Genomic DNA, 66203 nt, shown 5'->3' on the forward strand with positions numbered 1-66203 from the left:
GATCATGGCAGTCGTCACCAGGACGCTCCCCACACTCACCCCCAATACCCCCAGATTCAAATGAGGACTTTGAAAGCAGCCGCACAGAAGGGGCTTCAGGTTCCCAGGCAGTAGACTATGCAGAGGCTTGGCTGCCTTAGTAGAGGTAGAAGAGGGAGCACCCCTAAAAGATCCCATCTGGATGAGCGAGGGAGGGTCAGTGGAGCACAGAGGAGGCTGAAGTGAGCTGGAGCCTGGACGACCTCATGAACTGGGTGCTCTTGGCCCAAGTCCCAGGACTGGAGCCTGTGGAGCACTCCAAGATGGAAGCAGGGACCTTCCTTTGCCAAGAGGACCTTCCCATGTTCCTTATTGTGGGGAACTGATGGATCCAGGTCTAAGGGGTATAGCGGTGTAGCAGCTAGGACATGCCCCAGGCCTTCAACCCATTTCCTTGGAGTCATTCCTAGAATGCAGCTCTTTAGCCATAGCCTCCTATGCGGGCACATGCCACCCAGGTCCTGAGCTGTCCTAACCAGGGCAAGGCAAATCACACAGGAGCTCCCCAGCCCCAGGACTCTCAGTCATTGTGTTTCTGCTCTGAGGAGCCGATGTTATCCTCCAGATGTAGCTAAACTTGTTCTGCATGCTAGTCTTCTTTGCAAGGAGTTGAGTTCCTCCTGACTCTTGCCAGACCTTCCCTCTGGCAGACACCACTGCAGATGTCTTAAAGCCCTTCTTGGGCAAATAGTGTTTGCAGGCCTACATCTGGCATCATTGGGAGCCTCCTGCTCTAATCCAGGGAAGACATGTGTGAGGCCAAGTTCAGGCAGTGATGCAGGGCTTGAGAAAAGGAGTGGATTCTGGAGATGTTTATGAGATAGAAGAATCCAGACTTGTGTATGATATGGGCTTGGGAGTTAAAGCAGAGGAAAGAAGTAAAGAATATTCAGGAAGTTTTAATTTTTTTTCACACTTCTATGTGCTTGTGTTTACTTTTCTTTTTTTCTTTTTTTTAACCTACCCATTATGTTGTGTTCAGTTTCTTTTTGTCCTTTTTAAGTTTTTCAATAAACTATTTATTTTAAACTATTTTCAGTTTTGTGAACAATTTGCAATGATAGTACAGCGTTTGTATATGTGAAGTTACTAAAACCTGGGCTAAGGAAGGAAGGTGACAATGAGAATCAAACAGGATTTGGGTACTGTCTGTGGGCTTCAATAACCTAGAGTTCTTCTGCCTGAGCCCCAGAGTTCTTTGAGAACTGACTGCCCAGGCACTGGCATTTTTTCCAGACTTAGCACTTCCCCAAACTACAGCAGCCTTTCCCTGGTATTCCCCTATGTGCTCTTTTGCCTAACTCTTGAACCTGGCCTGCTAGTGTGCTCATCACCGGTCCCATGGAACAGCTAGGGAGCACCTTCTCTCCCCCAACATAGAACCTTACTCTCTGTTGTAGTCTCCTGGCCACTAAATGCAATCCCTGCTGAGATTACAAAATCATTTGAAAATTAGATGCCATGTTGTATTTGAAAGTATTGGTCACGCAGGAGGTGCTTGAAAAGCCCAAAGAATTCCAAGGCAAATCCGACTTCAGAAACTCCTTCCCGCAATGAAGTCAGTCGTCATAACAAATTATAATAGTTGTATTTGGTTAAGCACCTACTGTGTGACAATACGTGGGAGAAACTTAAATATTTATCCATAGTGTGTCTTTCTTTCCCTCCAGAACACAGGGGCACACCTTGCCAGTCTGCTTGTAGTTAGGGAGGGTTGCGTGATGACCCTTTGCCATGGAGATGTGAGCAGAAGCACTGTTTCTCACATCCAGGCATTTGAGAGACAGTCTATCAGTTCCATGCTGTCTCCCTCGATTCACCAGCAAATTGGTGATGCCGCGTTAGATGGGGAGCCACAGGATGAAAACAACCTGGACCCAGGGTCTAGGAAAAGAAACTGTATCAGAATTTATGTGCACAAAAATTCACTTCTGTTGTGTTAGCCCTTCAAATGTCAGGGTTTGTTGCATCAGTTAGCAGTCACTTTCACGTGGATGCTTTTTTGTTGTTAGGCTTATCTAGAAATCTTACTTACGAAGGTAGTAGTGCATATCTTCTTACTGCAAAAAACTTCCAAAAATACAGATAAATCACAATATCCCCTTTTCAAAGTTCCTCCACAATTCAGCTTCCTCCTCAGAAGTCACCGTAACGAACAATCTAGTGTGTTATTTTAATTTTTTTGAAAGAGAGTGAGTATGTATGAGTTGAAGGAGGGGCAAAGGGAGAGAGAGAGAGATACTCTCAAGCAGGCTCCATGTTCAGCACAGAGCCCAACTTGAAGCTTGGTCTCAGGACCCTGAGATCATGACCTGAACAGAAATCAAGAGTTGGACGCTTAAGCGGCTGAGCCACTCATGCACCCCTAGTATATGTTATTTTAAAGATGATTATGTGTTTTTTTCTTAGATATGCTCTAAGAATGTATTGTTTTTATTCAACATATGCCACTAGCTTTTGTCTCTTAATAAAATGGATGCAGGATCTTCCCGTGAGAGCGCTTATAGATCTACCTCACTTTTGAAACTACTCCCTGGAATGTTAAAGTTAGTATATACCATAATTAATCACATAAACATGTTTTTTTTTTCCTGGCAGAAACACAAGTTGTTTTACCTTTGCTGTATGATTAATAAAATGAAATATCATCTTTGAATATGAATCCTTGGGTAGACATGAATGTTTTCTTTTTTTAAAACTGTATATATTTGACAGAGAGAGTGTGAGAGAGCACAAGCAAAGGGAATGGCAGGAAGAGAGAGAAGCAGGCTCCCCACTGAGCAGGGAACCTGACGTGGGACTCGAACACAAGACCTTGGGATCATGACCTGAGCGAAAGGCAGACACTTAACTGACTGAGCCAACCACACATGCCTATATGTTCTAAAAATATATACATCCAAACATAGACATTGAGTTGGAGTGGAGAGGGTGTGAATAGCTTAACATTTCATAAATACATCTGAAATTTTACTTCAAAATTGTTATGCCAGTTTGAATTCTCATAAAACTTGGAAATGATTTAAGATTCTTCGATATCAATAAGACATTTCCCCCTTTACTTTGAGAAGGAAGGATTTGGCCAGAATGCCCAGCAGCCAGGGGAGGAGACCAGCCAGGACTCCCTCAGCTAGTGAGGGCATTGAGAGCATCCTGGGAAAGTGATGGCCAGAGTCTGTGAGAAAAAACAAGTACAAAACCAAGTGCAGAGAGCCCCAGGCAGGCTGGCAGTCAGGGCTCCAAATCTAGAGTTCAGCTTAGTGGGGAAAGGGCCAGAAAGAGAGAAGGTGGGGAGGTGGAGGGATTCAGAAGAAAGAACGTGGATGGGCTGGGGAAGTCTCTGAATCATTATCACCAGCTGGAAGTGGCGGGACGGTCTGACAGGGGAGGTCTGTTGGATGAATGGATCAGCAGCAGGCCAGACACCCCACTACCGTAGGGTTCCCCTACCTCTGTCAGGAGGAGTACGCCTGGCTCCCTGCCCCTGAATTCAAGCCAATGACATCTCTTGACTACTCTAGCGGTCCAGGGCATCCTTGCCAAGGTTCCAGGCCTGGGAGCTGTCACGATGCCTGCTGGAGGTGGGGACTCTCCCCCTGGGTGCACTGAGACCCCACATAGAAGGTAGAGCTATGTGAGGGAGGGGTTAGTGACCGAGGAAGGACAGCTGAGATAGGCCAGGAATACCCAGGAGCAGTGGAAGGGAGCATGCTGCTAGCTGCAAGGAGGGTAAAATCGGAAGGAGAAAGCACTGGCACTAATCACCTCAGACTCTGCAGGTAAAACGCTGGGCCTAGACATGCTCAAAAGCTGCCCAAATGGTGTCCCTGGCTCAGACTGCCTTCCAGGGCTCCTGAGGTTGTGGCATAGTGGGGGTGGGTGTCTGTCCTGTGGTTATGATAGCTGGCCTCTGTTGCCACCAGTTTATAGGATAGGTGGAAAACCTGTGGACATGGCACTTTTTCTTACTCAACTGGCGAGAAAGTGTGGGCTCCAGTGAAGGACGAGGAGCATGAACAGGCTTGGGGAATCTCCTGAGAGGCAGACCATGTTTCCTAGGAAGGAAGCACCATGGACCACCCTGCTGAGAACATCCCCAACTCCAAGATGATGTTTGGACCTGGGGAGGAGACGTCCATGGTAACACCCTCAAAGATAGTTTCCCATGGGAATTCTGAAGTTGTGTGAGCAGTTGGGGAACTGTGGGTTTCATCTCAGGAGGTGGAAGGCCCAGGCAGTGGCAGGCTCCACATTTTGAATCAGTGAATGACACCTTCCAGCAACTTGATTATATATATAACTTGATATTATATATATATATATAAAATTTTTAAAGGAAACATGGAAAAATTCTTCTGACAGATGGATTTCTGGTTGAATGCAGGCATATATATGCCATTTTCGGTTACTTCTTAATACTGTGCTCCTGGCCTCCTTGTTAAGGCTGCACATATATCCACCAGTACTCAACACTTACTTCTTCTAATCTGGTTTCAACCAGCTAGCAGCTCTCTAGTAACTACAGTAACTACTTGTGACAAACAGAGCAAGCAGCTGAAAGAAATTTTGGGCCCAGGAGTCTAGGATTCCATGAATACATCCTACATGTCCTATATCAAACTGAAAATCTCCATGATGCATTCTGTATCTAACTGGTAGACAGTTGACACTTCAGAAGCGAAACTTGTTACTCCAAATGAAGACTTCAACACAAACCCGCTCCATGAACGTGAGCAAGCCAGAGTAGTCTGGTGGAAATGAGAACTGTGAACCCAATTCCATCCACTCAGCACCCTTTCTTCCCCCTTGAGGTAGTGGGTCCCAACACCTGGCCACAGAACCCTGGGCTTAGCCCACTTGCCTGAGCATAGCTGGGAATGTTCTGTGCTAGAAGACTTCTCAGGCATGGACTTCCTTATAAGTTCCTGCACAGGGGTATAAATGTCGACTCCACTCTGTCCGATACTTTGAATGCTCGTTTTGCTTCCTGTCTTTCTTGCCATCAACTTGTGGCCTCCCAACCTCTGCATACCCAGCATACTTTATCATCACTTATCCTGTTTCCCTAAGTCCCCATTGCCCACCACCCCTGAACTAGATACACATATGACACACACTGCCCTCCTACCCAACTTTGCTTCTCTATTCTCAGTGCAGGACTGGTTATTCTCCTTCCAACAACCGCACCCACCCCAACGATTCTGCACAGTCTCTTCTCTCCTGCTAACCCCAATCCCTGTCTCTTATCTTCCCAGACCTGGGTTGGCTTCAAACTCTCCTCGAGAAAGAGGTCCCTTCTTGACCTGGTAGCCTCTCATCACTGAGTAGGTCCTCTCTATCTTTCCATTGGTGCTTCCTTCTTTTGAAATTATTCTTAAATCATGTTCAAATATTCTCAAAAGAATGAGGAGTTTGGTTCATTTTGTTTTCACCTGTGGCCGCTGTTCACAACAGGGCACACAGTCCCCTTGACCGATTTTCGGATTCCCTAATCTCAACCAAAATCTGTGTGATAGGGTGAATAATAACCCTCCTAAGTATACCCATATGTTAATTCCTTTAATCCGTGAATATTACTTTCATGACAAGAGGTATTTTGCAAATGTTATTAAATTGAGGATAATGAGATATAGGGATTATTCTGGATTGTATACATGGGCCCTACATGTAAACACAAAAATCCTTCTTAGAGGGAAACAGAGGGATATTTGTAAAAGACAGAAGAGAAGAATATATTTATCACAAAAATAAAGTTTGAAATGCTGGAGTGATGTGGCTGCAAACCAAGGAGCGCTGGCAGTTTTAGGAGCTGCAAAGAGCCCGTTCTGCAGATTTTAGTAAAAACTCATTTTGATTTTCTGACTTATAGATCTTCCAGAGAATAAACTCATGTGATACTAAAATATAATAACTTGCTAATTTTTTACCTTGTCAACTAGAAATATATATGATCTATTAAAACTTGTCTAGCTTAATCTCTTTTAAGAACATAACTGAAGTGTTTCCTATAAGAGTTAGGTGAGACACAGTTAAATTACTTGAAAACAGTATGATCCTTTTGAGTTTTGCTTTAAGGATTTTTAGGTGTGATGAGAGAGCAGGGTTTATTTAATCTATGGTCAAGAATTCTTCACTACTAAAGAAAAACTTCTGGGTACTTTAACCAAAGTACTATGAATGATAAAATTTTCTGCTTTCTTGGGAACAACAACAATACCTAGCCCTATGTGAGCTCAGGAGGTCTCCTCTGCATTTTTTCCCTCTCCAGTATTCTGTAGTGCAAGCTCTAGCCACCTTGGTCTCCATGGTCTCCCAGCTCCATCTCAACAGAAGGAGACAATCCAGCTCCCCCACTGTTCATTGTGATCTATAGTCTCTCTAGGATGTAAGCTGGGAGCCATTGTAGGGTTTGCCTTATTTGTTCTTTCATTTATCTGAAATCACTGTCACAGCTATGTATAGAAGAATGAAACTTGACCATTCTCTTATACCATACACAAAGATAAACTTGAAATGGATGACAGACCTCAATGTGAGATAGGACTCCATCAAAATCTTAGAGGAGAACATAGACAGTAATCTCTTTGACAAAAGCCACAGCAACTTCTTTCAAGACTCATCTCCAAAGGCAAGGGAAACAAAAGTGAAAATGAACTTTTGGAACTTCATCAACATCAAAAGCTTCTGCACAGCAAAGGAAACAGTGAACAAAGAGGAAACCCACAGAATGGGAGAAGATCATCACAAGAGACACTATAGACAAAGGGTTGATGTCCAACATTTATAAAGAACTTCTCAAACTCAACACCCCAAAAAACAGACAATCAAGTCAAAAAATAGGAAGAAGATATGAACAGACACTTCTCTAGTGAAGACATACAAATGGTTAGAAGACAAATGAAAAAATGTCATCATCATTAACCATCTGGGAAATTAAAATCAAAACCACATTGAGATACCACCTTACACCAGTTAGAATGGCAAAAATTAACAAGGCAGGAAACAACAAATGTTGGAGAGGATGTGGAGAAAGGGGAACCCTTTTATACCCTTGGTGGGAATGCAAGTTGGTATAGCCACTTTGGAAAACAGTGTGGAGATTCCTCAAAAAGTTAAAAATAGAGTCACCCTATGACCCAGAAATTGCACTACTGGGTATTTATCCCAAAGATACAAATGTAGTGAAAAGAAGGGCCATCTGTACCCCAATGTTCATATCAGAAATGTCTACAATAGCCAAATTGTGGAAAGAGCTGAGATGCCCTTCAATAGATGAATGGATAAAGAAGATTTGGTTCATATATACAATGGCATATTACTCAGCCATCAGAAAGGATGAATACCCAACTTTTGCATCAACATGGATGGGACTGGAAGAGATTATGCTGAGTGAACTAAGTCAAGCAGAGAAAGTCAATTATCATATGGTTTCACTTACTTGTGGAGTGTAAGGAGTAACATGGAGGACATTAGGAGAAGGAAAGGAAAAGTAAACTGGGGGAAATTGAAGGGGGAGAAGAAGTGTGAGAGACTGTGGACTCTGAGAAACAAACAGGATTTTGGAGGGGAGGGAGGTGGGGGATGGGTGAGCCTGGTGGTGGGTGTTAAGCAAGTCATGTATTGCTTGGAATACATGGGTATTGTATTGGGTGTTATATGTAAACAATGAATCTTGGAACACTACATCAAAAACTAATGATGCATTACATGGTGACTAACATAACACAATAAAAAAAAAAGAAATCACTGTTCCTTGATGCCTAATTCTAATAAATTAAAAATTTTTCTTTTATATACATAAATACACATATGCACACACATATACAGGTATGTATACATATATATGTATTTATATACATATATACATATATATTAAAAATTTTATTTATTTGAGAGAGACATGCAGAGAGAGAGAGCCAGAGCTATGCAGAGGGACAGAGGGAGAGGAAGGAGACTCCCCACTGATTAACGAGGCTGAATTGGGGCTTGATCTCAGAACTCTGGTATCATGACCTGAGCTGAAGGGAGATGCTTAATTGACTGAGCCCCCCAGGAATGAATATATATATATACACATATATATAAAATATAATGTATATAATATATCAATTAATATATAATTAATAATTATGTACATTATATATGATCATATGTTATATATTATATGTCATATGTGCTATATAATTATATATGATTATTATATATGAACAATGATTAATATTGATTAATATATAATTAATATATTATAATTAATAAATTTTAATTAATTAATATAATAAACATATACATTTAGTTGTTTTAGTAGGTGTGTGTATTTGGTCCCTGTTGCTTCATATTGGCCAGAAGCAGAAGTCCTATCCTCCAAATTTAGAACCTAAATATTCTATGCATAACAAATGTCTGAACATTTCAAATTTTTTCAAATTAAATAGGTGATGGGGATTAAAGAGTGCACTTGTTGTGATGAGCACCAGATGTTGTATGACAGTGTTGAATCATTATATTGTAAACAGGATCTAAATGTACACTATAGGGGCGCCTAGGTGGCTCAGTGGATTAAGCCGCTGCCTTCGGCTCAGGTCATGATCTCAGGGTCCTGGGATCGAGCCCCACATCGGGCTCTCTGCTCAGCGGGGAGCCTGCTTCCCCCTCTGTCTCTGCCTGCCTCTCTGCCTACTTGTGATCTCTCTCTCTGTCAAAAAAAAAAAAAATAAATGTACACTATATGTTAACTAACTGGAATGAAAATAAAAACTTGAAAAAATTAGTATTTCTGAAAATGTGTCTGAAGATAGAGATAAAAAGAGAGTGACCAATTAAATATACACTTAAAGAATACTTAGAGTGCCACACACCCTCTTTACCTCAGCTTGGTAGATGGTTGACATGTTTACTCTCATCCCAAAAGATCTGAGGTTTTATTCTCTGGAGAGGTTTCTAAACTGCAGGATTCCAAGCACAAACCCTAAAACTAACCCTGATCTTAACTCTGACCCTAAACCTAAAACTACCCTTAACCAGCAACCCATAAACTCTGCCCCCAGACTTAGTTCTTGGCCTGAACATAACTCTGATAGAGGTTTCTGAATAGTACATTCCCTCACCCTCACCCTAACCCTAAGCCTAGATCTAAATCTAATCCTAACCCTAACCCCTAACCACTAACCTCTCAACCAAACCATAACCATAACCCTAGTCCTAAATTTATCCCTCTGCAGAGGCCTGTGAACTGCAGTATAATAAGCACATACACTTACCCTGAACCTAACCCTAAACCTAAATCTTATTCTAGCCCTAAATTGAATCCAAATCCTGGATCTGGAAAAAAAACAAAAGATAATTTGGTATATTTAAAGAATGGATCATTACTCAGTCATTAAAAAGGAGAGAAATCTGGACATTCGTAATGACATGGATGGACTAGGGAGTAGTATTCTAAGCGAAAACCCAATATTAACCCAAACACTAACTGCTAACCCCTAATCCTAACCCTAACCCTCTGCAGACTTCTCTGAATTGCAGGCTAATAGGAACATATACTCACCCTTGCCCTAACCCTAAGCCTAACCTCTCTTTATATGTATGTATACACATATGTATATGTATATATAATATTCCATTATATACAATATTAGTCATAGACCATTTTACACACACACACACACACACACGGAATATTAGTCATAAAAAGGCCATTATATATATTAATCATAGAAAAGAATGAAATCTTGGCATTTGCAAAGAAATGGACGGAGCTTGAGTGTGTTATGCTAAGTGAAATAAATTAGTGAGAGAAAGACAAATACCATATGATTTCACTCATATGTGGAACTTAAGCAAAATAGATGAACATGGGGTTAAGGAAAAAGAGAGACCAACCAAGAAACAGACTCATCTACAGAGAATAAACTGATGGTTACCAGAGAGAAGGTGGGTAGGGGAATGTGTGAGATGGGTGATGGAGATTAAGGAGTGTACTTGTGGTGATAAGCACCAGATGATGTAAGGAAATGTTGAATCACTATATGGTACACCTGAAAGTAATATTACATTGTATGTTAACTGGAATTTAAATAAAAACTTCAAAAAAAAAAAACCCAGAATTGAAAGACTGTGGGACACACACACGCATAGGTTCATGTGAACAAACAACCAGGAGAGTAAACAGCAAAATAGTGACAATTGTTTTTCTCTTGATAGTGGAAGTATAATTTATTTAATTATTCTTTAAATATTTTCTAATCCCTTCTGAAACACATATAAATTCCCTTTATAATTATAAAATATTATAAATATGGGTGGGAGGTTGGGGGAACCAGGTGGTGGGTATTAGAGAGGGCACAGATTGCATGGAACACTGGGTGTGGTGCAAAAACAATGAATACTGTTGTGCTGAAAATAAAGAAAGAAAGAAAGAAATGAATAAATAAATAAATAATTTAAAAAATAAAAGGTGACTTATAGTACCAAAAATAAACATTCATTCTCTAGATAGTTCATTTCCAATATTGACCAACCTCTTGCTGGATTCTATTTAGCCTCCAGTATGCTTACCATTTGTATAACTTGAAAGAAACAAAAAACTTTGAAATCCAACTAGTCAGCTACATGGAATCACACAACTTTCAGACTTTAACACAGTGCCACAGATTAGAATCTACCTTATTTATGAAGCCCTCCCTCATTACAAAGTATTAACTAATATTTTAAAGGGAAAATTATATTTATACTTAAACCATATTCCATATAAGACAGTTAGATTGAATATTTACATAAAGACTTGTGCATCGGGCCGCCTAGGTGGCTCAGTGGTTAAAGCCTATGCCTTTGGCTCAGGTCATGATCTCAGGGTCCTGGGATCGAGCCCCACATTGGGCTCTCTGCTCAGCGGGGAGCCTGTTTCCCCCTCTCTTTCTCTGCCTGACTCTGCGGGCCTCTCTGCCTACTTGTGATCTTTGTCAAAATAAATAAATAAATAAATAAAATCTTTAAAAAAAGACCTGTGCATAGGCAAGAGTAATTATAATGATCACATTCATTATTACATGTTATTTATATGTCTCTTTTCCAAGTTCATAATAAGCCAATACAATTATTTTTTTAAAACGTGCTTCAGTCAATACTGCCATTAATTTCCAGTATTGCCTGAAAACATTTTGATTTAAACATTCTTTGATTTTCATAAGAACAATGCAAGAAAAAGAGTGCAAAGAAAAAAGTAAGGGCAAATATCTCATTCATACATGTGTATATCCATGACATGTTGAAATAATACTACTTAGGGTATTTTCTGTTAAGTAAAATACATCAGTAGAATTTTTAAAAAGAACAATGCAAGATTTTCATGAGTATGACCAGCAATTTCCTTCATAAGCAATTAAACAACACATAGTTTTGTAAGTTAACAAGTTATTATCTTTCACAACGTGAATACCATGTGAAAAGAACTGTAATTCATAATTCTGTTAAAATTTCTTCTGTACTTGTTATGCGCTTTTCCTTTTTCAGAACTACACTTCTTTTTTTCTCCTGTGAATACTTTAATTTTTGTTCCATAAGCTTTTTTGGGAAAAAATAATAAGCCCCTGAGTTTCACTAAATTATTTTGATTAAAAATTGTTTCTACAGATTTTCAGTTATAAAATATATACATATAATTTTTACAATGGAACAATCTTATAATATTTTTATTTTTCTAATTTTAAAATGTGGATTTACATTATCAAAAAAAGGATAAAATGAAATAAGTTGGTACTAATATTTTTGCTGATATCCTTTTCTTGACAATACTATTTTATATTTAATCAGAATTTTCCCCTTGCAAAATAAAAAAATAAATTCTTTATTTTTCCACATTCTCACTTTGTTTCCTTATATGCATTTGCTGTATATCTAAAAGATTTGCTGGCTACTTCACACTTTTAAAGAATTACACATTACTATTAGGCCATAATCTACTGATTTTATGTGTTCCATCATTTCATCCTTTCTCAAAACTCCTGTATCATATATACCTTGTTCTTTATGTATAGTTTTCTGTACTTTATAATAATGTTTTAAATTCCAGTAGCGTTGGGGTGCCTGGGTGACTCAGTGGGTTAAACCTCTGCCTTCTGCTCAGGTCATAATCCCAGAGTCCTGGGATCGAGCCCCGCATCGGGCTCTCTGCTTGGCAGGTAGCCTGCTTCCTCCTCTCTCTCTGCCTACTTGTGATCTCTGTCTGTCAAATAAATAAACAAAATTTAAATTCCAGTAGCGTTAACATACAGTGTTGTATTAGTTTCAGGTGTGCAGTATAATAATTCAACACTTACATAACATTAGTTTCTTTCTTTGTTTTTAAGATTTTTATTTATTTATTTGACAGACAGAGCTCACAAGAAGTAGGCAGAGAGGCAGGCAGAGAGAGAGGAAGGAAAGCAGACTCCCTGCTGAGCAGAAAGCCCGATGTGGGGCTTGATCCCAGGACCTTGGGATCATGACCTGAGCCAAAGGCAGATGTTTAACCTACTGAGCCACCCAGGCACCCCAGGAAATAACTTTTTCTAAACACTGACACAATTTTATCTGTTTAAAATATCTTTATATTGAAATAAACTGATATGTCTTGATTTTGGAAAAAATAAAATAAATAAAAATAATAAAAAATAAAATTAAAAATTAACTCTTCTAGTTCCTTTGCCCTTTGATAAACTTTTTGAATCAGATTTCCTTTATCTATAAAAACTTCTCAGATTTTGATTGGCATTTCTTTGACTTTATAAATCATTTTGGTGAGAACTGACCACGTCATTATGTTGAATGTTTTAGTTCATGTTTTCTCCATTTATTCAGTTCTTTGACTCTGCCATTAGCATTTTGTAGTTTTCAACATACAGATACTATCTTTGTTTATATATATATATATATATATATATATATATATTTCATTTTTTAAGCTATTGAAATGGTATTTAGAAAATTTGTGTTCCAATATTTATTGTTATATGGGACTATGATTTATGTTTATGTGTTGACCTTCTATCCTACTATTTTACACTTGTTAGTTCTAGGAGTTTTTAATAGTTTCCTTGAAAAATTTTTTATTGTGTTATGTTAGTCACCATAGAGTACATCATTAATTATTGATGTAGTGTTCCAAGATTCATTGTTTACATATAACACCCAGTGCTCCATGCAATATGTGCATAGACAATTGTGTCTTCTGAGAATAAGGACACTGTTGTTCATTCTACATTGTATACCTCTTATTTATGTTTCTTGCTTTATTCCAAAGGTAAGAATTCTACACAATCTTGAATAAGAACTGTGAGAGTAGACATCCTTGCCATGTTCCTGATCCCAAGAGAAAGACATCCAGTCTTTTACTAAAAAGTTTGATATTAGCTGTAGGTTTTTTGTAGATATCCTTTACGAAGTTGAGTAAGCTCCTTTTTATTTTTTGTTTTCTGAGTATTTTTATTATAAGTGAATATTGTGTGTTATTTTGAAATGTCTTTTTTGCTTTAATTGAGATGATTATAAAATTATTTAGTCTGTTAATATGGTTTATCATACTGATTAATTATGATACTGAACCAGCCTTGCATTCCCCAGATAAATCCCATTTAATTGTGCTGTATTATTATTCTTATATATTGCTGGACTCCATTTGGTATTATTTCATTAGGGCTCATTGCATCTAGTTCATGAGGAGTATTGATCTGTACTTATCCTCTTCTTAGGCTATTTTATCTTGGTCTTAATATAAAGGTAATAATAACCCTATAAAATCAATCACAAAAATCTTCTATTTTCTGGAAGAGATTTTATAGAATTGGTGATAACTCTTCAAAACTTTGGGAGAGGGGCACCTGGGTGGCTCAGTGCCTTTGGTTCAGGTCATGATCTCAGCTTTCCAAAGAAACAGCTTTTGGTTTCCTTTATTCATTTTTAAAATTTCATCAATTTCTTATCTTTTATTTCCTTTCTTCTGCTTGCTTTGTTTTTTTTCTTTTTTTCACAGTTAAGGTAGAAGCTTAGATTATTGAATTGAGATCTTTCTTCTTTCTTTATCTAAGCATTAGATGCTATCATGTCCCCTCTAAATACTCCTTTAGCTGCATTCCACAAGTTAAGATATACTGCACTTATTTAATTCACTTCAATACATTTTTATTTTTTTAAGACTTTCTCTTCGACCCATTGATTAAGAATGTGTTGCTTAGTATCCAAGTGTTATGGCATTTTTCCCACTGTATTTTTACTGATTTCTAATTTGATTCCATTATGTTCAGAAAATAGAGTCTTCACGGTTTCAGGTTTTGAAAATTTGTTGATGCTTGTTTTATTACCAAGAATATTGTCTGCTTTAGTGACTATTCCATATGTGCCTGGAAAATATGTATTTTGTTGGTAATGGGTAAAGTGATATTTGTTCCATATGTACTTGATTCCTGCATGAGTAGCTGGGGTTGAACTGAGGACTTGATACATCATCTGATGGAATTCCTTTCTCGCATTCCCTCTTCTCAGAGATCTCCACCTTACTCTTGCCCCTAAGGGGTTCGCTTTCGGTTTTCTAGCTAGAACGTGGGTCTGTAGTCTAGCCACTATACTGTACACTTCCTTTGAATGGTTTTTCTTTAATGGCTACATTGTGGGAAAATAAAAAATAGCAAAAGGGAGTCCTCTCACATCACACTTTTTAGATCAACATTCTTGTTAGAGAGATGAATTCCCTGAGAGTTTTAGGTGCCTACACAGCTTTTGCTGATACTTCCACCACAAGATAATAGCTAATTGATACTCTAGTTTTACTTATTTTTGAGTTTTATATAAGTGGAATCATATAGTATATAGTCTTTTAGGTCTGGCTTCTTTAATGCGGTATTATGTTTGTGAGATTCATCCATGTTGTTGATATAACATTACTTTATTCATTCCTATTGCTGTTTAGTTTTCTATTGTATACATAACCACCATTTAAAAAGTTTATCTTACTAATAACAGATATTTGAGGTTTTTCTAATTTGAGGCATTATGGATGATCCTACCATTAAAATCATTAAAAATGTTCCAGAGTAATTTCTGAGATATATTAGAAACATGTTTTCAAATCTAGTACTGTACAGTGTCTAACATAACATTAAAAAAACAAATCTAGTAAATAATGCCCTAATATTTTCCCAGAGATTACAGCAATCTACACTCCTACTAGCAAGGTTTAGGTCTTATACTGGTGCTCTACATCCTTATTGACACTTGATTTTGACAATTATTTTATCAATCCTGGTTGGCATGTTGTATCTAGTATTTTATAGTGGTTTAAATCTGTATTCCTGCATTTGCTAAATAGGTTGACCACCATTTTATATGCTTATTTCCAATTTGTACATCTTTTCTTATGAAGAGTCTATTTTAGTCTCTAGCAAATTTTAATATTATGCTATCTTTTCAGTATATGAGGTTCTAAAATTTCACAAATGTTGTAGAATCTAGGTGGTTGGTTTATGTGCATTTATTATATAATTCTTTCAATTTTTTTTTGGTATTTGAAAATTTTTATAATGAAATGCTGAAAAAATCTCCATTGTCACCCACCATTCTATGTTGGGTACATAATACTGTAGTGGAGAAAGTCAGAGGCAAGAATAAAATTTTTCCTTCAGAGGTAAAATAAAATTAACCACTCTACCTCACCCACAGTCATTATTACTCCTACACAGATCAAGCATTGAAGATATGTTATTTTCCAAAATCTTACAAGGGGCACTTAATTCCAAGTAATATAGAAGATAATTACAATATAGATTTCTAGTATTTCATTTTTCCATCTGCAAGGAGAGCCTCACTGAATTTCAGCTCAAAAGCCACTTCCAGAAACTCACTGTGAGGGCCTATCCCTTAAGGGCACTCTTTTTTTTTTTTAAAGATTTTATTTATTTATTTGACAGACAGAGATCACAGGTAGGCAGAGAGGCAAGGAGAGAGAGAGGAGGAAGCAGGCTCCCTGCTGAGCAGAGAGCCCGATGCGGGGCTCGATCATAGAACCCTGGGATCATGACCTGAGACGAAGGCAGAGGCTTTAACCCACTGAGCCACCCAGGCGCCCCCTTAAGGGCACTCTTAATGCAAAAGTATATCAGGCATTTTTTGATGTGTTTGTCTGTTTCGTGTGGGTTGAGTTTGAGGAGTTCATTATAGATCCTGGATATCAACCTTTTGTCTGTACTGTCATTTGCAAATATCTTCTCCCATTCCGTGGGTTGCCTCTTTGTTTTTTTGACTGTTTCCTTTGCTGTGCAGAAGCTTTTGATTTTGATGAAGTCCCAGAAGTTTATTTTCGCTTTTGTTTCCTTTGCCTTTGGAGATGTATCTTGAAAGAAGTTGCTGTGGCTGATATCAAAGAGATTACTGCCTATGTTCTCCTCTAAGATTCTGATGGATTCCTGTCTCACGTTGAGGTCTTTTATCCATTTTGAGTTGATCTTTGTGTACGGTGTAAGATAATGGTCGAGTTTCATTCTTCTACATATAGCTGTCCAGTTTTCCCAGCACCATTTATTGAAGAGACTGTCTTTTTTCCACTGTATATTTTTTCCTGTTTTGTCAAAGATTAATTGACCATAGAGTTGAGGGTCCATATCAGGGCTCTCTACTCTGTTCCACTGGTCTATGTTTTTTCTGTTTTTATGCCAGTACCATGCTGTCTTGGTGATCACAGCTTTGTAATAAAGCTTGAAATCAGGTAAGGTGATGCCGCCAGCTTTATTTTTGTTTTTCAACATTTCCTTAGCGATTCGGGGTCTCTTCTGATTCCATACAAATTTTAGGATTATTTGCTCCAGCTCTTTGAAGAATGCCGGTGGAATTTTGATCGGAATGGCATTAAAAGTATAGATTGCTCTAGGCAGTATAGACATTTTAACAATGTTTATTCTTCCGATCCAAGAGCATGGAATGGTCTTCCATCTTTTTGTGTCTTCTTCAATTTCTTTCATGAGTGTTCTATAGTTCCTCAAGTACAGAACCTTTACCTCTTTAGTTAGGTTTATTCCAAGGTATCTTATGGTTCTTGGTGCTATAGTAAATGGAATCGATTCTCTAATTTCCCTTTCTGTATTTTCATTGTTAGTGTATAAGAAAGCAACTGATTTCTGCACATTGACAAAAAATGGGCAGAAGATATGAACAGACACTTCTCCAATCAAGACATACAAATGCCTATCAGACACATGAAAAAATGCTCATCATCATTAGCCCTCAGGGAGATTCAAATTAAAACCACATTGAGATATCACCTTACACCAGTTAGAATGGCCAAAATTAACAAAACAGGAAACAACATGTGTTGGAGAGGATGTGGAGAAAGGGGAACCCTCTTCCACTGTTGGTGGGAATGCAAGTTGGTGCAGCCTCTTTGGAGAACAGTGTGGAGATTCCTCAAGAAATTAAAAATAGAGCTTCCCTATGACCCTGCAATTGCACTCCTGGGTATTTACCCCAAAGATACAGATGTCGTGAAAAGAAGGGCCATCTGTACCCCAATGTTTATAGCAGCAATGGCCACAGTCGCCAAACTATGGAAAGAACCAAGATGCCCTTCAACAGATGAATGGATAAGGAAGATGTGGTCCATATACACTATGGAGTATGATGCCTCCATCAGAAAGGATGAATACCCAACTTTTGTAGCAACATGGACGGGACTGGAAGAGATTATGCTGAGTGAAATAAGTCAAGCAGAGAGAGTCAATTATCATATGGTTTCACTTATTTGTGGAGCATAACAAATAGCATGGAGGACAAGGGGTGTTAGAGAGGAGTAGGGAATTTGGGTAAATTGGAAGGGGAGGTGAACCATGAGAGACTATGGACTCTGAAAAACAGTCTGAGGGGTTTGAAGTGGCGGGGGGGTGGTAGGTTGGGGTACCAGGTGGTGGGTATTATAGAGGGCACGGCTTGCATGGAGCACTGGGTGTGGTGAAAAAATAATGAATACTGTTTTTCTGAAAATAAATAAATTGGAAAAAAAAAAGTATATCAGGCAGTGCCCAGCCTGGAAAACAGAGGGGAGGTTAAGTACAGAAAATTGTTACATAGCTAATGAACAAATGGAGTGAGGCAACTCAGGGAAGACCACCTCTAGGTCTGGAGAGACAATGGAGAAAGTGGACAAACCTGAGAAAACTAGAAGCTAGTGTCATCAATTAAGAACCACAGTAGGGGGACGCCTGGGTGGCTCAGTTGGTTAAGCTGCTGCCTTCGGCTTAGGTCATGATCCCAGCGTCCTGGGATCGAGTCCCACATAAGGCTCCTTGCTCCGCAGGGAGCCTGCTTCTCCCTCTGACTCAACCTGCCACTCTGTCTGCCTGTGCTCACTCTCTCTCTCGCTCTCTCTGACAAATAAATAAATAAAATCTTAAAAAAAAATTAAAAAAAGAACCACAATAGGGGGGCTCCTGGGTGTTGTAGTCAGTTAAGCATCCAACTCTTGGTTTCAGCTCAGGTCCTGATCTCAGGGTCATGGTATCTGTTGAGATTGAGCCCCATGTTGGAGCCCTGTGGGCATGGAGCTGTGGAATCATACCCACTGAACATGGAGCCTACTTAAAGATTCTCTCTTTCTAACTAGTGTAAGGTGATATCTCAATGTAGTTTTAATTTGAATCTCCCTGATGGCTAGTGATGATGAACATTTTTTCATGTGTCTGATAGCCATTTGTATGTCTTTATTGGAGAAGTGTGTGTCCATATCTTCGGCCCATTTTTTGATATGATTGTCTGTTTTGCATGTGTTGAGTTTGAGGAGTTCATTATAGATCCTGGATATCAACCTTTTGTCTGTATTGTCATTTGCAAATATCTTCTCCCATTCCGTGGGTTGCCTCTTTGTTTTCTTGACTGTTTCCTTTGCTGTGCAGAAGCTTTTGATTTTGATGAAGTCCCAAAAGTTCATCTTCGCTTTTGTTTCCTTTGCCTTTGGAGACATATCTTGAAAGAAGTTGCTGTGGCTGATATCGAAGAGATTACTGCCTGTGTTCTCCTCTAGGATTCTGATGCAAAAATTAGCAAGACAGGAAGCAACATGTGTTGGAGAGGATGTGGAGAAAGAGGAATCCTCTTCCACTGTTGGTGGGAATGCAAGTTAGTGCAGCCTCTTTGGAGAACAGTGTGGAGATTCCTCAAGAAATTAAAAATAGAGCTTCCCTATGACCCTGCAATTGCACTCCTGGGTATTTACCCCAAAGATACAGATGTCGTGAAAAGAAGGGCCATCTGTACCCCAATGTTTATAGCAGCAATGGCCACAGTCGCCAATCTGTGGAAAGAACCAAGATGCCCTTCAACGGATGAATGGATAAGGAAGATGTGGTCCATATATACTATGGAGTATTATGTATCAGAAAGGATGAATACCCAACTTTTGTAGCAACATGGACGGGACTGGAAGAGATTATGCTGAGTGAAATAAGTCAAGCAGAGAGAGTCAATTATCATATGGTTTCACTTATTTGTGGAGCATAACAAAAAGGATGGAGGACATGGGGAGTTAGAGAGAAGGGGTTTGGGGTAAATTGGAAGGGGAGGTGAATCATGAGAGACTATGGACTGAAAAACAGTCTGAGGGGTTTGAAGTGGGGGGAGGTTGGGAGGTCAGGGTACCAGGTGGTGGGTATTATAGAGGGCACGGATTGCATGGAGCACTGGGTGTGGTGAAAAAAATAATGATACTGTTATGCTGAAAATAAATAAATTTTAAAATAAAAAAAAAGATTCTCTCTTTCCCTCTGCCCCTACCCACATCCTCTCTAAAATAAGTAAATAAATCTTAAAAAAAAATAACAACTGCCCACTAAACTTGGGACAGTCTAGTTGGACTTTGGACCTGGGACCCAGGAGGGAATTGATAGGCTGTTCAAAGATAAGAGAAAGGAAGGAGTGTCTGGTTTCTCCCCTTCTGTTACACACCAGTCTTACACATCACAGCCTCTTGTTGACTGAATCTATATGAAAGTCTGTTAGCAAGGTAAGCTGAGACACATAGTTCCCTGAAATGCAGAGCAGTGGATGCAAAGGCCAGGGAAATCATATGACAGGAAACAAGCTAATGATTGGCATAATGAGAGTTCTCTCTTTCTTCTTCTTCTTCCCCCCCACCCCGGGAGGTTTTGTTTAAGATTGATTTTTTTTTTTTAATTCCTTAAATATTTAGAAAATTTTGCTGATGAAGATATCTGAGTCTGGAGTTCTTTCTGAGGAAATTTTAAATTACTGATTCAATTCCTTCAATACTTATATAAATATTGGGATTTACAAATTCCTTGTAATGTAAATTTTGGTGAGTGTATTCATCAGGATTTTGACAATTTTATCTAAAATTACAAATTTATTAGCAAAAGCTGTTTTTCTATTTCAAGTTTTCATTTAAATTCTAGTTGTTAACATATATGGTAAAATTGGTTTTAGGTGTTGAATTTAGTGATTCATTACTTACATATAACACACAGTGCTCATCACAAGTGCCCTCTTTAATATCTATCACCCATCTAGCCCATCCCCTGCCCACCTCCCTTGATCAACCCTTGGTTGCTTCTCCATAGTTAAGAGTCTCTTATGGTTTCCTTCCTTCTCTCCCTTCTTTTTTCCCCCTTCCCTTGTGTTCATCTGTTTTGTTTCTTAAATTCCACATGTGAGTTAAATCATAGGGTATTTGTCCTTCTTTGGCTGACTTATTTTGCTTAGCATAATGCACTCCAGTTCTATCCCTGTTGTTGCAAATGGCAAGATTTCATTCTTTTGATGGCTGAGTAATATTCCATTGTATATATGTACCACATCTTTATCCTTTCATCTATCAATGGATATTTGGGCTCTTTCCATAATTTGGCTGTTGTAGATAATGCTGCTATAAACATCGGGGTGCATGTACCCCTTCAAATCAGTATTTTTGTATCCTATGGTTAAATACCTAGTAGAGAAATTGCTGGTTTGTAGGTAGTTCAATTTTTAACTTTTTGAGGAACCTCCATACTGTTTTCAAGAGTAATTGCACCATTTGCATTCCCACCAACAGCGTAAGAGGATTACCCTTTCTCTGCATCCTCACCAACATCTGTTGTTTCCTGTGTTGTTAATTTTAGCCATTCTGACAGGTGTGAGGTGGTATCTCATTGTGGTTTTGATTTATATTTCCCTGATGATGAGTGATACTGAGCATCTTTTCATATGTGTGTTAGCCATCTGGATGTCTTCTTTGGAAAATGTCTATTCATGTCTTCTGCCCATTTCTTAACTGATTATTGATTTTGGGGGTGTTGAGTTTTATAAGTTCCTTATATATTTCGAATAATAACTCTTTATCTTATATGTCATTTGCAGATATCTTCTCCAATTCTGTAAGCTATCTTTTAGTTGTGTTTATTGTTTCCTTCATTGTGCAGAAGATTTTAATCTTGATGAAGTCCCAATAGTTCAGTTTTGTTTTTGTTTCCCTTGCCTCCAGTGACATGTCTAGTAAGAAGTTTCTGTGGCTGAGGTCAAAGTGGTTGCTGCCTATGTTCTCTACAAGGATGTTGATGGTTTCCTATCTCAGATTTAGCAAAAGTTATTTTTAATAACATTCATGATTTTTAAATTTTCTCCTTTTATCATTCTTGATATCAACTATTAGTACATTTTTGATTCTTTAAATATGTCTAACTAGGATTTTATCAATTAAAATATTTTGTTCAATTATTTTATTTATTTATTTATTTATTTTTAAATAATCTGCACACCCCGTGTGGGGCTTAAACTCACAACCCTAGGTCAAGAGTCACATGCTCTACTGATTCAGCCACCTAGGCTCCTCTAGAATTTTATCATTTTTTTTAAAGAACAAACTTGGCTTTCTTCTATGTTATGTTTATTTTCTATTTCATTAATTTATGCTCTTATTATTATTTGTCCAACTATATTTGTTTTTATTGGATTTACTTTTCTTTTTTTTTTAAAGATTTTATTTGTTTATTTGTCAGAGAGAGGGAGAGCGAGAAAGCGAGCTCAGGCAGGCAGAGGGAGAAGCAGGCTCCCTGCTGAGCAAGGAGCCCGATGTGGGACTCGATCCCAAGATGCTGGGATCATGACCTGAGCCGAAGGCAGCTGCTTAACCAACTGAGCCACCCAGGCGTCCCTGGACCTACTTTTCTATTGTTTCTTAATTCCTTAGGATAAATGCTTAGCTAATTGGTATTCAGCCTTCCTTCTTTTCTTTTCTTTGTTAATTATTTTTATTCACATATAATGTATTATTTGCCCCAGGGATAAAGGTCTGTGAATTGTCAGGCTTACACATTTCACAGCACTCACCATATCACATACCCTCCCCAATGTCCATAACTCAACCACCCTCTCCTCACCCCCCCAACCCCCAGCAGCTCTCAGTTTGTTTGTGAGATTAAGAGTCTCTTATGGTTTGTCTCCCTCCCGATCCTATCTTGTTTCATTTTTTCCTTCTCTACCTCCCAAGCCCCCCTTCCTGGCCTCTCAAATTCCTCATATCAGAGAGATCATATGATAATTGTCTTTCTCTGATTGACTTCCTTCTTTTCTAATACAATTCTTCCTTGACTTACAATGGAGTTTAAGTCCTGATGAATCCATCATAGTTGAAATATTAAAAGATTAAAAGTATTTAATATCTCTAACTTACTAAACATCATAACTTAGCTTAGCTTTCCTTAAACATGCTTACAACACTTAACATGAACCTATAATTGGACAAATCAACTCACACAAAGCATACTTGGTAATAAAGCATTAAATATCTCATGTAATGTAATGAATACTGTACTGAGAGTTAAAAAAACACAAAAAACAGAATGTTTGCATGAGGACAGAATGGTTGTTCATGTATGGGTTTTTTACCCTTATAATTGCATGGCTGACCAGAAACTGTAGCTCACTGCTGCTGCCCAGCATCAGGAGAGAGGATTTTACTATATATTGCTAGCCAGGAAAAAGTGAAAATTCAGAATTTCAAGTATAGTTTCTCCTGAATGCAAATCACTTTCACACCATTGTAAAGTTGAAAAACCATAAATAAAACAATGATAAGCCAGGGAATGGTTGTACATACATTTCATCTATGAATTTTTCCTTTACAAATGACTTTTTTTCTGCATCTCACAGATGTTCTTATGTAGTATTTTCATTTTCATTCCACTCAAAATATTATTTAATTTCCATTGAGATATTCTTTGACCTATTAGATATTTAGTACATTTCTTTTTTTTAATTTTTTTTAATTTTTTATAAACATATAATATATTTTTATCCCCAGGGGTACAGGTCTGTGAATCGCCAGGTTTACACACTTCATAGTAGAAGTGCATTTCTAAATCTCCAAACCCATGGGTATTTTCCAGTTGTCTGTTATTTTTCTAGCTTAATTTTGTTGTAGATATCATTCTATCTGAGAGACAACACAGATAACAAAAGCATACTTTATATGATTTCCATCCTTTGAAATATGAGGTTTGCCATATGATCCAGCATATAGACAACTTTGTAAATGATCCATGATCACTTGAAAAGGATGTGAATTCTGCATTTGTTGTATGCAGTGTTCTACAGATATCCATTAAGTCGAATTCCTATTTGTGTTGGTCAAACATTCTATGTGTTTACATAATTTTTTTTTGTCTAGTTGATCTTTTAGTAATGGAGAGAGATGTGAAAAAATCTCATACTATGACTGCCAATTTGCCTATCTCCATTTTTAGTCTTACTGATTTTTATTTTATATGCTATATTTTTATATTATATTATTAGATAAATACAAAATTTGAGAAGTTATAGCTTCTTTGTGTCTTGAAAATTTAGCACTAATAACTGTCTTCTTGATTTCTAGTAATGCTTTTCACTATGAAGTTAACTTTGAAATTAATATAGCTATTCTGACTTCCTTGTGATTTGTGGTTTTTATATCATATTGTCATTCTTTTACTTTCCACTTTCCTGTATTCTTATATGTTATATGTATCTCTTGTAAATAACACTTAATTCACTGTTAGTATAATTACTTAAATATTTGGGTTAAAATCAATCATCTTACTTTTTGTTTCATTTTTGTCTCACCCATTCTATGCTATTTTTCCCTCTTTCCTTGCATTCTTTTTTGAATTGGTTAGTTTTTTCTCCCTGATTTTTCTCTCAAGTAACTTGGAAGCTATGCATCCTTGTACTAGTTTTTGTGGTTATCCAAAATATTACTCTATATTTGTTTGACTTAACAAATGCTTGTATAAATTAGTAATTATACCCTTTTCTCTAATAATGCAAGGGACTTAGAATATATTAACTCTATTTAACTCTTCCTACTTCCAAGTATTTGTTGTTGTTTAATTATATATTTTTATTATACACACATATACATATATACACATATATGAGTATGAATAATTATATTGTTTTACACAGTAAATATTTATTTAAAATTTATCACTAAAGTATTTGCCATTTCTTTTGTTCTTTGTTACTCCATGTATCTTTGGGCTTCAACTGGAATCATTTTTCTTTTGCTGGAAAAACCCATTTTGGTATTGCCTTTAGGAAAGAGCTGATGGTGATAAATTTGCTTGGTTTTTGTTTGTTTGAAAACATCCTTATTTTACCCTTTAAAAAATTATTTATTTGAGAAAGAGAGAGCATGCACGAGAGAGCATGTGTGAGGGTAAGGAGCAGATGGAGAGGGAGAAGCAGACTCCCTGATGAGCATTCTGACCTGAGCCAAAGGCAGATAGTTAACTGACTGAGCCACCTAAGCACCACTTACCTTCATTTTTGATGTTTTCTCTGGACATAGAATTCTAAATTGGAAACTGTGTTTCTTTTGTGTTTTTCAAAGCATACTATTATATTGTGCCTTCCACAGTTTCTGTTGAGAATTTTAGTTGTCAGTTTAATTATTGCACTTTTGAAGTGTGGTAGACTGAATAATGCCCCCCCCCAACATGATACAGTTGTTCTAATCCCTATAACTTCATTTTGCTTTTTTCTGTGGCAATTTAAAGATCTTGAAATGGGAGGTTTTCCTCAATTATACAGGTGGGCCCCAAGTGTAATCACAAGTGTCTGTATAAGAGAGAAGCATAGGGAGATCTGACAGAGACAAAAGGGAAGAGGGCAATGTGACTACAGAGGCAGAGACTGGAATGATGCAGCTACAAACCAAGGAATGCTGGCTGTCACATGAAGCTGGAAGAAGCAAGGAACAGATTCTCCCCTAGAGCATTTGGAAGGAGGATAACTGTGCTGATGCCTAGATTTTGGCCCAGTACTACTGATTTCAGACTAATGATCTCCAGAGCTGTGAAAGAATACATTTCTGTTGCTTTAAGTCACTGATTTTGTGGTAATTTGTTACAGCAGCCATGGGAAATTAATATCTTAAGGTAATTTGTTTTCTTATTTCAGTCTTTGGCTTGATCTTGTCATTAGTACCAGTTCCCTAAAAAAACTTTCAATCTATTGTTTCATTTCCTTGAACATATAAAACATGGTTATTTTAAATATGTGACTAATGATTGCTAAAGTTAGAGCTTTCTGATTCCATTTCAATTATGTCGACCTATTCAAATTATTATTATTGTTATCTCTTATATTGGGAGTCTTTCCTCACTGAACTGGAAGGAGAAAGAGGGGGAGCAGTGTTCATTTAAATACTATGGATTCTTGCCCTTTATGGATTATTTGTAGATGTTCTTGAAAAGATGTTTCTTCATTTGCTGTTCTTTCTCAGAACCATTTCCAGAGATTTTAAATGAGTGTTGGTTCTATTTTTGTTGTTGTTGTTGTTTGTTTGTTTGTTTAGTTTTCACCATTTCCCTGGGGAGAAGGTCGGCAGTACTCCTCACACTGTCATGCAGGAAGATGATCTCTCTCCTTTATTTTTAAATTAGCAAAACTCTGCAGAGTCCTCAGGTCAGTACCTTTTTACTAGTCTTCTCCAAAGTTCATGTATATGAATGTTTTTCTTCCATGGACTCTTGACCAAATGTTTGCTGTTAATTTGGCTACCATCTAGAGTATATGCCTTTTCTCTCATTGTGTCTTGGGTTGAGATCTAGTCAAGGTCTGAAAATAGAGCATAATCACTTTTCCTATGAAGTTCTGACATTTCCTGACATGGAATTAATACCACACTTCTCCTGATGGGTTGAATTTGAATTTTGACCAGCATGTAGCTGCCTGTTAGTTGTTCCTTTACCAACAGTCAAACTTGGTGATAAAGATGGGAAACATTTAAGTGACCTTGCTGCAGGCTGCTGTTATTCATAAAATATGAAACAGATTTGAAATTCATACCAAGGCTAGGTCCCTATTACAAAGCAATCATTTTATTTTTAGAGGAGCTTCTGAAACATTGTAAAGCCTATTCTTCTGGCAAAGGAACAACTTACTGTGCCTGAGTCCTTGCAGAACTGATTCTACCTTTTGAGAAGTGCCACATGAAGCTCTTGTGCACTTTGGATCACACATCTTGTCCATTTTATGAGATTTCCCTCAAGTACTTTACTTTAAATGTGAATATTTGACCTTGGAAAAAGTCGTAACACTGCATCTCCCCTTGAGTTTATACTTATTTCAGTGGGAATTATCCAAGGGTTTACTTGTCTGCCTTTAATTCAGGTCCCTATCAATTTCACTGGAGTCAACACAAAACCACATTTATCAAAGAATTAAACATGCCACATGATTACTGAACTCAAACTAAGAGTGTGGTAGTTGAGCTAGATTGAATGTGCCCTGCAGGATAAGGCAAACGTCACCGTTGAAATTTCCATTCTCAGATCTTTCATTTTCAAGGAGAGTCTGTCCTGACCATCAATTAAGAGGTACAAGATCTCATGGATTTCCTTTCTGACTTGGACTCCAGGTACACTCCTTTGTGCAAAGACCGAGAATTTAAGTTATGCAGAGAAAAATCTCACCTGCATTGGGATGCCTGGATGGCTCAGACAGTTAAGCGGCTGCCTTCAGCTTGAGACTTGATCCCAGGGTCCTGGGACTGAGTCCCACATGTTAGCGGGGGGCGGGGGGAGTCCTTGATCAGTGGGGAGTCTGCTTCTCCCTCTGGCTCTTGCTCCTCCACTTGTGCGCACTCTCTCTCTCTCTCTGACAAATAAATAAATAAAATCTTAAAAAGAAAAGTCTCACCTGCACAATCTTATCCAAACCATCAACAAATGAATACTCACCATTTGCATCGATATGGATGGAACTGGAGGGTATTATGCTAAGTGAAATAAGTCAAGCACAGAAAGCCAGTTATCATATGGTTTCATTCATATGTGGGATTTAAGGAATAGTACAGAGGACCACAGGGAAGGGAAGGAAAACTGAATTGGAAGGGGTCAGAGATGGAGACAAACCATGAGAGACTCTAGACTCTATGGGAAACAAAGGCAGGGTTACAGAAGGGAGGGGGTGGGAGGGATGGGATAATTGGGTGATGGTATTGAGGAGGACACGTGATATAATGAGCACTGGGTGTTATACAAAACTAATGAATCCTTGAACATGACATCAAAAACTAATGATGTACTATATGCTGGCTAATTGAACATAATTTTTAAAAAAGTTATTGGTTCAACCTTAACAATTTCCATTACTGATGTACTTTTCAGTCTCTCTTCATACTGGTCCCAACCACCATGAACTCTCTCACCTGCACTATTGCAATAGTCTCCTAAGTGATATCATTGTATATGCTCTTTTCCAATGATGGACTAAATTTAACACTGTATCTTGGGAGATTCTTTTAAAAATGAAATCAGATCAGGTCATTTCTCTGTTTAAGAGCCCTTGCATTCAGAGCAGCCATCCAATTCCTTACAATGATTAAATGACTTCACAAGATCTTGCTCTCTTCTGCCTCTCTTACCTCTCTACTTACTCATCCTAGAGTTCATTTGAGTCCAGCCACCCTGGTCTCCATGCTATACTTCATCCACATCAGGCATGCTCCTGCCTCAGGGATTTTGTACTTTCTATTCCCCGTGCAGGAAACATTCTTTACCCAAATAGCCACATAGTTCACTTTCTCACTTCCTCCAGGTACCTCATCAAAGAATCTTTCTGTGAGCTCTGAATATAAAAAAGACCTACTTAAAAAAAAGTCCTACTCAGTTTCCAGATACACTTTTTGATTCCCCTATTCTGCTTTATTTATTTATTTATTTACATGGCATTTAGTCATAGGTTCTGATATACAGTAGTTCATTCCATATCTCTTGAATGTCAAAAGTAATGATTTTTAAAAAGATTTTATTTATTTATTTGACAGACAGAGATCACAAGTAGGCTGAGAAGCAGGCAGAGAGAGGAGGAAGCAGGGTCCCTGCTGAGCAGAGAGCCCGACACAGGGCTTGATCAGGGCTCGATCCCAGGACCCTGGGATCATGACCTGAGCCAAAGGCAGAGGCATTAACCCACTGAGCCACTCAAGCTCCCCCAAAAGTAATGATCTTAGAGGGGAAGATGAACCACAAGGGACTATGGACTCTGAAAAACAATCTGAGGGTTTTGAAGGGGCAGGGAATGGGAAGTTGGGTGAGCCTGGTGGTGGATATTATGGAGGGCACGTATTGCATGGAGCACTGGGTGTGGTGCATAAACAATGAATTCTGCTACACTGAAATTTTAAAAAAAATAAAAAGAAAAAAAATAATGATCTTGTTAGGAAAACAAACCCATACCACAGAAATGACATAAATATGTGGATCATAATGTTGAGATGTTCAGTGAGCTTGTGATATCTTCAAGGCATGAGACTTGGACTTGGGTCCTCTGGTATGGCTCTGGCTCCATTCCTGCTCTCCTCAGCCAACTTGAAGGAAAGTTCGTCCTAAGCTCAGCACACAGTGGCATTTCTCCTTTTGAGATATAATATTATTAATTATATAGAGATCTAATATTCAAATAAAATTGAACATTTCATCACACTCAAAACTCCTAATATACTATTCTATATCCAAACTCTTCAAGTCAGTATAGCTAAAGATGGCCAGATATTTTCATTCTGATGTTCTTTAGCTGTTCTTCCCAGCTAACTGAGTTATGATGTCTCTGGTAATTTAAATTCTGTCTAGATCCTGGGCACAGTTATTTATCCCATTGATATAAAATGGCTATATGTGAAAAGAGGAATAATATATATTCTATCTATTTGATATGAGCATTGGGCAATTTAGCATAAGGCACCCAGGAGTTTAGTCATGACACCCATCAGAACATCAGAAGAGGGCAAAAGTTGTAAAAGCAGTTCTTATAAGTTTTTCTCTATATCAACTCAACCCCTTCTCATGAGATTTGCTTATGTCTTACTATTATTTTGGGAGAGACATAGGACTGTCAAAGGGAACATGGAAAATTATTTTAATTTTAAGCTCATAAAATCCCTGTGAAAACCTTTTTTTCTGAAAGTCAGCTTAAGAAAAAGTTTTTGTTGCACTCCAATCTTAATGATACATGTTTTTGCCAATAAAATTGCTTGTATTTCTGTCAGTCAAGTTGTCTTATCCTTTTTACATTATTCTTGGGGGCTGGAGTCCTCAGCTACAGGGTCAGGATCATTCTTGGAAGTCATTGCATTCTCCCTGTTCTCTGTGACCCCAACACTTTTTCTATCCATTCTTCTCCTCCGGGGGTCTTCTTTCTATAAGACAACACAGTTTGGCGACTGTGGCCATTGCTGCTATAAACATTGGGGTACAGATGGCCCTTCTTTTCACGACATCTGTATCTTTGGGGTAAATACCCAGGAGTGCAATTGCAGGGTCATAGGGAAGCTCTATTTTTAATTTCTTGAGGAATCTCCACACTGTTCTCCAAAGAGGCTGCACCAACTTGCGTTCCCACCAACAGTGTAAGAGGGTTCCCCTTTCTCCACATCCTCTCCAACACATGTTGTTTCCTGTCTTGTTAATTTTGGCCATTCTAACTGGTGTAAGGTGATATCTCAATGTGGTTTTAATTTGAATCTCCCTGAGGGCTAATGATGATGAACATTTTTTCATGTGTCTGATAGCCATTTGTATGTCTTGATTGGAGAAGTGTCTGTTCATATCTTCTGCCCATTTTTTGATGTGTTTGCCTGTTTCGTGTGTGTTGAGTTTGAGGAGTTCATTATAGATCCTGGATATCAACCTTTTGTCTGTACTGTCATTTGCAAATATCTTCTCCCATTCCGTGGGTTGCCTCTTTGTTTTTTTGACTGTTTCCTTTGCTGTGCAGAAGCTTTTGTTCTTGATGAAGTCCCAGAAGTTTATTTTCGCTTTTGTTTCCTTTGCCTTTGGAGACGTATCTTGAAAGAAGTTGCTGTGGCTGATATCAGAGATTACTGCCTATGTTCTCCTCTAAGATTCTGATGGATTCCTGTCTCACGTTGAGGTCTTTTATCCATTTTGAGTTGATCTTTGTGTACAGTGTAAGATAATGGTCGAGTTTCATTCTTCTACATATAGCTGTCCAGTTTTCCCAGCACCAAGATGCCCTTCAATGGATGAATGGATAAGGAAGATGTGGTCCATATACACTATGGAGTATTATGCCTCCATCAGAAAGGATGAATACCCAACTTTTGTAGCAACATGGACGGGACTGGAAGGGATTATGCTGAGTGAAATGAGTCAAGCAGAGAGAGTCAATTATCATATGGTTTCACTTATTTGTGGAGCATAACAAATAGCATGGAGGACAAGGGGCGTTAGAGAGGAGTAGGGAATTTGGGTAAATTGGAAGGGGAGGTGAACCATGAGAGACTATGGACTCTGAAAAACAATCTGAGGGGTCTGAAGTGGCAGGGGGGTGGGAGGTTGGGGTACCAGGTGGTGGGTATTATAGAGGGCAAGGCTTGCATGGAGCACTGGGTGTGGTGAAAAAAATAATGAATAATGTTTTTCTGAAAATAAATAAATTGGAAAAAATATATATATATATTATATGTTTATAAAAATAAAAAATTAAACATTTTAAATAAATAAATAAATAAAAATGTTTTCTTGATTAAAAAAAGACAACACAGTCATTTTAATATATATATTCTTAGCTCAGGCTGCTATAAAAATTATCATAGACTGGATGACTTAACAACAGATATTTATTTCTCACAATTTTGGAGACTGGAAAATCTGAGATCAAGGCTCCAGCAGATTTGGTTCTTAGTGAGAATCCTCTTTCTGGCTTGCAGATGGCCACCTTCTTGCTGAATGCTCACTCACATGGTCTTTCCTCAGAGTGTGCATGTGTAGAGAGAGAAATCTTTCATTATCATTTCCTCTTCGTATAAGAACTCTATTCCCATCATGAGGACTCCACCATCATAACCTCGTCTTAACCCAATTACCTCCCAAAAGCCTCACCACCAAATACCATTACATTGTGTATTAGAGCTTCAGCATATGGATTTTGGCAGGACATGAATTTCAGTTAATGAACATATACCATATATATTTACATATATTATTTTTTATCCTGGGTCACAACCCTTGGACTGGATTGTCACATTGTATCAGATAAAATCTGTCTTCATATGCCAGACAAAGTTAATGACTACTGCTCTGGCACTTTTGCCTTTTGGTGCTGCTCAGGCTCAGTTTAGGATGCATTGCTGCTGAGTTGGTCCTTATGCCTTGGTGGGTCTGATAGCAACCAGTTCCCAGACACACAGTCACTTGGTGTCCCATAGTCAAGAATTCTGTCTCAACCATGGCCCAGAAACACAGCAGAAACTGTTTACAGAAAGGCATATAATTCTCTGAGATGCACGGCATGGTCCTGTTCTGGAGCCCTATGGTCCAGGGTGGTGATTCTCCTACAAAGGCAGGTCTCAAACTCTATACTGTATCCCTGCCCACCACTGACACTTCTGATGCCATGGAGTCTGTCAGATGAGATGATCCGAGTGGCTCCTTGCCCAGTAGTCTGCATCTGCTGCAGATAAATGTCCTGCACCACACCTCTCTCAAAGCTCTCAGTCTTCTATGTCACCTGATATATGGACCAGAGCGATAATCCTAGGGGTGGGATGTTTTGTCCCCAGAACCCAAAGAGGCCTACCAAGTACACTACTTCCTTCTTTGTGGTGGAGGATCCCAGACATGATTTGTCTTTTACTTTGGAGGTGGAATCCTGATATGCCCCTGACTACTAGACTCCTAAAAATTTCACTGAATTGATAACTTCCTGAGTCTTCGCAGGGTTTATCGCCTACCCTGGGGAACATGTTGTGTCTTACAGAAGCCTTTTACTCATCCTGTCCAATCAGTATGATGGTGTCAGTGTAATGGAGATGACTGATGTTCTGTGTGAGATTCCAACAATCTTGATCTTTTAGGACTATATTATTATGACTGGGGGTATGAGAACAAAGTCCTGAGGAAAACTATATATAAATGTTCTTATTCTATTGTTTTTAAATCTCTTTTCTAATTGGAATGGAAAAGCACACATTTGCCAAATCAATGACAGTATACCAGATACCTGAGACTTTGTTAACCTACTCTAGCAACAATATGGCACAGCAGCTCTAATCCAAGCTATTACTTGCTGAAACCTGTGATAATATATAGTCATTATTCAGGATCCATCCAGTTTCTTCAGGGGCCAGTCTGGCAAATTAAATGGAAACATGAAGGGGGACTAGCTTGAGATCTTATAAGGGTGACAATAATTTCTGTCATCTGGTTTGTGATATTGTTTTTGATTTACTTTCTTGGCTGGGAAAGAGCATTTTTTTTTTGATGGCTCTTATAACACAGACCATGGATTCCATGTAGTGGTTACTCCAACTTCAAGGTATTCAAATTCAATTATGCAATTACAGGACTGGAAAGATTGTCACTGAATGGGTCTGTGTATCTGGTCATCCCACTGTGAACCTGTAGCTAGGATTCAGTTTATTAGTTGGTCTCCATAAGTCCTCAGCTTTAACAGAGAAGTCTAATGATGGTCTTCTGGTATAAAAATTAATTCAGACCTATGTCCCATTGTCCTTGAGATATCTTGATATCCCCCTCTCTCCCAAGTCTACAGTTATCTGAGTAAATGGCTGGACAATCCTTTGAGAAAGGAATGAGGATATAATCAGTCATAAGGATCTCTCTGTAGGTCATCAGTACAATTTAGTAATAACTGGCTAACTCCATTCTCTTTGTTTGAACTGCTTCTGCTATAGCCTGCAGGTGCCTGAATCAGCAATAAGAGCTCCCCTCACTAGCATATTTTCCCAGTGAATTGGGATTGGGCTGTCACATTGTGCCACATGTTGTCTGTGCTTCATATACCACCCAGGATGGGTTTCTTCTTACCAGTCAGATGGCAAGCAATCCCATCTCAGAACCCCATCTTACTGTGTGCTTTCTTATATTGGTCATGATTTAAACTATGTCAGTTTAGGTCATCTGGGAAACAGATGCTGAGATGGGATTAGAAGGAAAAAAAATGTTTATTTTGTGAAAGGTAAAGAAAGAAGTAACAGGAGTACCAAAATCTATAAAGAGCTTAGCAAACTCAACACCCAAAGAACAAATAATCCAATCAAGAAATGGACAGAGGACATGAACAGACATTTCTGCAAAGAAGACATCCAGATGGCCAACAGACACATGGAAAATTGCTCCACATCACTCTGCATCAGGGAAATACAAATCAAAACAATGAGATACCACCTCACACCGGTCAGAATGGCTAAAATTAACAAGTCAGGAAATGACAGATGCTGGCGAGGATGCGGAGAAAGGGGAACCCTCCTACACTGTTGGTGGGAATACAAGCTGGTGCAACCACTCTGGAAAACAGCATGGAGGTTCCTCAAAAAGTTGAAAATAGAGCTACACTATGACCCAACAATTGCACTACTGGGCATTTACCCTAAAGATACAAACGCAGTGATCTGAAGGGTCATATGCACCCAAATGTTTATAGCAGCAATGTCTACAATAGCCAAACTATGGAAAGAACCTAGATGTCCATCAACAGATGAATGGATAAAGAAGAAGTGGTATATATATACAATGGAATATTCTGCAGCCATCAAAAGAAATGAACTCTTGCCATTTACGACGATGTGGATGGAACTAGAAGGTATTATGCTTAGAGAAATAAGCCAATTGGAGAAAGACAACTATTATATGATCTCCCTGATATGAAGAAGTGGAGGTGCAACATGGGTGGTTTGGGGGGTAGGAAAAGAATAAATGAAACAAGATGGGATTGGGAGAGAGACAAACCATAAGAGACCCTTAATCTCACAAAACAAACTGAGGGGTTGCTAGGGGGAGGGGTTCGGGAGAGGGTGGTGGGGTTATGGACATTGGGGAGGGTATGTGCTATGGTGAATGCTGTGAAGTGTGTAAACCTGGAGATTCACAGACTGTACCCCCTGGGGTTAATAATACATTATATGTTTATTAAAAATTTAAAAAATATATTAAAAAATAAATTAAAGGTGGTTTAAAAAAAAGAAGAAGGAGCAGGAGTAGACTGGAGAAACCTTTATATGGGAATGAGATCTGACACCTGAAAGAAGAGGGAAAATCAAGGAAGCATAGGAAGAAGACCCTCAGACTGCAAGGCAGGTTTGATGAAGTCTCAGCCAGGTTAATGGGAAGCTCTGGTACAGATTGCTTATTGGAGGAGTCGTTCTGCATTTGGAAGAAGTGTCCATATTCTAGTATCCCGCTCTGCTCAGTCTTTGGCTGGGAGCAGCCTAGGGACAGTATGACTTCAAATGAAGCACACTTATGCTGAAATTTATTTGATGCTTATCTAAAATTCAAATTTAACTGGATGTCATGGATTTTTATTTACTGTATTTGTCAAACCCATCACAGTGGTAAAGTTGAGGTTATATGTGGGCACAACAACATGGTCACCTACTCACTAAGGGTATTTTAGCTATTGACCTTGCCCACAACAGAGACCAGTAGTGAGTCTCCAATATATCACCATTCTTGAAGGAAACCAAAAAGTGCCTTGGGGGCAAGTTGATTACATTGAGCCTATTCAAAACTGTATGAGGCAATGATTCATCTTGGTTGTAATCAACACAATTTCTGATTATGAGTTCGCCTTTCTTTCCTAAAAGGCCTCAGGCAGCACTACTATTAGTGAATATAGACTGTTGATCTACTGAGACACAATTTTATCTAAAACACTGGATTGGACCCAGAGATTCACTTTCTGGCCAAGGGAGTCCAACACTGAGGACATCCTTGGGATTCTATTATATATTGCACCATTGAAAAGGTGCTGGCCAGACAGAGTGATGAGTGACCAGTGATAAGTGACCCACTTATTTATCCCTTGGAAATGATAAGAATTCCAGCCATGGCTTGAGAAAGGCATGATATCCAGAGTCTCAGACCCTTCAAGGATGAAGTTTTTAGTCACAGAACCAGATAAGATACCGAGAGCAGCAGAGATACTAGCTGAAAGTAAGAATAAATCAAGAATGAGTAGTGCAAGACAGGGATGCTAACCCTAACCCTAATACCCACCACCTGGTACCCCAACCTCCCACCCCCCCCCACTTCAAACCCCTCAGATTGTTTTTCAGAGTCCATAGTCTCTCATGGTTCACCTCTCCTTCCAATTACCCCCAGCTCCCTTCTCCTCTCTAATTCCCCATGTCCTCCATGCTATTTGTTATGCTCCACAAATAAGTGAAACCATATGATAATTGACTCTCTCTGCTTGACTTATTTCACTCAGCATAATCCCTTCCAGTCCCGTCCATGTTGCTACAAAAGTTGGGTATGTTAATTTTTTAAAAATTAAAAAAAAATAAACAAATAAAAAAGCATTCTCTAATCAACCTCCCATGTGTTAATCTCAGTCTTAGAGACTGTGTCCCAGAAGAAATAACAAGTAACTGTGTTTTTTGCTTTTGCTTTAGTTATTGCTATTTCTTAGTATGAGAAGATTTTTCAATATTTTCCTTTATAGTTTCTGGTGTTTTATGCTATAATTGGAAAGGTCTTTTCTATCCCAAGGTTATAAGCATACTCACAAATATTGTCTTATGGTTTCCCTCAAAAGTTTTTGAATTTTTTATCTATGATTTTGACATAAACAGTTAGAGACTCAGTTTTGTTTTTTGAATGGTTCTCCTTACACTATTTATTTTTAAAATTCCTCTTTTCCTAAATCTTTTCTGAGGTGTGTTTTTATTCTCTTCAATTTCTAAGTTTCAATACTTAACTAATTTTTATACACTGTGTTCAGTACTGGAAATGCTTAAATTATGAATTTTTCTGAGTGCATTGTTGGTTACATCCCACGTGTTTTAGTGTGTAAATTTTTTTTCATTTTTTAATTTTTTTGATATTTTGCACCAAATTTCAAATTGCTTTTTGAAGAACTATTTGTATGAGCTTTTTAAAATTTATAAATGGAAGGAGTTTTATCTCTTAGCTCTATTGTGGTGTGATTAAAGAATCTATTTTACACTATTTCTATTTCAAAAATACAACCTGACTACTTTTTTTCTGAATCTTTCTAATTAAGTGAAAGTGAGGAACTATTTTCCTTGTTCTGAATTGTTACTTGTACTTTGACATGGGTTAGGGCATCAAAAAATTCACAGTAAAAGCATGTGGATTTCTTACAGGTTAAGTGTTTGAGCATCAATTCAAGAAATTTAAAGCAAAACATTGGCTGTTCACATGTCATTTTTGTCTCCTACTTGGTTCTTGTTATTGTTTCTGAGTTCCCTTAAAGTTGGATGTGTCATGGGATGCCAGGGCTAGTACTCCCCAGTACACCTTTAGGGACTTTTCATTTGAAAAGTGGGTTGACCAAGCTCTCCAGACTTACAGCCAAAACAAGTTATTAGAATTCCTGGGGTCTGGTTCCACTCCGCTATCTGCTTTATGACAGTAGATATTCCTCTCTGGCCTCAGCATCTTTATCTTTACATGACAGAAGTTGGGGAGGAGTGTTCCGAGCCTGATAATCTCCAGGAAACTTCTAGCTTTCTGACTAGGTGAGGTAAGAATGATGGGCAAAGCAAAAAGGACATGGTGGGGGGCAGGAACATAGGAGCAAGTAAGAGAATCAGTAAAAGCGGAACACCCACTTGGTCACTCTCTTCCCTTCAGTTTTCCACTGACAGAGGGTACAAACTTGGTAGGTCTGGAAGTCATGGATGGGAGAGGGGAACAGACATAATTAGGTCATTGATTTAAGATTTAAATCCTGAACTGAGAACAAACTTGAATGCCCAAGAAACCAGCCATACCTTTCATATTTTGCTGATATATTTATTGATACATTTCCCCTTCTCAGCTGATGGTGACAAAAAGCAGATGTATCTCCCTACCCTACCCCCCCCCAGTAAAATACAAACACAGATTTCATTCTGCATATACAAGCATTGGGGCGTGTCCAAATTCACCTCACTGGGTTGCCAGAGCCAGGAGAGGTTCGGTCTTGGGGGCCCAGGAATTGAGCAGGCCAGTGCTGAAGAGAGGTTGCCACTCTGGGCCTTGCCAATGGCAGAGGCTATAGAATCAAATCACGGTGAGCAGAGCTGCCTAGCCCTGTTATGTGGTCTAGAAGGTGACAGTGGGATCCTGAGTAGTTTCCAGTGAAATTCACAGTCCCATAGAAATTTGTGCCTCAGGGTTCTCATCTGCAAAATGGGAATAAGAATCCTGCCCTGAATATATCACAGGGCTATGATGAGGCTCAAAATAGAAATAATTTGTCAAAAGTGTTTTGCAAAAGGTAAATTGCTATATAAATTTAAGGGAATTCAATTCATTGATTGTGATTGTCAGTGCCCCAGGATAGGAGTGGACTGGCTCATGGGTCCAGGGGCCAAGGAAGTGGCAAAACTCTTATTTTGTGCCTTTAGAGGGCACCAATCTGTGTCAGTAATGCCCACTGCAAAGCAAAGTCCTCTTTGTTTCTTGGCCCCAAGAAGTCACCATGGCCTAGCACCTGGGCCGGGGCTGGGAAAGCCACTGGGGAAGTTACAGAAAACGTCACAGGGGTCAAGGAGGAGGAAGAAGGTGGCATACAAAGCAGGGAGTCATTACTATTATCACAGACAAAAATAGATACCCAATGGATGCAAGGCATTGAATTTGTAGTGCAGATGAAGGATGGAGGTGGGGGTGGTGGGGGGAGCAGGAGGTGGCACAGCAGCAGAGGGAGATACTATCCCAAAGAAGCTCAATTGCTGGCTCCCTTCCTCTTGAAAGTATTATACCAGTGTCTCTCTGCAGGGGAAGGGAGGGCAGGAAGAAAATACCAAGAATATAATAATGTGATCTAAGGGCTAGAGTCCCCTTCCCCTTTACACTGCTGCCCAACATTTTAAGGAACAGGCAAGTAGATGGTCTATGCACTTTGAGGGTGAGGCCAGAGCTGGGCCTGGAGCACACAAAGGCAGTATTGTTTCTGGAAAAAGGCAATAGGTATCAGCACTGTGAGATAGCTAATCTATTCATACACGGGCACAGTCTTAGGGAGCTAATCACTGACAGCCTGTGATAATAAATCTGAGCATCATCAATGCCTCTTGAGTAATAAAGAGGAGGCCATTCTACTTGAAATGGACTGCCATGGAGAGTCCATGAATGGGCCAGGTAGGGGAGAGGGCCAGCAAAGAGCAATTCTATGCAGGCTTATATTTGGGGAATGGGGAAGGAGAGACACTCCCCTGTTGCTCCTGCTGCTGCTGCTGCTTTCCTCTGACTCCCTTGCAAAGGGCTGTGGGACCTCCTGGGGAACTGGGGAGGCTGTCCACATGGTACCAGCTGGCACCTACAAGTTAAGGCAAACAAGCCAGTAGAGCACATTGAAGAAGAAGAAGGTCACTGGGAAAACAACTCGTGAGTAGTTATCCAGGCGGTAGATGTGGATGAAGAGGCGGCCCTGCTGCCAGATACTGCCCTCACAGCTGGGGACCACGCAGAAGTATTTCTTGCACCACTCGCAGCAACCATTACCAGCTTTCTGGATGGTACGTCGTCTGAAAGACTGCTGGGCTGGGCAAAATGGGCCTTCCTCTCCATCACTCTCCTCGGAGTCCTCGATCTGGCACACAAAAGCTTCTGGATGCTGGTGGGCATGGGCACGGGCAGGAGTAAGGGCATGAGCACGAATATGTGGCTGAAACAGACAAGGAAAGAAGTGGGAAAGAGTCAAACAAAGATAAATCAAGTCTAGGTGCTGCCCCAGGATTTCTGGAGGTTCTGTCCCTGACACACTGTTTTTTGTTACCCGCCCCCCCCCACCGTCCCAGCAGGACATCAAAAAGTTTATTCAACCTCAGGTTCTGCATCCCCATCACTTGGTGAACTGGCCATCCATGTGCCATGAGTTCTAGTACCCTCACTTGCATGCCTCCACACTCCAAATCTTACCACCACTCCCATACCCAGGTCATACATGGCGAAGTTTTGGAGAAGCACGGGGTTTCGTCCAGTTGTAGGTCAGAAAGTTGAGCACAGCAAACTCCATCAGAGCACAGAAGCAAAAGACGAAGCAGATGGCAATATAGAAATCCAAGGCTGTGACATAGGAGACACGTGGGAAATTCTTACGGGAAAAGGTGCCCAGTGTGGTCATGGTGAGTACAGAGGTTATTCCTGTGAAAGCACAGCAGTGAAGGTGGGCTCAGCTACTGATCCATATATTACACTGTTGAAAGGACCCTTGAGAAGGCAATTCTGTGCCCATGTGTATGCATTACCCACTTACCTAAAGAGGTTCTGGCTGGCGCAGAGTCTTTCTTGATCCAAAAGGAAACCCAGGAAAGCATTGTGGTCACAGAAGAAGGGACGTAGTTTTGAAAGGCTACAAAGCCAAACCGCCTGCTCACATTAAAGAAAAGTGTCGTGACCATGAAATCACCTGGAAGACATAAAAAATACCACGTCATTACAGTACTAACATGTGGTCTCCCCCCAAGAGGACAAGCACATTAAAGTTCTTATTCAGCTCATAGGATCCATACCACAGCCCTAAGATAGAGGCACATTATTCTAGTGCCACATACAGAGAATCAGAACAAACCCAGAGAGTATCCATGCAAGACCCATGGTCAGTTAGGAGCTAAGCCAAGGCCAGAAACTTCATTGCTTCTTTCTTAGCCGACTGCCCCACACCCAGTGTCTGTCTTCCCACGGTGGCAGAAGTGTCAGAGGAAGGTGAAAAAATCAGTTAGCCCTCTAGTTATCAGGACTACAGAGCTAATGTCCAGAAGGATGACTGAGACCTTCACATCCATTAAAGTGCCATACTTAGTCTACAGAATCATAGTCCAACACATGCACTACTGGCCTTCACAATGTATACTTTCAGGGAACGAGCTGAGATGCAACCTGTGCTGTGGTGGGGGAAGCACAGAACTCATTTGGCCTTCTTCCTCTTCATTCATATACCCATCCCAAACCTCTGGTTGTTCCTTATTCCACAACAGCTACAGAATCAAATGCATACTCTGACCTGACACTGAAGGCCCACTATGACCTGGCTCCAACTGACATCTTACACACACACATGCACACACATACCTTCCTATAAACTAATCCCGTATACTCTGAGATTTCCTGAGATAGCTTGCATAATTGCACCAATATCCAAACCCTAGATTCCCTATTCTCAGTCTATTACCCTAATCCAAACTGAGTGTCTCAAAAAAATAAAAGAATTAGGTGAAAATAAAAATTGGAGCATCATGTCCTTGATGGCTCTTCCCCTACAGTGATTGTTTTTATAGCACATAATGACAACTTACATCTCTAGTTGGCATCTTCTCTTACACCCTTCATGCTGCCTTATATTCTGACCCACTCATCCTAAACACTCTGCATTTTCATTCTGATCTCAGAGATTCTGGGGGCTCTCCTGAGCCCAGAGCCTCCCATTTCATGTTCAACATCACATAGGGTTTGTGATAGCTCAAATTCTGGCTCCTTAGTGAAGCTAAACTCCAAACTTCTATGTAAGTGGTGCTGTAAAATTCTTTGGCTTTGAATTAGGTGGGGTTTTTTTAACCCCTTCAGGATTTAAATCTCTCATGTAAGCCCTGTGACTTGCCTCTTGCCTATCCAAGCCCAGCATGGGCTGAAACCTACTAGATGTTCAGTGACTCTTGCTGCTGTCTGGCAATAACTTGGTAAAGACCAGAATACTAACATGTCCATATGTTCTATTCTGCAAAGTACATCACCTCCATAGCAGGTCTGTGTATGTTGGAGCTAAAGGAGAAGAGCAGCCTTTCCTATTCACCTTGGCGGCACTGACACTTAAAGTGCAAGAGTTCTCTGGAAAAAGGTAAGGATGTGGCCTGGGATTAAGAGAATATCTGTATTCAGAGTAGTAGCTTTGTGGATAGAACTCCTACCCAGGGCTCCTGCAGGAACCACTCACACTTGCCTACTGGCCAGAATGTATTTACCAAGTTCTTAATTCTCTTGCCCTGGGAATTGGCTGCAATTTAAGACCCTCTATTTAGCTACAACCACTCCTCATGAAATATATATTCTTGTTGCAAGATTTATTATCCTATCAGGTTTTCTTTTGCTTATTTTATTTATTCCATTCAAGGAACAACTTTCTCCACTTCTCAAGATGTGGAAGTTTGTTTCTGAAAGCTGAAGGAAGGATACTAACACATAATTTCTTATTCCTGAGAGATAAAGGAGCATGGGCAAGGGAAATAAAGACATCTGGAGCTGAGGAGCCAAAGCCAAACAAAACATACCTCCCCAAATTAAAGATGCTTCTGCTCTTCTCTCATCTGGCCAGACCAGAGTTGGTCCCCATGCTGTCAGAGGAAGATAATTTAATGGACTGTGTCTAAAGGACAGGAACTAGAAGAATGAGTGGACCCAAAGCTGTGATGAACAAAGGAGGGAAAAGAAACTAGACTGTAGAGTCTAAAAAAGATTATGACCTTGGACCGGGGCCATAGTACTGGTCTTTTAATCTTGACCCCGTGTAAGAGTGACTGGACTCTCCATAAGTTCAACAGTTCTAGGGAAAAGTAACTAGGTCCAATGGGTAGGAGTTCTAGAGATTCCAATTTCAGATGAACAGGGAATTTTCTGAGGAACAGATTTGTCCAGAGAAGGCAGAAACTCCCTTGTGAGAAAGTAAAGTCGTAATCATGGGTAAGATTCCATCAGAGTCTCAATAGCCACCAGTGAAATTTAACTCACTCACTGGGGACAAGGCTGTGCTCTCTGAAATCTTTCTGAAGCAAATTCTCTGCTTCAAGACCCAAGGTGACCAAACTCACAAGCTCCCACCGTGTTCTGAACCCTTAGGTACTGTTACATAAATCTGCTTCAGATAGAAAGAACTGCCCAGAGGCTGATGGGAAGAGTTTATGACAAGCCTAAAAGAGAACTATGATACTGGTGAAAGCATAATTCAAGAATTAACCTCTAGCAGAAGAGAAAGAAGCCCCCCCCCCCCCAGAACTCTCCTCTCTCCCTAGGAGGGCTGGTGCTTACCTATTGTCATTGTTTTTGTGATGATACTGGCTCTGGGGCTTCAGAGTCACTAGGGCACCATTTTGAAACAATGCATAACCATCTACTAAATGGAACCATTAATAACTTAAAAGCCCCTGGGCCTTGTCTCTTCTGCCGCTTTTGGTGAAGGGTCTCCACCTATCTGGGAAAACTGAGATACAGAAAGGCAAGAGGCAGGCCCAAGGTTAGCTGGCAGAAGAGCAATGATCCCAAATCAAAGGCAGTACAACTGCTTACCCAGAGACCCTGAGAAAAAGAAAAGCATTTGTAAAATATCCCTCTGCCCCTGCCTAGGTAAGCAAAGCCCTAGCCAGATAAGCATGAGCTATTCCTCACCCAGCGACCATCTCAATAAGTGCAGCAAAAGCAGATTTTCTGCCTAGCTACACAAAAGCAAAGCAAGACTCTTTCTATGGCAAATGGCTGGTTGGGTGACTGACTTCATCTGCATTCTGAAAGTGATGAGGCCAGTGCCTCCACTGCTCTGACTTGGTCAGTATGTGTGAAGAAGGTTTCCAGGGCTGCTCTGGGAGCAATCCTGGGAGGTTCCTTAGCTTCTCATTGAGATCACCTAGGAACACAGGCAAAGACACTCATATCGGATTAGAAGCTGACATTGAAAAGATCCAGGACCCTCCCCTTTTGTCCTTCTTAGGGACAAAGTCAGAAAACCAATGATCATCATGTCCATGTTGAATGCACCATGAAGGCTTTGACAGGAATCTGTGCTTGTTAGAGCTGCTTTTTTAAAATAAATGTTGATGCAGTAGCAATTCTAACTGCTGAAACCTCCCCCATACTATCCCAGCCCTCATCTAGCTGACATTAGAACTCTTAACCTCCACTTCCCATCAGGACCAACTTTGTTTCCCACTCAAACAACTTGAATTGGTTCTAGGTATGGAGAACTCACATGAGCTCCATTCCCCAAAGTCATTCAAACAAGCTGGTTGTAACAAAGACCTATAAACTGAAAGGTCTGAACAAACAAAGCTTATTGCAAATCCTGACAGCAGTAAAACTTTAACTATTTACCTACCTTCTCAGGGACTTGGCAAAGCATTTGCTTCTTTGCAGATGAGACTGAGATGTAGTTAGTTACAAAGTCTCAGTTTCCTCTGCAAATAGTTATAAGTGCTTAGCATTTATAAGACAGGAGTCGTATTCTACAATATTTTCATGGGATGATGACATACATTTATATGTACAAATGGCCACCTCTAGTCATCCATACCACCCTCCTGGGCCCCGCCTAGCCATGGTTTCAAAGACACACATACCAGCAGGGGTTGAGATAGTTTCAGTAGTGTTAGTCACTCCTGTAAAATCAAACTGAAAGAGCTTCCAAGAATTCTTCTCATTGATTTCAAGCTTGAAATCTTCCCATTTGTAGATCATCTCACTCTCAGGATAGGAAACTGTAAAGCAACATGGGAAGGAAGATCTTGTGAGACTGGAAAGGCCAGCTGTCTCCATCAGCATGGAGTCTGAGCAATGCCTTGGAGTCTTGACTCTGGCCTCACCACCTGTGGGACCTTGCCTCTCTTACCTCATTGTTGAAGTCTATTCAATATGTGCATTGACTGAGCATTTTTTAGTACCAGGCTCTATGCTAGAAATATAAAGATGAGCAAGGCAGAAGCCTTGCCCTCAAACATTCACATTTTATTAAGTAAGATAGTAAGTATACATCTGTAATTGTTGGTGTTGCTGAGAAACCTCCACCCATGGGGCAATGGAAAAACAGAGGGAAAGACCACTTGGGGACAAACCCAACAAAAATTTCATAGAGTAGGTGCCATTTTCAATAAATCTTAAAAGCTAAGTAAAATATTCTCTGTATGGGTGAGGCTGAAAGGGTGAGGAGGGTGTTCTATGCATAGAAAGGTGAAAATGCCTGATGGATTATGGAAATGCCAAAGGTTCAGGATGGCTAGCTCACAGAGGCTGGATGAAGCATACAGGAATGAGTAATAGGGGTCAGATAATGAAGTACCCTGGGAGTCATTCCAAGGAATTTGGTATTGATCTATGAGAGTTCAGGGAGTATTTGAAACTAAAACATGACCTGGTCTAGATGATGTTTCAGCTAGGTCACCCTTGTCATTATATGAAGATGGCTTGTTGACAGGGAGACAAGTTTTGGGAGGCCAATGCAGGAATCTGGGCACAACAAAATGAATGAAGGCAGGAATCAAAGCTGTGGCAGTGAGAATGCAGAGAAATAGGATCAATAGAGACTCAGGATGGAAAACCAATAAGATGTTTTGATTGATTAGATGTAGCAGGTGATGGAGAAAAAAAGCATCAAAGTTCTTGGCTTGGACAACTGAGTGGCTGATGGTGGTTATCAATGAGATAAATGTGAGCACAGAAGCAACACATTTGTTTTGGGGGTAGAGGTTGGAAGAAGACAATGTATTTAGTTCTGGACATGTTCAGTTTTAAAGCGAAGGTGTTGTGAAAGCCCACGTGAAAGATGACAGACAGAGACCTAAGCCAAGGTACTGACAGTAGAGATGGAGAGGAGCAGACACACTTGAATTACACTTCAGAGATGGGTGACTGACTTGAGATGGAGTGGGAGGAAGAGGGAAGAACCCAACAAGTGTTCCAGGTGAAGCAACACGTATTGTCAGCAGGACAGGAGACGAGGAGGCTCTGGGCAAATCTGACACCATCTTAGGAGAAAAACAGAGGCAGAAAAATATAAAGGGCAAAGATGAGAAAAAAGAAGGGGCTCAGGATGACTCTGGGGCCCCAGAGACCTAAGAAGGTACTCACAGCTAGAGAAAGACAGAGGGCAAGAGTGAGAATCCATTGGAAATTTGAGCATGTGGAGTAAGCATCCAGCATCAATGGTCATCCTGGAAGGGAGAAAGGAGCCTCATTAGGCTGGCCCTGAACACTTAGGTATCCACCCACCTTGGCCTGGGGACCACCACCAATGAGTGGCAACAGTAGGATTTGAAACAAAGAGCTCATAAGAGAAAAAAAAGAGAGGAAGAACAGCTTAGAAGTATCTGGTTCCTTTGGTTTCTAACATCAGAGAAATGTGTGGACCAATTTAGATAGGCTTTTGTTTCTTGCCCATCCCAGTTTCCAGGACTTGCCTACCTACTCTATACCACCTTCCCACTGCATACCATCAATACACAACCTTCTCCTGCCAGACGGTCAAATGTCCAGCCTGCTCTTAGGTATTTTCCAAAGGCTGTGTTGCTGCTCCACTTGGACAATTCCACCACCATGGATGTGTCTTTACATCCAGTGCCCACTTGGAATGGAATTGTCCAGACAGTGCCATACTCTAGTTGGGGGGGGGTGGCTGTGGACTGGGAGCCAAGTAACTGGCTGACAGCTCCAGCTCTGTCATGAACTTGGTGTGTAACCTTAGGTAATCTTTCAGTTTTGAGGCCTAGTGTCTATGTCTACACATGAGGAGGTTGAGCTCAAACTCTAGCAAAGCTGGAAAGACCCTTAGAAATATCATTCAGGATGAAACCCATATCCATGGTTACTTGGTGAAAAGAGTCCCAAGAGGTAATATTCCAGAGGCTTGACATACCTAATTGTGTATAACACCTTGCCATCCTTGTGGATGCGAGCCATCTGGTTGGGCATGGTGATCACATGCTCTTGAGTCCTCTTAGAATTCCTAAAAAACGTGTCTGGGATCCATAGCTGGCTCACCATGTCGCCATTCAGAACAAAACTCTCAAAGCTGCCATTGTAACGGAGGCGTTCATCGTACCAAGTCTGGCAGAAGGTGATGTCAATGGTGTATTCCTGGTGGGATTGACAGAAAAGCACACACCTAGAACTCTACAGGCAAAGTGTATTCTCATGCCATCCTGTGAAGGGCCTATCAAGTAGATAGAAACCGAGTTAAGTTTTCACAGAGGAAAGCAGCATGAATTAAGTTGTAGGAGTTTTCTATTTCCAGGATTCCCAAAAGAAAGGAACATTCCCAGATAAACAACAATCAGGGAAGACACATTTCGTCTAGAAACACATGAATTAATTGCACAGGTTGGGCTTATCACATCACCACTACCTTGTAGGGTTATGTACTCCAGCCAGGTTAACACCCTCCCAGCCCTACGTTTCCACAGCAAACCAAAGATTTCAACTCAAAATCATCTTAAACATTTACAAATACACTCACACCTTTGGTTGTATATGGTGAAGTTTTCCCTTTCAGTTTGATGATTATTTGTGGAGCATGAATGTTAATTAACCTCAATTCTTTGTTCTCCAGAGTTATATTTTATTGTATTTTTTAAAAATATTTTATTTATTTATTTGACAGATGGAGATCACAAATAGACAGAGAAGCAGGCAGAGAGAGAGGAGGAAGCAGGCTCCCTGCTGAGCAGAGAGCCCAACGCGGGGCTTGATCCCAGGACCCCAGGATCATGACCTAAGCTGAAGGCAGAGGCTTTAACCCACCGAGCCACCCAGGTACTCCCAGAGCTATATTTTAAAATGAAGTTTTGAGTCATAAGAGAAGAGTGTATTTAGTCTCATTTTTAAAAATATTTGTTTTGTTTTTTTCTTTTTAAACAAGGGAACCTGACCTCTGAATGTGTGTGTGTGCATATGTATAGCTATACCTATGATTATTTAGTAGCCAGATGATATAATCTATTCTGTAAACTGTCTGTTAAACATTGAGAAAGATGTTTAATAGGAAGAATCATGAGAAGCTAGAGATTTGCACTACTGGTATTAAAGGGTAAAAAACAGACTGCAACAGAATTGCAAGTGGTGTGAAGAGCAAGTGTCAGAACTAGACCAAGGGGGAATCCTGAAGGCTAACTCAACCCCCTTTACTTTAGAGGTAGAGAAAGTGAGGCTCAGAGAGAAAAGAGATTGTCCAAAGTCACAAATAGCTAATGGCAGCATATTGGCTCTGATGGTCAGAGCACAATTACCATGACCTTGCCCTGGGATGGCCTTCACTGATTTCCCTCTCTTATGCTTATTTTAGTTGCACAAACAATCCCTTTGGGTACCAAGTTCCAATTTTCTCCTGTAGAATCCCTAGGTCTTTCTCCTGAGTTATCCTGCATCAGTAAACACCAATCAGAAACCCACAGTTTGGAGGCCAGAGACCTCAGGGGAAAGCTCGGTGTTGCTGCCTCAGGCAAGAGGTGTTGAGAGCCATTGCCAAATTGCTGGGAACTAGCCTTCCAGACTGAGAAGGTTCCCTGGAGTAGTCCAGAGAAGCAAACAGAAAAAAGCCTGGCTACCATTCATATGGGAGCCCCCAGCCCTGCCCCACCCATCCTCACCAGCCTTCATAGGTGGCCTTCAGAGTGCTTCTCTAGTCGCAGGTAGCTTGGCAGTTCCAACTTGGCCTATGGAGCCTCCTTGGCTCCCAGGCCCTAGGAATTGTAGCTAGGGGAAGTCTTTCCTCCACAATCCATGCATGCTGTGCTCTTGCTCTGTGTTACAGTGTTTCAAATGAGCATTTATTTTTTATGAAACAAGATACCAATTTTAAGTTCATTACACAACAACTGATAACTAGCAGTTCATTTTTTTCCCCAGTGTGACAAGGGAGCTTGGGTTGTACATCTTTTTTAGCTCAGCTGAAATTCTAGAAATTCAGTGTCAAGGAAATGGCTTAATTAGGATTGCTTGCACAATTATCACAGCAGGAAGCCTTAGCAACTGTTGGTGTTGTGATGGGCAGTCATTCCCATATTGGTCACTGCCTTCTAAGCACAGGATAGGTGTTTCAAAAATTTAACCAGGAAACTGATAGAAACATTTGATTTAAATCTCCATGCTATGGGCTCAGGTTTCTCTCCCTAAGAAATAATCCTATGCTCTACACAGCATCTGGTTAGCTGAGGGGTGTAGGAACGCCCTTCAAACAGTCACACCCCTTTTGTAACAAAATGCTTGCTGAGAGGCTCAGTTGCTTCAAACTTAAAATGAATATCCCAGCGGCAGCCTTGCCTGCCATACAGGCTATGATGAAGATCCAAGGAGACAAGTATGCTTTGCTCATTGGCTGTGAGAGAGTCATACATTCTACACTCCCTCCTTACCAAATATAAAACTCCAGTGTTACCAGGGAAAAGTAGACTATACAAGAAGTGAGAACTCCCAGAGTTTTAAAGAGTTATCTGAAATTATGTAAAAGACCAGACTTCTTGGGGGAAATTTAATACCAGATGAGTATTTGGCATCTTCTAAAGGTACTTGGCCTAGGCTAACGCAGCAGTTTATTGTCCAAAGAAAATCAAGTTGTTGGCTCCTCTTTGGACCAGTTCTGTGTTGCACGCCGGGTTCAGTGACTGCTAAGTTATTAGACTCTATCCCTCGGGCTTTTTAGGTATCAGGGGGAAAATAGTGACTTCTATATAACATCTTTCATAATTCATTTGCTCAGTTAACATATACTGAGTCCTTGACACCAAGGAAACCATAATCAGGAGAGCAAGGCAAATAAACAGCACATAATTATAAATGAGGTAGGGAAGATCAGGTAAACAACTATGATATAAGCTAGAAAAATCTGAATCCCAAAGACACGAGTGTGGTGTGACTACGAAGGGAGCAATTAACAGTTGTGGAGGTCAGAGAAGATGGCATTAGAGGTAGAAACTGAAGGATAAAGCTCATGGCAAGTAGAAAATTGGAGTAATGACATTCCAAACAGGAAATACCTGGAACAAAGACTCAAAGATACAAGGTGACTTGGTAACACCCACACTCTAGTGTGACTACAGCATGTGGTCTCTAAATGGGTGGGGAAAAAAAATAAAACCAGAGCTCTGGGTTGGCTCCAGCCACGGAAGATCTTGAGCACTAGAGTGTGGTATTGAACTCCACACCTTAGGCCAGGTTAGAACTATAGGAGGTACATCCCACAGGAGGCATATCACAGGAAACCAGGTCAGTAGGTAGACCGGGGTAGGGAGAGTCCTTGAATTTTGTATATTTCAAGGAGAGATAATAGAGGCTAACTGAGGACATCTTGACACTAGAATGATAGTAATGGGAAAGGAAAGAGAAATGAGAGAAGCAGTCTGACAATAAGAGTTAGTAACTACAGACTTAAATCTATAAAAATCTCTATCAGAAAAAAGAGCTGTTCCACTGTGGTGTTTAAAGTTGCTTTATTATTTTTATTTTGAATGAAAGACTAGGAGATGTGGTCAGGATCCTGAAAGTACTCTTCAGGCAGCAAGGGGCTTACCTTTACCCACCTTCTAGAGTCAGTGTTGGTTATAATATTCCCCTCTTCAAAGCAAAAACAAAACCCAAACCACAAAACTCCTAGATGCAGAACAGAAAATATAAGTGTGTGAAAGGGCCCACGGGTCAGCTCTCTGGGCTACAAGACACTGTAATCAAAAATCAGTACTTACCATGTCTAGGATAGAGACAGGACCAAGGGTGTTGACAGAGAGCTCAACAGTGACAACAGTGGGCTTTTCTGCAAAGGAAGCAGATGTGGTAGAGATAAGTGTCAAATACAAGCAGGGACAATGGGGGGGGGGCATTGTCAGAGGGGAAAGCAGGGCGATGGGTGAGGACAAGAGACATGGTTTCAACATCCAGTCCTGTTTCTTTCTTTGTTCTTTCATGGCAAGATCCAATTCACAGACTGCTAAGAGCTGGACATACCTTGAAGGTCAGTCATCTGGTCTACTCATTTTATTGTTGGAAAAACTGAGGATGAGAAAAGAAAAAAAGTCTAGACCAAGGTCAAGAGCACTGCTAAGACTAGAGTTGATATCTCTTACCTGACAGGTCAGCAACAGATATTCCCGTCCATGTGCATGGCACCATTACCTATACCCCACATTCATTATCCACACCTATGCTGTCATCAATCTCCTGCTCCAGCAGGAGAAGAACTGTGTTCTGCTACTCACCACCTATGCCAGGGCGCAGTTTGTGGTCATAGTTATTCAGGATACTGTTCAGAATGTGAGTGGCTGCTTGCAGGTTCCCAAGTCTGTGATAGGGACCAGTAATGGTGGGCACTGTTTCTTCAGAAAGGAGTTTGTTTTCAGGAGCCTGGGGCTGGTGCCCGTAGACATCATCATGGGCAGAGGGTCCATTTTTTAATTCAACATGAGGTTCTTCGCTCCTAGAACAAAAAGAAAAGAAAAGAAAAGAAAAGAATAAAGCTCTGCTCTCCACTCTGAAGGGGACCCAGCTGAGGCCTCTTTGGACAGAAGCAAACCAAAATAAGTCTGCATCCCGAGGCATAAAGAGTAACCAGTAATAGCAAATTTTGTGCCAGTAGCAGATTATATTTTTTAATTTCTTCTAAATCTTGCTGCTCTTTGGAAACTTTCCATACTACCCTTCCTTTATGGAAATTCTTTATTTTAAAAATAGCCTAATAACGAAACCAAGTTCAAGATTTTGAAAGAATTTCTCAAGGTAAGATGTAGAGGATATTGGTGTATGAGCTTTGGCCAATCAGCAGCCGTTACTAGCCCTGGCCTCCAGTCTGCCTGACCAGCACCACCGGGGAGCAAATGGGTGGGCAGAGGGCCCGGATTGCCTAGGAATGCTCCGGAAAGCCAGAACGGCCTCTCCTACAGAGGACTAGGGCACCGTGGGAATATTCTGCATTTCTTTGCTTTTGTGATATTCACAGTTTGGAGTTGGGGGCCAGGGGTGAGGAGAAGCTCTGAGTACTGAGAAAAGGCAGGAGTCCCTTCCTTACTCAGAGACTGTCATCTGGGAGAGAGGACCGACTGGAATCCAGCCTGAGTGCCACAGCCTTGCACCACAGCCAAAAGATAAAAATTAAATAAAACAAAAAATTAAAAAGCCATCTAGCAATGTATGAAATTCACTGATGGTGTTAGAAGTTAGGGTCCTTGTACTTTTGTGAAGAAGTGGGCTTCAGGAGCTTCTGAGGCTCCGGTCATGTTCTAGTCCCTGATGTGGGTGTACTGATACCCGTGTGGTCATTTTCTGACAACTCATCAGCTACGCACTAATCATTTGAATACTTTTCTGTATATATGTTCTAATTCAATAAAAAAGTGTTTCAAAAAATGCTAATAAAAATCTGCTAATATATGGATCTTATTTGGATCCTGATTTTAAAAGGCAAACTAAAACACAAAACAAAAAATATTTAAAATGCAATAGGGGAGATATGAACACTGACTGGTTAGTTTCTTCACTATGACAAAATCATTCTAAAATTTTTGGTGCAATAGTGGTATTTTATTATGTATTTGCAGTCCTTATGACTAAAAATGCATACTAAAATAATTGCATAGAAAATGATATGAGATTTGAGATTTGCTCTAGAATAATTTAAGCAGAAATGCAGAGTGGTTGGAGGACAGAGAAATTAAGTGTGGCCATGAATTTATAATTACTGAGGCTGGTGATGGGTTTCACTCTATTGTTCCCCCTGCTTTTCTGTCTTTGAAAAAAATTATAATTAAAAGCTTTTTTAAAAACCATCAGCAAAATTAAACTATGATGTTGTAAAGCAAGACAGTGGTGTCCTTTGGATAGGAGAGTATCCTGGGGGAGGTCATGTGGTGAAGCTTGTGGTGGGGGTACGTAGAGAGGACTAGCAACGTAGGCATGGCCTCTGTGGTGCAGACGCAGGGCCTGGCAACTTGTGTAGCAAAACGCATTTTCCTGCACTATTTCGAACTCTTAGAATTGCCCAACTGGCATACAGATGTGCCAGATTTATACCATTTTTCATGTCTGAAGTGGCTTATTCCCACTGTGGGCAAGGGAAGAACTGGGCTTGAGAAAAACAGTTTCCATTTCCAAATAACACATGCAGAAATATCCTCTTTCCCTGAGGCATTCCCCCCAGTCCTCTGACTGCTGGAGGGGCAGAGGGAGAACAGAGGCCTGAGACCCTGTAAAATGAGTGATGTGGCTAGGAGCATGGCACAGTCAGGCCAGCCAAGACCACCCAAATGTCTGAAGCCAACAACAATAGCCCCAAGGTTCAAGAGGCAAACAAGCAAGCAAAAGCCCAGGGACCACTGAAGCCCCCCTGCTCTCAAACTATGTCTACTATGAAAATGATATCAGAAGGTCTTGAGGTTGCTGTAATTCTACAATCATCCTTTGCAAATACAAACAAAACAAACACACTCATTCTGGGGTCCTTGAGGTTAAGGAGCTGCTGATACTTTTCTCAGCCAGCCATTAAGCCCCCTTTCAAGGCTAAAAATAATAACAACTTGAAAAACACTCACGCACTGGGTTAGCGGAATCTTTCCATGGGGCCTTTTCATGTATCCACATCTCTCTATATGCAATGGTTCAAGATGGAGCTGAAATTCTGCACCCCTTCCCACTACTGAAGATGTTCTTTCAACTAACTGTGAGGGAAGGGGGGGAGGAGGAGGGGGCTGGAAATGCTCTAGGAGGGGGTCCACTGGGTTGTTTTTTTTTCCCCCCAAATCATCCCTCTTTTTCACCTTACAGATAAAGAAACAATCCCACCTGCGGGTAGGGCTGTGCCCAAAGTCACAACCATTGGAGGCTGAGCTGGGAACAGAGCAAAGTTTCTTGGTTCGATGTGGCCCTTGCCAACACACCCCAAAGCCATCTCCAGCTCTTTGCTGACATCATGGGTTGCCATGTTGACAATGTCTGAACTCCAGATACTGAGGCCCTTCCCTCTCCATTCACCCCACTGGATGGGAAGAGTAGTTTCCTTGTCAACAGCCCCTCTTCCCAGCTTTTATTTATTTATTTTGTTCCTGCTCCTCCTGCTTCCTTCTGCTTCTGCTCCCAGACCTCTCTTTTGAGCTAGCCAGTAACCATGCCAGCTCTCCCAAACACTTTTATTCATATCTGGAGGGATGTAGATGACTGGAAATTCCTAGGACGCATTCAGAAATATTTGCCAAGCCCCTGCTGAGACCAACCCCCAAACCCCAGGGCACCAGTGAGCCAGCAGGGAGCCCCATAGTCCCTCCCCTGAGGTGCTGAAGCATTCTGGGGTGAGGAAAGTAGCCTTCTCCCTTTTCAAAACAGATAAGCAAGACAGGAGCTCAGTGCCCTGGAGAGTTCTGGAATGGAAACCATCTGAAAAATAGGAAGCAGTCATCTTCTACTCTGAAAACTCAGAAGTGTAGGGAACAACCTTTCTAGCAAAGTCTCAGGGCCGGAAGAAAGTGTGAATGAAGCTGGCTGTTCAAGGGAAATCTGTTGTTAGCCTTTGGAGAAGGGGATGGGGATTGGAATCGAGGACCCAAACCGCAGACCTCAGAGAATGACATACTTGGCCTCCGGGGCGGTCACCCCAAGACCCAGCAGGGCGTCTGGTGCGGGCGGGGGATGAAGGAGGAAAGAGGAGGCTGGAGGCAGAGTGGAGTGAGGTGGATACCTGGGGTGGGAATCCTGGGACTAAACTGGGGCTGGTGCCTGGCACTGGCACCAAGAGACGCGGCGGGAAGGCAAACAAGTCAAGTCAGAGTTCTCCGGCACAGTGCCTCGTACTAGGCGCTCAGGAAAATAAATCTGAATGAGAGGACAGACAAGCTAACACTTCAGCATTTAGGCGCAGTTTCGTTGCCCAAGCCAGAGCGCCTTCCTGGGCGCGAGTCTCCCCCAGTCCTCAGAAGCGCGAGCCAACGCCGGTCGGTTAGTTCGCGGGCCACCCGCCTCTTCCCACGGAAGACCCAGAGAGGGAGAAGCGTGCTCATGCCCCCAGCCACCGCCGTGGTTTTGGAGAGCAGGAGTCTGGGACCGAAACGGTCAGGAAACAGGAGTCCCGCTTTCCTTCGCGGGCGCCTCTTCAGGGGTCTGGAGTGCCCATCTTAGAGGGAGCGGGTTGGAGGCTGGCAGCGCGTAGCAGGGACCCGGGATCCGGCTAGCCTGCGCAGGAGATGGGAAAAGGTGGGCGCGGGGCTTGAGGAACGTAGGGGATCGGGGGTCCGGAGAGCTGGTCTAGCTCCAGGGGAGAGGAGCCGGGCGCAGAGGGTTCCTGGATTCCGAGATGGAGACTCACCTAGACGGGAGGATTATGGACATGCCCAGGAGGATCAGGAGAACTTTGGTTAACATCTTGGTGGGGACCGGCGCGACCACCTGTATGGAGGTCGCTGCGCACGGTCTGGCCGCACCGAGCGCGGTGTGCAGGGTTTTACTGGGCTCCAACTTCCACTCCTCCCACTCGCCCCGCCCAGCGCCCCCCCTCTGGCCCCGCCCCCTGAGCCCCGATGGAAATCTCCGACGACCTGTTCGCTGCTGCTGCGGAGAGTAGGGTGGATAGGCTCTGGCGGGCGGAAGGAAGGAGGAGGGAGAAGAGGAGGGAGCCCTGTCGCCAAGGCCTCCCACCCCCCCGCCGCCACAACTGCAGCGCTGCCAGACAGCCACGGGCGGGGGACGGGAGAAGGGAGGAAGAGGCGAGCGGGCGGCGCGGGCCCCAGGCAGGGGAAATACGGAGGTCCGCGGCTGCGGCTGGGAGGGCGGCCACGAAGTGAGCCAGGCTAGGCAAGATGGGGGACTAGGTGGGCTCCTCCCTCCTTATAGAACCCCTCCAGTCCGCTAGGGCACCGCGGGATCGAACTGTGGCTTCCAGCCCTCTGCTCCCGCCCCTATCACCTGTTGCTTCCCCAGGTCTCCTGGCCTCTGACATTTCCCTTACCCTCACTCCAGACCTTCCAGTCCTTCAGGGCATCTCTTGGCATCAGAAGGAAGGTAGTAACCGAGTACCTTCCTTGGCACAGGGGAAGAAAAGAGACTTGGCTGGGGGGGGGGATCTCCCCAGCAAGCTCTGATCTGAGCTACTACACAGGCCAGTTTCTCAGGTATTGGGGGGCAGGGGAAGACCCACCGGCAGAGGACCAGGCCTAGGCATTCACTAGAGCATTTTCCCTTAACTGCAGAGAGGCAATAACTGACTCAGTGTGGGTCCAGGCTTAGCCCCAGGGGCCTGGTTCTGAGAGGGACCATCTGGGACCTCAAAAAACTCTCCAAGACTGCCTGGACTGGCTTTCTGGAAACTTGGCTCTCAGTCATGCCAGAAATAGAAGTGAGAAAGCACTGGGGTTGGGGATGAGAGTGGAGGTCAGTGCCCCCATTCCCCAGTGGGAATAGTGAAGTCTCAAGTATCCCTGAACTTCCTCTTTGTCACCCAGAACGTCATGATTCACTTGAGAAGGGAAAGGATTGCAGAGATTTGCCTGTCAAACTGATACTGGACATTAACAGCATCCTTACCTGCTGCTCTAGAAGGGGCTGCGTGCATCTTAGCTGTCAGAAGGCTCCTTGGAGAGCCTTGCTGTACCAAGCTAACCTGATCCTATCCTATCTGACTAACCTAATACAACCTCTACCATCCTATCCGTAGCCCGTCACTCTACTTTGTCATCTCCACAATATTGCCCACTAACTGATGGTCTTCTTGGGCAGTTCATTGTGAGCTTGTGTATAGTGGGTTCCCCTGGAAGTAAGCTCAGTGACAGAAACCAAGCCAAACCGAACCAAAATACACGTCTGTTTGGTTTTCCATCATATCTCTGAAACCTAGATACGTTCTGGGTACAAAATAGGCACTCAACAAATATTTGTTTTTGGCCTGTGTGCAGCTGTGTATGTCCTAGTGCCACTGAGTTTACTGGGACCTAGCCTCCCTTCAGCCTCTGTGCAAGGGAGCAGAAAACACTGCAGGGCACATTCAGGCCTCTGGTGTGCATGCTTCCTGGCCCTTTGACAAGGCAAACTTCATGGGCTTGTGACCTGTACAGAAGAGCCCCACTTTGTTTAACACTTTGCTGCCCTCCTCTTAAAATCCTTAATAATTTTTGAACTGTGCCCCTGTATTTTTACTTTTCCCTCAGCCCTGCAAATTATGTAGTCATTCTTGCTGTAGGGAGATCTGCTGCACAGCAGGGACCAGGCAAATGCAGAGCATTCCCAAGCTCACTACAAGAATAACGCTGTCCATTATCTGCCAGCCCTTCTATCCAGCACTAGAGTGCTGTGCTGAGCAGCCTTGGGCTTGAAGTATCTTATATGGATGTCCCTACTTCCACTGACACTGGAGTTCCAAGAGATGGAGATTTGACTGATTTCCCTGTACTCCCCTGGGTTGAGTGCAGTGCTTCATGACCAGCATTAGTTGGTCACTGAATAAGTGACTGAGTCCCAGGCAGCCAAAAGAGGCAAGCAGTTATAGCTTTTTAGTCAGAGGACCCACTCGGGGCACCTTTCTCTTAAGGGTGGAGATTAATCACATTTTACCATTTTCCTTACCCACCTCATCCAACAGGATAGCTACAAGGAGCTGTGAAAACTCATGAGCCTTCTAAAAGTCAGAGCCTGATCACTGTGTTGCAGTTCTCACAGTGCTTTCTGTGTGCTTGTGTGTACCAGGCCATGGGCTTGGCAATGGACGGATATAAAGCAAGGGCTTGGACAGAGTTTCGGGTCTCACATGCATGGCTCAAAAAAAGGAGAAGGGACTTCTCTCAGAAATTACTAGAAAGTCATGAGTGCCTTGGAGTTCCCAGAAAGACCGGGTCTCCCTCTGGCTGGGCAGTTCTGGAAACTGCAGGCAGGAGGAGGAGCCTATGCTTTACAGGGACTTGAGATTTGTAGCAATAGACGAGCCTTACCAGCAGAGATACAGAGATGGGCATTCCTAGCATAGAGTCAGCCAAGATACTGAAATCAGAACTGTGTGGTGCTTGATAAAAAACAAGGAAGAGTTTGCCGGGAGTATTTGCATGAAGAGACATTGTGGGAGATAATGCTGGAGTGCAGGCTGGACAGGCTATTTCTGTGCTTTGAATGCTGAGCCAAGAACCTGTACTTTTTTGTGTAGGCAAGGGGGAGGTTACAGAAGATTTTCAAACAGGATCATTGCATGTCAGAACTGTTCTTCGAGGAGACTCACCCATCTGATAGGTCAGGCAAGAGTGTTTTCAGGAAGGACAGGCTGGAGCCCATTTTCTCCCAGAAAAGGAGTTGTATGGATCTGAATGTGAGCAGAGCTCTCAGGATGATCAGAGGGGAGAGAACAACATGGGGGAGGTTTAAATGACACATTCGATATCTACTTGGAGTCAGGGAGGAGGCAAAAGAAATAGGATTGCTAGAGAAGGTGCAGGGTCTTCCCCCAGGTGACCAGGGTGACAGAACAGTAGTAAGGAAGGCAGAAGGAAGAGGGGGAGATCTTTTAGTCACAGTAATGAGAATAGTCCCTTGCATTTTGTGTTTCACTTTCTGATGTCCCAAGAACCTTAATATTTATTGTCTAGATGTGTGTGTGTGTGTGTGTGTGTCTCCCCATTTCCCTATTCTGATTACTTCAAATATATCTCTCTACAATTAGCTATTCAAGCTGGATATAAACAAAAAAGTTAATATATCAGCTATATTTTCATAACTAAACCAAACTACACAGTGATTAGAATAGCCCTGTGCAACCCTTTTGTCAGTTGTGAATGATCACTTTTAATAACCAATACCAACCCACCATGTGTCATGTTATACATGTGGTTTAGGGGTAAAACCAGAGCTGCTGGTCATAACATCTTGTCTAGCTTGGCCCAAACTGTAACACATGCACAATGTGTTTTTCCTGTTAGACCAAAGGGAAAATTTTCATCCCAATAAGTTTTGAAATAGTCTTAGCTAGTTATGTATCTGGGCTTACAGCAAGACCAAGATGCCTGGAATACTGGGGGAAGCAGGCTGGGGGAAGAATCTCCACAGGGCTAAGCTGAGAGATTAAATGGATGAAGGGGCAAGCAGAGGACATTCAGGCTTCAGAACAAATGGATAGTAGAGGCAGAGGCAGCACAGGACAGTGATTAGTTCGTGTGTCCCTGTGCCCCCCATAGGTGGAACTGGGTTTGAATTTCAGATCCTCCACTAGATATTAGCTGAATTAACAAAACTTATGTGTAATTCTCACCATTACTGATAAATTACTGAAAATTAGCAGTGAAGGCACACCTGGTATCCCTAAGGTCTTGAACAGTACCTAGCAAGTGTCTGACCAGGGAGCAAGAGCAAGAGCCCAGCCCCAGATGTGCATGGCAGAGCTAGGCTCCTATTTACAGAAGGTGATAATGGACTGGACAAAACAGATTCTAGACCTTGGGGAATTGGATCACTGAGCCAGCACCCTAGGCTGGTGGTACTCAGGTCCAGTTTACAAGGGAGGAAAGGCATTGCTGGGGATGGAGATTGAGAGTCCCAGCACATGGGTGCTATTTAAAGCCATGGGACTAGATGCAATCAGTGGGTTAAGCCACTGCCTTCGGCTCAGGTCATGATCTCAGAGTCCTGGGATCGAGTCCCGCATCGGGCTCTCTGCTCAGCAGGGAGCCTGTTTCCCCCCTCTCTCTCTGCCTGCCTCTCTGCCTACTTGTGATTTCTCTCTGTCAAATAAATAAATAAAATCTTTAAAAAAAAAAAGAAGATATCAAAAGCCTGAGTCTTGAGAGAGCTGTCACAGTAACCAAAAGAAGAAAGGAGAATTTCTATTGGATGGCAGGTTCAACAACATTCGAGTAAGACAAGGATTGAATTATGCTGATTGGGTTTATCAACAGGGAAGTTATTGGCAAGCTTGACAGAAGCTGTTGCAGTGGCGCATTGGGGTGGAGGCCAGTTGACAGAGGGTTGAGGAGTGCAGAAAAGGGGCAGTGAGATAAGAGAGAATACCAACACAACTTAGCTGAGAAGTCTGGCTGGAAAGCAAGGAGAGCTGTCACTGTCTCCCAGACCTAAAGAGGAGAAGGGGCTTAATGAAGAGGACATGTCTGATTCTTCTCTGGGTCCCTATAGCCTGGACCAAGGCCTCAGAGAATAAGAGAAAGAGGTTCAAGGAAAGAACCTCAGTGTCTTCTGTGAGAAGTGAATGTGTGAGGTAAGGATGTAAAGCCAGAAAACACAGACAACTTTTTAAGGAGTTTACAGTGAAGGAGGTCAGAGTGCAACAGTTAGGGGAAGAAAATATTTGGGAAATTCTGATTTTTGTGCCTTAAAGATGAATTACATCTGTTTATAGGCTACAGGGAAGAAGCCAATTGGGGGAAAGAGGGAGGGAGGAAGTCCTTAAGGAGGTAGATGGGTACAGTCAGTCTAGTGTGCAGAACTGGTCTACTAGTGGAGGATGAACACCTCTTCCTCAGAGGAGGGAGGAAAAGAAAGGAGAAGAAAGAAACAGGCTCATTTATTTATTCAACCAACATTTGTTACCATGCACCAGGCCCTGTCTCAGATGCTGAAGAAATGAGAAAAATAAAAATTCCTGCTCTTGTGGGGCACACATTCCAGGGGAGGAGGCTGACCATAATATCTATCTATCTATTTATCTATACATGTATATATATATATATATATATATATATATATATATATACACATATATATATATATATTAGGGAAAATGTAGCATTTTAGAGGGTAATAAATGGTTTGGAGAAAAATAAATGGAATAAGGTAAGTGGGATTAAGAGTGATGTGGAGGGGTGCCTGGGTGGCTCAGTGGGTTAAAGCCTCTGCATTCAGCTCAGGTCATGATCCCAGGGTCCTGGGATCGAGCCCCACGTCGGGCTCTCTGCTCCGCGGGGAGCCTGCTTCCTCCTCTCTCTCTCTCTGCCTGCCTCTCTGCCTACTTGTGATTTCTCTCTGTGTGTCAAATAAATAAAATCTTTTTTTTAAAAAAAGAGTGATATGGAGAGTAGGTTACAATTTTACATAGGATGGTCAGGGAAAGCCTCCCTAGGAAGGTAGCACTGGGCTATACATACTTTTGAAAGAAGAGTGTTTTAGTACAAAGGAACAGGCAATAGAAATTACCTAAAGACAGAGCATACTTGGCATATTCCAGGAACATCAAGAAAGCCAGTGCATCTGGAGTAGAGTGAACAAGGAATTAGTGAGAGATAAGATCAGAGATAATGGTGTGAGACTGACAAAACATGTAGTGTCACTGAAAGAACATTTACTTTTACTCTGCTTAAAAATGGAAGCCATTGGGAGAGTTATGTGCAAAGGAGTGACATAATATGGTATAGAGACAACATTTAAAGCTATGGGACTAGATGAAATGAACATGGGAGTGAGTGTAGCTGGAAAACTGGACCAAGGACAGTAAGAGACTAGGGAGAAGAGAAGGAGCCAGCCAAAAAAGACAGAGAAATTTGACCAGTGAGGTGAGAGAATAATCAAGAGTGAGGCATCATTGAAGTCAAGAAAGAAGGAGGAATTAAATTGTTAACCAGTGTTAGAAGGTCCAGTGGGATAAGAGTAAGGCTTAATCATTGTAGTTAACAATATGTAAGTCATTAGTGACTTTGACAAAAGAAGTTTGTATGATGTGCGTTTTTGGCTGGATGGAGCATTAAAAATAAGAAGCATATAAAATTCCTTGGGGGAGTTTCATTGCAGAAGACAGCAGATAAATGGGACAGTTGTTGGAGAAAGAAGGAGAGTCAAGAGGCTATATGGGAGAAGTGATAGCATATGTATAAGTTGATGGGAAAGCCCAAGTATAGAGTGAAAACAATGCTACATTGGAATGAGGGTGAGGATGATGTTATTAAGTCAGCAAAAGGGGGTAAGATGTAATGGTTTGGAAGCGACACTATAGAAGGTGACAACCCTACCTGAGACCCTAAGCGACGTGGAGTACAGGAGAATAAACACGTTCAGATGGCCCCCAGAGCTGGTGCCCTATCTCACTGTATCGACTGGATCAATGACTGAGTGTGTGAATGAGAGGCCTGCATGGGAAGCCATGCCCTCCTGGTGGAGAGGAGTTAGAGTTAACACTTGGATAAAGAGGTGGGAAGGTGGAGGCCTCTCTCTCATACAGCAAGGTGCTGGTGGGCTAGTGGGAGGCTTTGAAGATATTGGGGATGCCAGAGTGGTCAGGGTCTCATTATAGTTACAGAAGCACAGAGCAGTGCAGGGATGGATGTGCTATATAGAAAGCAATGAGCACAGAGACTTACAGGAACTGGGTTGTGGAATGTGGTGGGTCTTCTTGGAGTTTGAGGGATATGATTATCTGCATCCCTATCCCATCTGCTCCAAATTCATAGTAATTTAAAAATAAGATATAGGGCTCAGACAGATACAGGAGAACAAATAATTCCCCACATCCCTTAATAAAAGGAGCTGAGGCTCCAAACTGGCTTCCATAAATGCCATCCTATCCCTCATCCCTCCTTCAAATTAAACTTAACTACCTTTCCTGAGGACAGGCAGCTACAAAAGGCAGGTGGCCTTCCTGCATATCTCAGAAGTCTGGCACAGAAGAACCAAGGGTGGCTTGTGTTTTCCTTTGTTCTCTCTTACCAGTCAGGTATGTCACTGCTTCTCCTTAGGGAGGAGTAAGAGAAGCAGAAGAAATCTTCATCACATAGCACAGGCAACTGAAGTTCCCTGTTGTATAGGCAAAGTGAAGACACTAAATAGAAGATGAATCATTTCATTTACAATCTCCAGGTTTTTATTCCTTCTAACCACTTAAGCTTAATGATTAAGTCCAAGATTAACCATAGGTTGAACTATGACCCTCATGTTTGTAGCAGGGGTTTGGGGAAATGGGACTTTATATCAAAAAGCCCCTTGTTACAGAGAGTTCTGTTCTCCGTTTCATAGAACCCTTTCCCCATTACCAAGTCCTGCCCTCTTTGTATATCCTCCCTTTCTTATATAGGGAGGGGCTAACGTTTTGAAATCCCCTCTCCTTTCTCACAGATGCTGTTCTGGGGGCTGGAGGTACAGTGACAAGCCACACCAAGTCCCTGCCTTCACGAAGCTTATGTGTTTTTTTGTTTGTTTGTTTGTTTTTGCACAGGCAGAGATCACAAGTAGGCAGAGAGAAAGAGAGAGAGAGAGAGAGAGAGAGAGAGAGAGAGAGAGAGAGGAAGTAGGCTCCCTGCTGAGCAGAGAGCCTGATGCTGGGCTGGATCCCAGGACACTGGGACTATGAACTGAGACACCCAGGTACCCCTGAAGCTTACATTCTTATGCAAGGAACAGGCAATACCCAGTTAAGGAAGTAAATCTGATAATCTCCAGTACAAAATACCTTGGGATCATTAAAAGTGGTAATATAGCCAAGAATAGCTGCAGGAGAAGGACAACAGCCTGTCAATCTGGTCAGGGTGCACAAAAATGTTCTGGGTCCTTCTGGACCTTCTGGGTAACTTGGACATTCAGGGCACTCAGCTCTGAAACCAGTTTTGCCATCTCTAATTCCAATGTGGAGTAAAGGGAGCAGGAGAAAGGTAAAATGACCAAGCTATTAATAAATGAGAGGCTGCCAAGCCATTATCATTTATTTCAAGTGGTGGTAAAAGCAGATGACTCATCCTTCAGAGCTGCAGGACTTTGCACTAAACAGTGTGGATGGTTTATTGGCTTGCCTGTTTTCCTAAGCCCAAAATTCAGGGGATAGAGCTTCCGAGGGCCAGTAGCCCTGAGGAGTTGCATTTCTTCACCCCCGCTCTAGAAAAATTTTTCCAATAGTCAAAGTTTCCATGAGAACAGATTCTTCAACAATGACTAGGAGTAGGGTGGTTTCTGGGTGGGGATGAAGCTAGGCAGCTAGATGGAAGAGTCCGTGTCTTATTTGGCCTCCCTCAGCAGACACACTTCCCTGCCTCGTACGTAGGCTAAGGAGGAAAGGAAGGAGTCTTTTGTTGGAATTCCCAAGAGATACTCTTTTTCTCTAGTGCTCTGGGTAAATGTAGCCTATTTCATGAAAGGCATTTTTTCCCCGCAAGGCTTTGGAAAACTGACTGGCAAGTTCATAATGCTTGCTGGGTCCCACTGCCTATCATTTGTAACATTTGGGAGTGTGTGGCTTCATTAAGTGCTCTGAGAGGTTCCCTGTATGGAAGCTCTGCCACTGAATCTACAATGTGAAGTGGCTGGTTCTATAAAACCGATTGGTTCCAACAGACTAAGAGGTGAATTCACCTAGGATAGGAAATATGTAGTTTTAATGTAAAAAGGTCTTTTTAAAAAGCAGTTGTTCTTTCTTTTCTGATGCATCATCAATAGTATCACTGGTTGGGCCTCCATTCCAAAATTATTAGGGCTGGCGCTCTTGTATGAAATAGAAAGGACTCCATGGTGGGCCAAATAAATTTGAGACTTCCTATTTCTATGGGAAATTTTGACAAGAGAAAAAAAAACCCAGAGAATATGTTTTCATCTCAAAGGGCCTAGTATTAGATGGGCTGCAAAGGGAATCAGTATTTGGAAGGGATAATAAAAGATTTGGTGAAGCTGGTACTAACTTCTTCCTGAAATATGAATCTCTTTTATTGTCTCCCCACACAAGTGGGGCATTCATCCTTAGATCGAACCAGGGATGGGCTGACCACTACTCACAGGGCATCTTGTATCACTTTTAGACTAGCTGTATAGCAAAATGTCCTTTGACATGAGTGGAGAATTACCTGAGGGAAGGTAGAAAGGTCAATCAGACTCCTTGCTTTTCAATTCTAAGTTGGCCAGAAAAAAAAAAAAAAAACAAAAAAACATTTAAACTGATAATTAGAGAGCCCATCCCTACTACTCTTTTGCCCTGCCCACATAGGCAGGCATGATTTGAGTTCCCTCATTATAGGTCACTAGAATCTCTGTGACATTCATTAATCATTTTCACACACACACACACACACACACACAAGTAGGTGAAACATTATCTTAATGCTTCGGATACTGTATGGACCAAAGATTAGCCAAGAATACAGAGACATCACACTCATCTGGATGTCCCAAAGTTGACACGAAAGCTTCTACCATTTCTTCATGGACAGGCCCTTAGGACTTTCCTTAGAGTCTGTTTACTTAGTCTACACTCAGTTCTATTATCCTGTGGAAATATGGTTACCCAACCTGTTGCAACTTAATAACATAATTAGAAAGGGACCAGTGCTTATCCACCTGATAATCCAGACTGCAAATAGCTTTAATCAATAGAATTAACCATAGAATTTTCAGTGTGTTAAATACTTTCCTTCTCTGAGCCTGATTTTATTTTTGTTTGTTTGATTGATGTAAGAGAGATGATAGCTTCCATGTATATTTTACAGGCCTGTGTTATTGCTTGAGTCAGCTATTGTGTTGGAACATTTATAGTGCTTTTAGCTGTGAGTAATAAAAACCCTTACTTGGATTGACTCAGACAACAAAAACCATTTATAAGGAGGTCCAGAGGTAATGTGGGCTGTTATGTTGCTTAATTCAGTTGCTCAACATTGTCTTTGAGGACCATCTCACAGATAACACAGCGTAGTTGGCTTTTATCTTTAAAGATTTTATTAAAGATTTTATATTGGCTTTTATCTTTAGTGGCAGAACTTGAATTAGAACAAGAACTGAATGAACTTAAAGGCATCTGACAATTAACCCAGAACGCTGTCCAATGTTCATGCTGTCTTAGGATTTTGGATATTCCACAGTTAGCAATTGTCTTCTGTGTGAGGCTGTGTTGGGGGGAAAATCACTGGAAGTTGAAGAAAGTTATGGCACGGGAGCTTTTGATGTCAATTCATTGTAAAGCTACATACTCCCAGAAGGATGTAATTCTATGAAATGTTCAAGGTATATCAGAATAGAAAAGGGTCATGGAGGTTAGAGAGACATGGTCTGTTTAAGATGCCTCTGGTTAGGAGTGGTGAGAACACTGGGTACATAGAGGGATAGGGTGGGAAGTGAAGCTGGCATGTATCTCTAATGCCAAGGTGCTAAGACTGGGTTATCAATTTTAAGGAACATTGCATGATTTAAGTAGAGGAGTTTGGCATGTCAGATTTATATTTTTCAAAGACCATTAAGGCCAGGATGGTAAGTATTAATTTGGAAATGTGGAGTATGAGACTAGAGGTAGCCAATCTCTTAAGATGTTATTGCAATATTCCAGGAGAGAAATACTGAGACTCTGACCTAGGTCAAGAGTAGAGAAAAAGGATTTTGATTCCATCATGTTTTGGTCTTAGCCTGGTTTTTGGTAACAGATTAGATGTAGGTGGTGAAGGAGGGTTCAGCCTATGGAAACTTCCAAGTTTTGTGGCCTCCTAGTGCCTCAAGTGTGCTTCACTGAGATAGTCCCCATAGCAGAGGCAGAATGCCCTTCGATGGAAGATAAAAGTTTTGGTAGTTTGGAATATGTTGACTCTGCGGTGTCTGTGGGATGACCAAGTGGAAAGTTATAGGAGGCAGTTGACCTGTATCAAGCTGGAGCTTGGGACAGAGGTCCAGGTTAGAGACTGACTTATTAACACTATGAATGATATTTTATATGGCACTTTGTGTTTGATTTGATTTAATCCTTACTTCAATTCTATGAGGTGGACATTATTTTTCTCTCTTCCCAGATGAGGCAACTGAGTCCCAGAGAAATTAGATGACTTGCCTAAGATCACACAGCCAGGAAGTAACAGAATTGGGGCTAGAATGAGAGTCCCTTCATACGGAATGCCACACATTTCCTACTGTTGTTCAAATGCAAAGTCAGCTGCATAGAGATAGTGGGAGAAGCCATGGGGAATTGAAGTCCCTCAAAAAACCTTGTGAAAAATAAGAACAGAGTTGGGCAGAAGATGGAACCCTGGAGTTTTCACAGAAGTAAACATGAGCTACCCACAGCTGGGCCTACAAAATCCTGGCCAATGGGATGTT

At 41.3% G+C, this 66203-nt stretch overlaps 1 protein-coding gene across 2 annotated transcripts; it reads right to left on the bottom strand.

Annotated features, from left to right (window-relative positions):
• Window positions 1–37307: 37307 nt before the first annotated feature.
• Window positions 37308–54684, bottom strand: GABRE (gamma-aminobutyric acid type A receptor subunit epsilon). 2 transcript variants are annotated; one of them, XM_044235519.1, is made up of 10 exons: window positions 54547–54684; window positions 50459–50676; window positions 49949–50016; window positions 46129–46349; window positions 45345–45427; window positions 43841–43978; window positions 39778–39930; window positions 39466–39665; window positions 39024–39186; window positions 37308–38838 (listed from the first exon to the last, which is right to left on the bottom strand). In XM_044235519.1, exons 1-10 carry the CDS (start codon window positions 54600–54602, stop codon window positions 38690–38692), a joined length of 1449 nt encoding a protein of 482 aa, XP_044091454.1. In that variant the 5' UTR covers window positions 54603–54684; the 3' UTR covers window positions 37308–38689. The 2 variants fall into 2 exon arrangements, with proteins under 2 accessions (XP_044091454.1, XP_044091453.1); XM_044235518.1 differs by having other exon boundaries at window positions 38758–39186.
• Between the last annotated feature and the right edge of the window lie 11519 nt (window positions 54685–66203).

Source organism: Neovison vison, chromosome X (assembly GCF_020171115.1).
Source record: "Neovison vison isolate M4711 chromosome X, ASM_NN_V1, whole genome shotgun sequence".
In the NCBI taxonomy this organism is placed as follows: domain Eukaryota; kingdom Metazoa; phylum Chordata; class Mammalia; order Carnivora; family Mustelidae; genus Neogale; species Neogale vison.

Coding starts and splice junctions, on each gene's coding strand:
- GABRE (XM_044235518.1), bottom strand. CDS start 54,602: ATGTTAACCAAAGTTCTCCTGATCCTCCTGGGCATGTCCATAATCCTC. Junction 45,428..46,128: donor AAGGTGTTATACACAATTAG/GTATGTCAAGCC, acceptor TCTCCCTTCCAG/GATGACCATTGATGCTGGAT. Junction 43,979..45,344: donor CCCTCTGTCTTTCTCTAGCT/GTGAGTACCTTC, acceptor GTTGCTTTACAG/TTTCCTATCCTGAGAGTGAG.